Source organism: Coloeus monedula (assembly GCF_965178545.1).
Source record: "Coloeus monedula genome assembly, chromosome: 2".
In the NCBI taxonomy this organism is placed as follows: domain Eukaryota; kingdom Metazoa; phylum Chordata; class Aves; order Passeriformes; family Corvidae; genus Coloeus; species Coloeus monedula.
In genome coordinates, this window is record NC_138782.1 from 39,257,304 (window position 1) to 39,329,392 (window position 72,089).

General features: G+C 39.7%; 1 protein-coding gene across 1 annotated transcript; it reads right to left on the bottom strand.

Moving 5' to 3' along the window:
- Window positions 1-2,529: 2,529 nt before the first annotated feature.
- On the bottom strand, window positions 2,530-49,789 carry RMDN2 (regulator of microtubule dynamics 2). Its single transcript, XM_082302635.1, has 11 exons — window positions 49,705-49,789; window positions 48,763-49,217; window positions 40,832-41,027; window positions 39,768-39,870; window positions 35,804-35,864; window positions 25,192-25,267; window positions 23,459-23,536; window positions 14,925-15,023; window positions 13,121-13,174; window positions 12,952-13,032; window positions 2,530-3,169 (listed from the first exon to the last, which is right to left on the bottom strand). The coding sequence occupies exons 2-11, from the start codon at window positions 49,203-49,205 to the stop codon at window positions 3,116-3,118; spliced, it is 1,245 nt and encodes a 414-aa protein (XP_082158761.1). The 5' UTR covers window positions 49,206-49,217; window positions 49,705-49,789; the 3' UTR covers window positions 2,530-3,115.
- Window positions 49,790-72,089: the final 22,300 nt, after the last annotated feature.

Here is a 72,089-nt window from a genome sequence, read left to right on the forward strand (position 1 = left end):
GGAGCTATGCTTGCTTTTTCTCCAGCTGGTATGACACAGAGAACAGATAGCCTGGGCCTACAACTAAATGCAAAAGCTTTATTCCAAGGAGCAATTGAAGTAACAATTTAATGAATGTGCTTCAATTTTAAAAGTTCTCGGATTAGCAAAGCAGAAACAAAAAATTTGAGAATGCTCATGTATACTAACTAGGAAAAACTTCTAAAACCAGAAAATATCTCGGCCAGTTCTTACCTGTGTAATATTTCTGCAAACTACAAAAGACAATTTAGAATGAACAATTGAACCCAACCTTTTCTCTCCCAGCTGTTAATTTGTAATTCTACATGTACACTAGTAATGAGCAAAAATTAAAACAGAATAATGGGCTTAATTCAGAAGGCTGAAAAGAAAGATCAGTAATTACATTTATAAAATCAGAAATTTCATTAAAAATGTAACCATGTGAATTAAAACCATGGTTATAATAAGTAGTCAAGGGCAATCATGATGCACATCTTTAAATCCAAGTCTTGAAACATGCTGATAAATATTTCAGAGTACAAACTCATTTGGTAGTCTGGGCCTAAATGCTGGGCCAGTGTGTGCAGACACAGCCCACCAACTTCTCAACCCCTGCAGGAGTGCCTACGGCTCATAGGGAGCTGGAATTGTGCACTTCCCAGGGACAGCAATGCCAGGAGGGATCTTAAGAAGTTGTCTAGTCCAACCTCTACCAGAGGATGAACTGTGCCTTAAACACTGCCAATGTATGAAATCTTATTTAACTTTTATATTAAAACTTAAGTAAGTGATTTTATAATGTTCTCAGGAAACGTATTGCAGGGCTTTGCAAAGTTACCATCAGGATTACTTTCTCTTAATGCCTAATCTGAAGGTAGGCAATTACCTCTTGTCCTATGAATAGGGAATTTGGAGAACAAGGTTGGGGTTGTTTTTTTACTGTCTTCGCTGCAAAAGCTTTTTAAAATGTGAATACTCCTTTAGTCCTTGCTCCTGCAGACTAAACACACCAAATTCTTTCACACAAAATAATGTTGTCTAGCACTCTCATCTTTCTTGTCTCTCTCTCTGCTGGACTCCTTCCAATTAGCCCCCAACCTCCTTCAAGTGTGGTGCCTGAAACTAGATACAGTATACTAGCACAGACCTCATTAGAACTTAATAGTCCTAATTAGAGTAAAAGGTTATTTCATGTGAATTTAATGGGGAATGCTTATTTATTCAGTCTAGTATGAAATTCGCTTTTTCACAAAAACGTGACGTTATTGACCCATGATTAACTTGCCACTCACTGGAATCTGCATATCCTTTTCCACAGAATTACAACTAGCCTGATCTCCTCCAATCTCTTTCTGTTAATTACTTCAATTCAAGACTTTACATTTGCCCTTAATGAAGCGAATCCTAATTTCAGCAATTAATGTCAGTAACTTCTTGTTCTAATCTATTCCTCCAATACACTTTTAAGCTTTCATCATCAATAATTACTTGTAAATGAAGTATCTATTGCATAATCCAATTTATTTTATAAAGGGTATCAATTAGCATAAAATTGATTTCAGTAAAGGCCTCCTTATTACATCTTGCTAGGTGACAGTGAATTGTTAACAACAACCCTAAGCACAAATCACTCTTGTAGATTCTTTTAAACTGTGCTTCCTGCACTGGCTGTGAAAATGTCCAAAGCAGACTTTAGCAACAGCTCCTTACCAAAGTCATGACGTATCACCTTTCCAGCTTCCCTGTTCACAAGTCAATTATTCTGTGTGAATCACAACACTCTGTTATAGAATGAACTGTTTGATAGCATTTATCTTTCACAGTATTTCTCCTTTTCTCTGAAATTATGTATTTTAAAAAAAGGACTCTTGAATTGAGAAAGACATATATAAACTATTTTTCCACAGGATGAACATTAGAAAAAAGTAAAATGCATATTTCAGTTTGTGAAGATCTCCCTGTCTTTGCCATGAAGTGATCCACATCATCTTACACATTAAATAGATCAAGGGAACATATAGTTGTCCTTACTCAATTTTATGTCCTTTAACAGAAATGCCTACTTCTTCCAGATACACTCCCTGCATCTAGATTAAGATCCTGAATTAAAAGCCAATGACAACTAGCCTTTATTCTTCTAAAAAGTTCGGTGTATTCTGGATCATGCCAGTGGTGAATGGAAATTCCTTCCCTATCTGCTACATTTTATTGAAAATGTTGCTGTCCTACACAGACAGAAGTAGGTCTTTAGTAGTCTATTTTTATGTACAGTTTATGTTACATAGATGATCTAAAAGGGTAGTGATGGACACACGCTGGACAAGGTTCTTCAAAGACACTGATGACACCACGTTAGGCAACTCTTCAAAGAGAGAGCCAGACTTCACAAACTTGATGGAGGTTGTGATACAAAATCCATTAAACATCACAGCTGTAATAGATTAATCTAAACAATTTCATTTAATTGGTCTGATCTTTAATATTGTACTTGATGTTACAAATAAATTATAACTTTGACATTTAATTTATAAAATTTTCATATTTCTTTGTAAAACCAACAGTAGGTTTAAAGTAAAAAGAGCTTTGTTGCGGCAGCGGCTTTCTTTAACTTGAACAAGATTGTAAATTTTTAAGAGCAGAGAAATGTGTAAACGTAAATATTCATGATTTTCTTCTGTACACATCTGTGTAAATTAGTTGATATAAATATAATTTACTATAGAAACATTTTTTGTTTGTTTATGCTACACACAGTTCTATGCTGGCATCACATACTAGTTGATTGATCTTTCAAAGTGAGATTTATTCTTTTTGCATTCTTACCCCCAGTATGTCCATTGCCAGCAGTGGACTTGATGTTCAGAGAATCAGACTCACAGTGTCAGAAATCTAAAATTAAACTTCAGTACAAGATTATAAAGAATCAAAAATTAATGTATTATTTTAGTATCATAATTGCCGGACACTTAAAGGCCATGATCCAAGACAACCAAAATCAATGACTGTTTTGCCATTGACTCAGCTGAAATTCACCCGCAGTTTCCAGTCACTGTAGATTCTCATTTTAGTTTTGCGATTTTATTACAGCATGAAGAGTTAAAAGTATGTAGTATCAGAGCTTCAGTGTGAGAAGTAAAGCCTCTAAGTCTTTCTGGGCCTCTTTATCCTGAAAGAAACAGACAACCATGCATCAACTTAGAGAGGATAAATCCCTTCATTTGCCTAATATGTGCCTATCCACATTTCTTTACTAACAACAGACATAACACACAACTGCAACAGCCACAAAATGTAAAGACTGCCTAGTAAGTTAATTTATCAGTGAACACAAAAATAAAGTTTGAACTGAAAACAAGAGCCAGATGGCAGCCCTCCCTTTACAGCTCTGTTAAAGCACTTAAAATGTTAGCCCACAAATAGTCTTCTCAGCAGACCAGTAAGCCCTTCAGCCTGGGATACAACTTTTATTGGTGTGCTTTGCATAAAGTATTGCCTTGCCTTATACCTGATGTAATCTTGCATCCCAACCACGTGCAGTTTTTCTATGCACATTTCTATCACGTTCTGTGATGTTTGCTAATGATTTATTAGGCAACTAAGAAGAAAACATTGGGAAATGTAATTCATGACATAGGTTAGATTGTGGTTTCAGTACATACAGCCACACCTACCTGTAATAGCCACCATGGGCTGACTGCACCCTCAGTATCTTCCAGACTGGGCTCTGCCTATGCTACTGGGCTCACAGCAGAGTGGGGCCAGTGTGGGAGCAAGAGGCAAGTGACCTGCTGTGCTCAGAGCCAACACTACACTGTACTCCTAGGGCAGCAGGAAAAGGCTCCTCTTAGGCCAATGTGTTAAGTGCACAGTTTGCATGGGGATTTAAACCTATCCCAGGCCTAAAACTGTCTCACAGGTAAGCAGAGACATATGTTTTGGCTATTCCATGTATAACCTGCTTGGAAAGGGGCACATGAATATAAGCATGTAACCACGGAACAAAAACTCCATTATTCTACTTATTTTTAAAAGTCTCCTGGATATAATCAGCTTCCTTTAGCTGCTGCTGCAGAACTTCTAGCTTGCAAAATGCACCTTGGTTAAAAACCACATTTCTAAAATGTCAGCACCTCATACCTGCAGGCTTGCAAAGGTCCAAACACCCAACACATGCACCCATGGATACTGAACAGTGCAAGTGAAAAGTACCTGCACATCACAGATTTTGCTAAGAATTTCTAATGACAGGGACCAGTAATAACAATGCCACAGGATATTCTGAAAGAAAATACTGTAGACAGTCAGTGAAGTAATCACTAAATTTCAGGATCACTTCATTACCCAATCAACCAAAGAGCTGGAACAAAATACAGAACATTTTAGAATATATTTTATGGGTGAAAAAATTCCTGCTTCTCTTTATTTTGGTTAGCTGTCTATAATGTCATGGAGGAACAGAGAAGAATATTGAGATGATAGAAACCATATGCCAGACATGTCAAACTACATTATATTATTGGTCTGGATTAAGGCATTAATACATTAGCTGGACACTTCTCTTGGAGTTACTGCCTTACTCCCACTGGCAACAATACGCTAAACTATCTGCCTAATCATTTATCAGAGGCCTTAAAAGGCACACACTGCAAAGCCAGTAAGCTCTTGCCAAAATACTCTAACAGAAGGAAATGTCATACAGCACTGAGCACCCCTTAAACTCCACGTCACTACAGGCTGTCTGGAGAAACACGCTGTTGATTTCAACAAAAACTGAAAAACTCAAAATTTTCCCTTAATTCAGGGAAAATACACTCTTTTCTGTACTGACTGTGGTCAACTCGTGAAAATTATTCTAAACTCCATTAAATAAAAAAAGTAAAAAGCCAGATATTGTCCCATGCTAATAAGAAATGCAGAAGTTTCATTGTATGTGGTTGTACTCTTATGACACTTCTAAGATGAAAATTATAAAGATGCAGGTTTTCTCATATCTGAAGAGTGTTCAGCATTTCATGTGTTGATGGGATTCTCTACTCATTTTGCAGGATACAGCATTTTAAAAATTTATCTCCAAATTGTTTTGGATAATTGTCTCTCTCTTTAGAAGTAAAGGATTATATTGGGCAATGATCTTCACAAGTTGCAAAGGTCCAGAAAATATTGGGCAATCTTCCCTGAACCTTCCTCTGGGCTTAGGAAAAAGAATGGAACAAACCCATGATTGTTCTAAGAACTGTCTGGAGAAGAAACTGCAAACGTGCAAAGCATTCTACCTCTGGTTTGCCAGCTCTAAACAGGACTACAGCAGTAAAAGCAGGAATTATTGTTGCAAACTACTTAACGGGCTGCATTAATTGAGCCAGCAGCTTCCAGTCAATAAGAACAGATATGGCAAAAGCATTGAAAAAAATCAGTAATGGCATTAAAAACAAAGCTGAGAGTGATCAGTGAAGGGAACTATTAAGTCACCTTTGGATAGAGTCCTTCCAGACCAAGAGGTGTGTCATGATAAAAGGAGAGAGAAGCCACAACTCTGTTCAGTGTACCAGTTTCCAGTTTTAAGGGTGAAAACACATTAATGCCCAAAGCTTGACTGCTAATGGAAAGACAAAGCCATAAATCCTGTCTTGGGCCAACTCTCCTCCTTGTTGATTTCTGGGTCTGTGGCTTTCTGAAAATGAACAATAAGGTCGGCTGCTTTTTTTTTTTTTCAGACAGCAGGCTCTCCCTTTAGAGTGTGGCAAGCAGAAGCAGAGGTGCAAGTCATAGGAGGAACACAATATACTTGCGTCAGTCCCATTTGTTCACCCTGAGGCTTAGTTCAGCACTAACTGAATACATAGCCAGTTTCAATCCTGTCTTTCTACTGTCAAGGCTTACATTTATTAAACACTCCTTATATCATCTTCAGAGTTGACTATGAGTTCAAAATGTTCTGCAAACTGCTACACAAAAGGTATTCAAATTACAGGGCCAGGGACTGCATTTTGCCTTATTCCTATTTTGTTGCTTTACTTTTGTGTTTCATCATTCACAGGGGATATGCGCAGGAAAAAAAGACCTGGGAGGCCAGGGACTGAACAAGGGGAGAGAGGGAATTGAAAACAAGAGCAAGAAGGAAGAGAGAGCTGGTGGGAAAAAGGGAATGTTGGCTTAACTGGAAGTAGTCCACATTTTGACAGTTCATTTCTGCTTAAAAAAATTTACTGATACATTTACACAGAGAGTTACACATATAAATGTGCATGTAAAAATTAAATGGCAATTAAAGCCAAGACAGAAAGATAATGATTTTACCTTCCATCTCTGCTAATTATTTCCTTATGCACTAACACACTCAACCCAGGCACTGCACATGTGTGCACTTGTTGACAAAGTCCCAACTATCAACAGAGAATGATACACCCCCATGACCACAACCAAAATGGTTACACCAGCCAACGAAAACATAATTGTGTGCAACCACTGCCAAATCTCAAGCTGACATGCATCCTGTAGGGTTTCACTGAAGTCAGCAGAGCAGCATGGTATATTAAATGAGCTGGGCTGCAAGGGTGGTCCAAAGCTGTACTCTGATATGCAGTAACAGCAATGAGGTGCCGAGAGACACTCCTGCTTTTGGGTACAGCTGTATCATTCCCTCACAGCTCCAGGAGAAATCCTGGACTGTAACAGAAGAGACTCCCAAACATGCACAAGGATTGTTAGAGAGCAATAGCTCTTGTGAACAGTATAAATAATACAAAGCTAAATGCTATCATATCCCTTCTCGATTTTTGACAGACTCTCACAGATGGCGTGACTGTAGTGTGCACTAACAATTGTATAATACCATCAGTATTCTCCTTTGATACTGCAGTAGAGCAATGCAATCATCCACATGCCACCTTCTATATGACTGCTGTCTGTACAAGATAGGGCATTCTATGTTCTTTCAGACTATCACTACCTTCCTCTGGGGATTAACTGTAACTTCTCAAGGCTTTTAGGATGAAGGCAAGCGCAGCTTTAAAATATGCAGCTGACAATAATTACACATTTTCAGATATTACTTCAAGTAGAGGGAAAAATACCCTTTCACACCCAGAAGAATATGAATAAACAGTTCAACTCATTCAAAGACTACTGTTGAAAAATTACAAAACAGCAGAATACAATTTAGAATAGTGAATAGTCATGTAAAATTTTAATCCACTGGTTCTTTTCTAACTTGAAAGACTAAATTTCACCTATGATCTGGTTTTCTTTTACTATTGTACACTATGTGGAGCTTTTGGTGCTCAAGACATTCTCCTCTTTCTGTCTGGCTGCTGCCTCTCCCATGATGGGACCTAAAGCTTTTCTTTCTGCACAGTCATTGCTGAAACATTGCTGCAACACAACTGCACCCAGTTACAGCCTCCTCACAAAGGTGCCCATCAAGGCTTTCCTTCACCCTGTATATTGCCTCCAAGACAATATATTTCAAAATCCCAGAAGTCTGACTACTCTACGAAAATTCAAAATAGGTTTTCGCAAATCCATTTTTGTAATCCTGCAGTGTACCACCGCCTCTGTGAATACTGCTCCCACTCTGCCCCTGCATCATCAGAATGCCAGCAGAGGAGACACACTCCACACTTTGGGGAACTGGCTGCTGACCAGTCTTGCTGGACTAAGAACTATGCTAAAACTGTGTTACCTTTGATAGGATGTTGAAACGAATACTGTGTGATAGTCAGTTTAATCATAAATATAATAAGCTTGGTATTTATCAGGATAGACTTCATCCTTATGTATGAAACCGTGACACTACAAAAAATATCTTCATCACTTTTCAGAATCATTTTCAGAGGGAAAGAAGAAATAAGTACACAATACAAATAAACCTTTTTTCAAGAACTTCAAAAACATGCAGATAGAAAATTGGTCTGATCACTAAGATAAAAATAGACTATTCTTTGAAGTGCAAAATAATGTAAAATATGGGCAGTCTCAAATTATTTTAGCAGCTCTTTAACAAATGTATCGTTTTCCCCTCAAATTTTAGTCTGAAATCTGATCTCTTTATAATGTTTTTTAAAAAGTGTATTCTCTGAGCTTGAAGCGGTCAGATCCATTGTATACAAACCCACTAATTAAGGAGTAGTTTTTTAAAGCATACTCAAAAAACATTTTAGCTTTGAGTTTGTGGTAGCTATTAGGAAGCTCTTGTTCAACTCCACAAACAGTACTAGCAGGAAAACAATAGCCTAGAATTCAAAATGAACACAAATCTGAACACTTCCATTATTTTTCAATTGAAACACCATCAAATTTTGTTGGCCTTTTGGAGGACAGATGTGCAAAAAATCTAAAGCAACAAATATTCTCTGAAAAGAACGACATTTTTTATTGAGCTGAAGATGTTGTGAAAAGAAAATATTCTGGTCGGTGAGAAAACAAAAACACTTTTATAAGGTTAGCCCAAATTATTCACACTTTCAATTGGTAGTTTTTTTCAAAAACAGGTCGTAATTTGTAACCTTCACTTTAAAAGCAAGAGTAAATTACTTTTTTCTCCTCAAAATCCTACTTAGAAGGGCAGATTACCATAGCAGCTTCAAATGAGATCTGTTGGAAATATCACAACAAGGTCTGCTCATATGACCAATCTATGCTGGCTGGAGTAGGTATTTCTTGGAAAATCTTGAAAAATCCAGATACACAAATGGTCTGTTGTAATAGAACAGCTGATGGGTGCTGAAGTATATAGCTGACCTCTCTCCCATTCCTCTGCAACTCCCACTTTTTTCCTTACAGACGATAATAAAAATGAAATTAATAGCCAGGGAGATCAATTATGGAGATGTAAAAAAAGTGTAAGGAAATTGTATGAGCATGATTTCTCCTCAGCAGCTGCATTCTTGTGTAAACCTTCAGCCATTGTTGCTGCCTATTACTACATTTATCACCTCCTCCACAGATGTCACTGAGGCTGAAGCAGTGTCTTTAACAAGTCTCTGCTTCCTCCCATTCTACACCTGTAAGAAGTGAATGCCATAATCATCAATTTCTGTAATATCTAAATTTCTCTCACTTGTTAATTTCAACTCTGAACTGCCATAATTTCTAATTACTGGGAAGAAGTGCACAAAATCACCAACAATTTTGTAAAATACATTCTCAGCTTTAGGGAAGTTTTTATCTGCATTTTAAGTACAACTTTCAGCAACTCAGTGCAAATAGATTTCCTTTGCATTTTCCCCGCTTTGCTGTCTTAATCTCTTCCAAGACTACACTTTTTGTAACACAACTGCTGCTTTTCAGATTCATTATAAAACATGTAATAGAGACTAGAACCTTGAAATTTTAATCTCTTTCTCTGCTAGGCTGTTACTTTCTTTGTGGTGAGCCTACCGGTCCAACAAGCACAGAGTTCACTCTCATGCTCATGCTCATCTCCAGATACAAGAAAAAATAATTTCTTGACTATTATACTTTATAATCCTACATTGAGACTTGAAATTCTACAAGTTCTGGCCTTGAAATTTCCAACAATCTTTATTATAAACAAGAAATTAGTGTCTTATTCCCCTTACAAGCAAAGGACCACGTGTTTAACCAAACACACACACATTCGTTTTGTCTTTCTATACGCAAGACAGACACTTGTGCTTTCAAAATTAAATTACATTTTTGTCTTCAAATTTAAAAACATATTTTTGTTCTACCACAATAGTCCACCACATCTGGTTTCAACAACCCTTCATGTAGTCACACTCAGCAAAGCTTTGAGCATACTACAAAGTAATGAGTCTCAGTAAGGGTAATGCAACATTCACTAGATGAACAGAGCAGCTGTTAAGCACTTTACAATAACTCACAGCAGCCCTGAACATTAGGATCTCTTTTACTGAAGGGGCAAATGTTTCCCAGGACCCTGAGGTTATCCACCTGGGTAGCAACCAGAGAAAAACTGGACAATTTAATGTCCCATGCACCTCCAGCAGTGAAGTACCACTCCACCATATGACAGTATTTATGGCCAAGGAAGGATTGCATGATTCATTGGAAGTTTTTGTTTAGAGAGGATAGAGAAAGGTCTCTTAAGCTGCACTGTAATATCAGATTTGTTTTTCCAGATGTAATTTGAACCAAATCTAACATATTTCCTTTAAAAAAAAAAAAAAAAGCATAGACTGATAAGTTAGAAATGTGCCAAACTATTTCAAAAAACCGTCATGTTTTTAAAAATCCTCCCGTAACTAAATTTACAGGACTCGCTCAATAAGAACTTTTTTCTTTTTTTATAATTTCTGTGTATCCTTTTTAAGATTCACAATAGGTTTGAAACAGGCTGTCTGATTTTTTTTTCTTTAACAAGAATTAGCTATGCTTCGAAGCCCCTTTACCCCTTGAATTAAAACATATTCTGTAAGTGGTAGAACAGAAGTGGATGCACAGAAGGGGTATTTTGATCTGATATAACATTCAAGACAAAAATAATATCACTTAAATCAAAATGCTACATGAAATGAATCCTAGAAAAAGGGTCAAAAAAGTGTCCTGAGTTACAGCAGCTGAGAATTTGACCTGAGGATTAAAATGAGCTATGGGCTACCTCACTGATGCCAAGCACCTCTGGTTCCCAGAAGTCATTGGAAACTGTGGATGCTCAGAAGCAATAAAAAGTAAACCACTGTCTATGATTATTTTTCTGCAAGATGATTTGTATCATGAAATACTATACACTTCCTCTTTGTGGCACCTTTCCAGCAACTTTGTCTCTCAGTCTGCTCCTGATTTTATGCCTTTATACAAATACATGTTTCTCAGTAGAAGCCAACATCTAAAAACAATAAAGGAATTCCCCTGCTTGAAGAAAGAGAAAACTCATGTGAGAAACTGTGATTACACTTGGGAATGATGGGTTTCACATGACTGTGACAAAATACCACACTGCTGACAACCTTGAGATCCTGTGCTGTGGCAAACTGAAAGAAATCCTCAGACTGCTGCTGACCTGTGCTTTTTTTTCAGACCACGAACCCCGTCTTCTACAGGGCTGCAGTCAATCCAGGCACTTTATTAGCATCTGCTTATTACTGTCTCCCCAATGCCTCTTCAGTCTTATTACAGTCTCTTCCCTCTCTTAAACTAATCTCACTAGATGTTATTCCTACATACAGCTCCAAGTGAAGGAAACCACTTCACTTCCAACATGTTTTCCCAAAAATCAGCAACAGTCTTTCTGTAACACAATAACCAAAACAACATGTAATATTCAAATTCAGATGGGATTTGAGGTAACAGTCAGCAACAGCAGAGTTCATGTTGCAGATCTCCATTTCACAGTAATTTCTTTCAGCGTGCACTTGGGTTTTTTACCCTGTGCTGAGTGCTTGGTTGGTTTTTTTTTAAACTGAATTACATACTACTGCCCTGATACCATATTTTTCTGGATTCTTTTTTTCTAAACTTAAAACACACCACAAGTAAACAAGACAAAGGAGACAAATCTGTGATATCTATAGAATTAGTCAAAACTGGAGAGGTCAAATCAACTTCTCCTCTTCAGACGGACAAAAGATTTTTGGGGCCCATTTGATGCTCACTCTTCTGTTCACAGACCAGTAATTCTTATTCTCATCATCACCTTGCTTTCCAGAATACATACACCTATCCCTCAGACTGCTTCTGAATTCCTGCTCTCACCTCAGGGTTCCCTCTCCTTCTCAGGTCTGCTGATACCTCAGAAACGTGATGGGATATTAAACAGATAATTTGTAGCAGTCTTGTTCTGCCTATGTTCTGTAGTAGGCAAGCTGAAGGTATATTTTAACAGTAAGTAAAGAATAAAGCAGAATTAAATCATTGTTAATGTCATATCTGTATCAATACATATTTAAAGAAACACTGAACATAAGCAATGATTACTTAATTAATGATTAATTAATGATTGGTACATACTATAACTTGGGCCAAAAATTAGGCCACCCAGGAGCAGCGGCTGGTGAGGCACGCAGTGGTCTTTCTTCCCAGCAGGAACACTTGACATAAACATGTTAGTGCTCCGCACACAGCATTTATTGTCAGTCAAGTTACAGAGTTATTTAATGGTCTTTTTCCTTAACTTCAAAGAATTAAGTAGGAGGGGGCCAATTCCTCTCAGGAATCACCTCTCTCACTCCATACCACATCTGCTGTGCTGAAAGGGGGTCCCTTAGGCTGACAAAGCTCAGGTTTGAACTTGTCATGCTCTAGGATGGTAAGATGTTTCCAGTCATAGGTCAGTCATGGGACTTGCTTCTACATGAGATCACACAGTGAACCTTCTTGCCATCACTTGGTTTATATTTGAGATATTAAACAACTTACAGTCTCTCAAATATTTGCAGAATTTTTTTGTCCACATACCAAAAATGGGCTTCAAGAAGAATCTAGTAATCTCTTACAATGAACTATATTCCAGCAGATGTGACTTGAAGAACTGTGCCTCCTTAACTGCCCTGTGGTTGAAGACAAAGGCAATCTTGAATAACTCATCTACCTCTGCTGTGGTTAACATACTGTCCTTGAGAAGAATCACAAACCAGAGGCTTTCAGAAACAGAGATAGAGACTGTAGGACAAAAAGTCCAGAGTGCTTTCAACCGAGGAAAATGTAGGTCTGGGGAAAATTTCAGCACAGCTAGAGTGACACACTCAATTGCTTATACTGAAGATGATCTAATGAAGTGGGTTAAATTACAAAGAGTACAATTCAATTTCTGATACAGACAAGGCTCTGACAGTTCCCTAAACAAAGATTTTTTTTTAAAGCTGTTGATACAGACAACTGTAATGAGCCAACCTAGAGTGGAGGAAAAAGGAATGATCTGTGTTCAGAGGAAAAACTGAAACATTATGTTGTTACCAGCAGTGCAATAATGGATGCCAAAGACAAGAGAACAGTCACAAGGGACAAGTTATCACTCTCAATACCCACCTCATTAGTAACTGAGAGAATTGACAGTGCAGAATCACAGTACTTCAGTGCATTGTTTTTCTGGCCAAGATCTTTATAGCACTGAGAAGAAAAAACATTTTGTTTCCAATCAGACCACTGTAAGAAGACCAGAGTCTACAAATCATTATTTTTAAAAGAACTTGGTTACCTTTGCCAAATACACATAATTGCATTTGGAATATCCTGGATGCATTTCTTCTGCCTAAATAATAAAAAACAGGAGAGAAAATAGACATAAAACTTGTGTGATGAGATTTATGTGGTCTGCATAACATTTTTAGTAATGCAGTACATTTCCTCAAACATCAGATGGAATCATCCCTACTCTATGTAATGCAATTTGTTCAGTAGCACTTCAAAAAAAATCAAGAAAACAAGAAAATACAAAACTCAAACCCTAAACCAGGCACATGAGATGCTGATAGTGAACACATTAAAATGTTCTGTACTGCTTGCTCTCCTCTCTCCCTAAGTGCTCTGTAAAGATCTTGGGTCATTCTGTACAAGATCTATTGGATTAATTCACTTACATGGTAGGTTTGAAGATACCACCGTCTCTAGATCATGAATATTTATTTCCTCATCAAAGAAATAAGAAAGCAACCAACCATTCACACTTCATGTAATGAGTAAAGGACTGTGTTTATCAATTTTACAACTATTTCTCTTCCACAGACTCTTATCTTCTAACTCTGGGTTCACCTCTCTTTCCAAAGTATCATCTTCTGAAAAGTTCAGGTCATTAAAAAAATTCAAGAACGTCTTTTTTTTAAAACACATCAAAGACAAAAAAGCTTGCAAGATGAGTAAAACCCTTACTAATTATCTACTAATGAAGAAGCAGCTTTTAATCAAAAAACAGCTTTTTGGAGGGAAAAACTACATCAGTGAGATTTATAGTAGCTGTAATCCTTGGACCAAAACAACGCTGCTTTCACCACAACTGTGTAGAATCAAACAACTGAAAAAGAAACCCAAACAGTTGTCTTTTAGACAGTAATTTGATTTTTGTTGCTGAAGATGACTTAAAACCACAGTCACTCTGCAGCCTACCACAAAATGCCCTGAAGCTAAAGCGAATGTTTGAAATTATTTCTAGCACTTCTGGAATGTGACCTTCAAGATAAAATCTCTTAAACTGGGAAGATGGTAATGTATTGTACTGTCCAAAATTCAGGAGATCATTTAATCTTTAAATAGACTAAGAACACAGAAAACCAACACTCTTGATAGTTAAGAAAATCTGCCTGTCCTATTTCTTTGAAAAACTTTCTGAAAGTAATTGTAGTGATAGTAGGTTATGCTTTGAATCCAGTCAAGTGAAAAACTTGTATGCTTGTATGCTGTTGAGCTCCAGAAGTGGAAATGGTTCATGTGGAAGGCACTGAAAGATAGATTTATTTTATTCATGTGGTGTTTTGTCGTAACCGTGTTCAAGTAGAACGCCCAGAAACATGGACTTATATGACAGAGCTTTCTTCTCTACTTCACTACAAAGGCAATTTCATCTCCACAAATATGAAGGGCTTCTACTGAAATGCAACGGAAAAGAAGTTTCAGATCAGAAAAAGAGAAGCATCACAATGTCAAAGTTTTCCTTGCCTATGTTAACGCTCTTGCAGAAACAGGCAAATCAGCAACTATCACTATGGTTCATTTGTCTCAAAAGCATATGTAGCTGATCTATAACCATATCACACTCAATTCAATACCTATTAACCAGGGCAATTCATTGGAGAATTTCCTGAAACTAAATAAAGAAAGGTGCTAACCACTCATATCCAAACTAATTTTAAAACTGAAAAGAAAAACATATTTTAATAGAGAGCTCAGTGGTGTTTAGAAAAGCCCCGAATTTATAGCTACTGAACATAGTCTGTTGAACAGACATCTTGACAATACTCACATATAATAGCTGGTAAGCAGCAATACAGGAAAACCCTTGGACTCACCTTGAGGAAATTCTGCAATGCTTCTTCTACTGTTGAAGTTGGTGGAGTCCCAAAGAGAGCAGCAGCTACTTTCTTTTCAATCCAAGACAACTGAGCTACCTAGAATTAAAAAAAAATAAATTTTAAAGTCCGATTTCTTTAGAGTTCCTTCTCAGTTTTGCAGTAAATACTGTCTTTCACATTGTACTGCTTACACAATATATTTTGGAATAGAACCTGTAAAGGAATGCTTTATAGTCCCAGTTTGGCCAGCCCAAAGCAGTCCTTTGGATTTTAGAGTCATATGACCAAACACCAACATCCTGAATATAAGATTATTCCCATGTTCAAAGTACATTTTAGGTTTCATAGCACCTTGCCTTTTTAAAAAGCCTAAGTCTAGAAATAGTGCTTGAAACCTACTAAGGTTTTCATGAGATAGACAGCTTTGCATGACAATCTATGCACTTGACTACTTTCCTACATTATGAAAAGCTGTTGCTGCAGTAAAAATGTGAGTGTCTTTGAAGCTTGTATAACAAGTTCATTTATTACACAGAAGCTGGTGACAACCGCTGTTAAGAAATAGGCTTCATTTTTAGCTTTTCCAATCTGACAAATAACACTTGCCAATGACCTCTTCTCATTACAGGAAGATGAGCTGTTATAAAAGGACTTCAGGGAACTGTCATATTGCCACACAATGCATATGACTTCTTCCCTTACATACACTGACACCTGACAGAAACTGCTTTGGTTGCTGCCATAAGGTATTTGGCTCTATCACCCAACCCTCAACTCTAGCAAAGGATGCAGTTGCTAAGAAATGCCACATGAAAGAAGAGCATGTTTAAACAGAGAAGCGAAGCCACTTTCCTTCGGACACTTCTACCACATCTCTAAAGAAAAGTCAGGACTTTTTTTCTTCACATCAGTATTTGAGCCACAGCACTGATGGCTCCTGTCATAGAACAGATAAGTCAAAAAATGGTAAAAACCAAGATTCTGTATTGTCTGGCCTGATCTATGCTGAAGCATCACAGAGAAGAGATACACAGAGGCAAAGAAAGAGAGCCTCTCATCAGAATCACATAAGGACATCTATTTTTCAAAAGGAGCTGCAATTCTAATAACAGACTTCAGCCTTGAAGTCAAGTCTGTCCTACTGCTATAAAATTTTAAATGGTTTTGGATGGTTTTAGATTATTCCTGCTTTATTCCCTTGCTTCTCAATATCTGCAGGGCTGTTGCTGCTCCCCCTACCAGCTCCACCTATATCCAGCAATTATCCAGTTAATAATTGTAAAATACGAGAATCCACTTTCTCATAACTATCCACAGCTACCAACCAGAATGCTTCCCCTTTGAACAGAAATCAGATTCTATCTACTTCTTGCTGCAAACTGCCCTAAAAATACCATTGCAAAGACTAGAAACACAGGTCAGCACACAACAGGAAAATGCATAGGATCATGTTTTCTCATCTGGTCCCAATGTCTCTAGCTACACAAGAGCAACATTGCGTGGAGACAGAAGGCATCCTGGTCAAGTCTTGCCAGCTGCTCAGCAGGGTCCCAACGCCTTTGTTACATTGGTTACATGTTGTCAGTAAGCGTCTCACACAAAAGCACTAAAAATTATAACCCAGAGAGAAACAATATTACAAAAATAAAGCTTTTGTTTTCATTCTCTCTCAGGTATCTCACTCTTGAAGTTTCTTCTAAGAACATAAAGTGTGTTTTACAAAAGCTCTCCAGCAATCATGGAGTTCTCACTCATTGAAGCAACAAGGTTTTGTTGCCCCTGCAGTGCTTTCCTGCTGTGTTACAAACTGCAGCATGCTGCTTAAAACTTCTAAGTGTAGGTATGTATATAATATCCTTCCCCATTTCATTTCCCTCACTGTTGTATAGTTTCTGAGATATATTCTGCAAGAGTTATTAAAAGAATTTTTGCAAAAGTGCTGTTTTCTTCACGCCAATCTGCTGTTGCCATGTTCTCTCTTCTTTTGGAAGAGGAACGGGATTTCTACAGTTCTTGGTCCATCACATGAAGGGGGAGGAAGAGATGGGGTAAAAATAAAGGGAATGTATTACACTGTTCTCTGCAAGAGCACACAACACCCTGGAGATACACACCGCGCAGATACAATTACCACACTCATGTCTGCTGTTATGCAATAGTGAGGAAACAAAATTGCAGTTTCCATGAGGAGTTATAATTAACTATTGGAAACACAAGTTCTTCCTGGCAGTTACTTTATTTTCTTATGAGATTTAATCAGAACTGATTTACTGAGGTTTCAGTCTTTATTTTGTCTGGCGTGGGCGCTGCTTTGCACTACTCAAGCTTTTAAAAAGCCCAAACATACATGCAGTTGGCCATTTTTATTTCACAAATCCCACCAAGCTAAAACGATGTTTAAAAGTGAAATGCATGTAAGCACATTTCACACAAAACCACCTGCACTGAAAGGAGGTTGTAGCGAGGTGGGGGTCGGTCTCTTCTCCCAGGTAGCAAATGACAGGACCATAGGAAATGGCACCGTGGGGAGGTTTGGATTGCATCTTAGGAAAATTTCCTTTACTCAGAGGGTGGTCGGGCAGTGGAATAGGCTGCCCAGGGAAGTGATATAATCACCCCCCTGGAAGTGTTCAAAGGCATGTGGGTGTGGCACTTGGGGACATGGGTTAGCAGTGAACAGGGCAGTGCTGGGTTAACAGCTGGACTTGATTTTAAAGAGGTCTTTTCCAACCTTAATGATTCTAATGATGCTATGGCAGCAGTGAGGGTTTTTCTTATGTGCACTCTATCCAGCATTATACTTTGTGACTATTCCAGAGACAGTCTGAGAGTTCTGTGATGTTTTCAGCAGTCAGACTTATACGCCACTCGCTTGATGAATTTGTTGCAGGAACTCTCGCCCTCCATATATGACATGCCTAGTTTACATAAGTTGTCCAGGTTCCTTGCGTGGTCAATACAGAGAGAGAGGTACTCCCATCAGGCAATTCCCTCTTCACCTACATTATCCTGGGATGAACACTCCTGTTTTTCTTTTCTTCCTTTCCTTCAACTACAAAAGGAGCACAGACCCTGGGGATAGCTAGAGACAGGTGAGGTGAATTCACAGCAGCTTAACTGAGCCTTAACAACAGCCCCACCTGAGTCTGTCTGCACCCCCCTATGACTGAGGTAGGACAAATGGAGAAGAGTTATTATATACAATACACAAAATTGTGTCCCAGAGCAACAATGATGAACAGGAAATTATATCCCTTCCCTAAATGCACTTAAACACAGTTTTTAATTTGAAATAACCTTATTTGAGTAAATCTTATGCCATGTTCAATGAAATGGAAACATCATTCCTACTATACCAAGTTATTAATCATTCTCTGTCTGTGAGCAAGCATGGAGAATGGAACCCCCGGTGTAACATGCTCTAGTGTAGTGCAGAATTGACTGCTACACTCAAGGTTACTCCAATAGTGCAAAGTGTATCTGGAGGTCCATACAAAATCGAGTAAAAATGGAGTGTCAACTTCAGCAGAACCATGCTTTCACTTAGTGCATGTTCCAAGAGGGGTAGAGTACAGCAGGTAATAAAGAAAACAGCTACTGTAGCAAGTAATAGCTACAATAACAACAAAATTAAGGAATGAAGATTGGTTTTGCCCTACATGATTTCCAAATGTTAAGCGAGTTTTGGTTTTTTCAGTCTCCTAAACCCTGATGTCAGTCCTGCCAGAAGCCTAAAAATTCACAGAAGCACTGCAAGGAACACCGTGTTTCCACAGAATATCAGGTTTTAATGTACTGGGTCACTCAAGAAACATGGCTCCCCAGCTGCCATGCATAAGGAGAGCGAGTCCCACCCACCCAAGAGCAACAAAGGCCTGAGGAACCATCAGCCAACTTCTGATCTTCCTTAGAACTGGAGGGGAGTGGGTCATCACGACAGCCTGGCCTTTGCCAAGGAGAGGAGGCCACTCTACAGTATCCCAAAGCAAATAAAGATGCTTGTCTCAACCAACCTCTCCTGCAGATCTGTCAAAGAACAAGCTGTCATCCATTTATTCTACCCAAATCTCTGTTATATCCAGAGATGGAAGGAAGGCACTCCCAGAGTTAAACTACAGCTGAACATAAAGTTCACACTCAGCACTCTCCCATCAGGCCTCTTGTATCTCTGACAGCCAAGGCAAAAAATGTGGTTCTCCCCTAAATCCTGGGAAAATGGATTTCATAATATCCCCTTCTCTTCCTTAGCCTAGGATCAGCAAAAATCTTATATATATACTGAAACACTGGCTGGATTTTTGTCTTCTGTTTGTTTTTTATGAGAAGCAAACCCTGCCCACTGACAGCTCCTTTCAAATTCCAGGATGTTGGTATGAAGGAAACTAACCCGCTTGGATTGAAAAATCATCCAGGGTTGACTTTCAGCCCTAAAGGACATCCTCTTGCACTGTTTCCTTGCTAATAGCTCACTGAAGACGTATCAGACAATTGTCTTCCATAAAGGCTGGATCAAATGGATCCAGCTTCACTAAAATATTAATGGCACCTAATTATATATCCCCAGAGAGTTTCTTTTTCTTTTTCATTAAAATATACTAATGTAAAATTGTATTAAATCATTTTGCAATGTTTTGACTTCTGGAAGGGATTGAGTAACTGGACACCAATTTTGAAATACTGTCTTCCAACAAAAATATTCTCTTTCTTGCCAGCTGAGGAACCAGGACAATCTGCACAGGCATTTAGGTATTTATCCAACTTGAACTGGGCTTATCAGTACAGGAAGCCCACTTAGAGAGCACACAAAGGACCTGGATCAATTTGTTCCCTGATGTAACCCAAACAGATACTGGGATACACCAGAGACAAATCCAAAACATGGCATGTAACCTGCAAAAAGAAAATCCCAAGAGATCTAATTTTTAACACCCTACTAGCATTTAGCAGGGACTCTGATCCAGTTTCACAAGTACATGCTAGCTGTTCTGTGCCTGTCCTGTAATGGCAAGTAGACATAAGTCTTAACTAGATGGTTTTATAAGCTATTTGAAACATTAAAACACTTTAAAAAACACCCATAAACATACAATTGTAAAGAATTATCAGATAATTGTGCCCAAAACAGTAAGGAAATAAAACTTATTCCTATACACCATGCACCACAGATCCATTCACTTCTTGTATACACAACAGATCTCACAGGCAAAATTTTGCCCGTCATGACATCTATGAAATGACTGGTGAAAATCTTGCCTACCTGATTGTGATACCAGAAGAATTTTTCTAACAGAGCTGAGATGATTCTGTGATCCTCCTCTTTTGTACAGCTCTACTGACTTTATAATGGTAAGAGACATAAGAAACAGCAAAAACTGATTTTTAGGCAAGGTGGTGCACAACTGTCACTAGCTCTGCATCACAGACAAACCCCAGCTGCCGTGAGGCAGCGAAAACCCAGCTCATCCTTTCCACTGGAAGGTTCTGTGACACCTTGCATCAGCATCATTTCTGGCCCAGCAAGAAAAACTGATGAGCAAGAAACTTGGCAGCGCTGTACCCCTGCTCCTTGCAAAGGACTGTGCTACACTGAGGAAGGTGAAAAATGGCAGTCAGGTCAAATTCTAGCAAAACTCCACAAATTAAACAGCTTTTACTAGTGCAGCATGCAGTCTCTGCAAATACATCTCAGTCTTCAATAAATCTGCATTTGCCTCCACCGGTTTAGGGGTGACAGGCTTGACAGTTGGACTTGATGATCTTGAAGGTCTCTTCCAACCTTGATGATTCTATGATTCGATACTTTTTACTTCAAAGTCTTTTCAATGGACTTTTATTTGTGAAAATGAACTGTAACCTTGAGTTACACTTGAAGCATCCCCATTTACAGTATCTTATGCAATTCCTTTTTTTCAGTTTGTCATCCAAAAAACCTATGCTAGACAATAGTAATAAGACCCCCTAACATTAAATCAGGAGTGAATGGGAAATATCTGACTATACTAGGAAGACTTAAGTACACAAAATTTCACAAAACTGTTATCAAAGCCTATAAAATATCAGAAACTTGTTATCTTTTTTAACTAGACTGCTTCAGTAAATGAGTATGCAACCAAAATTAGACAAAAATACCCTTGGGACCAATACCTATGAAAGAACAAATATTGCAGCCAATCCTAACTTGATCCCAAAGTCAGCTAGGCTAAATGTAAAAACTAACCTTCTTGCCTGAATCATCCCTTTTTCCTCTTTAATTTTCTCACACTGGAAAACACAGCCTTCCCAACCTCAACAACAGTGAGACTGAATATTAAAAGCAGAGCATCTAAGAGGAGCACTATCACTCCATCTACCGCTACAGGTATAGACAAGTGACAAAGGAATTTTTCAACACTCCATCATAATCTCTATGACAAAGTATTTGGAAGCAATGCCACAGTCAACAGTCTTCTTTTGGGATAACTCCCACAGCATGAAACTTCACAGTCTCCAGAATGGGAGCAAGGAATTTGGCACATCTTCCACAAGCTCCTATGACTACCTATATCAGGTGCATGGCCAAAACCTGTGTTAGTGGATCAGCACAGAAACCAACTCACTCTGACAAAACTAGTGAGGATATTACCAATCTCACCAGCTAGGGTTAAAAACTAGTATTGCCTCAAAACTAATGTTTCCAAATGACCTCATCCTGCTACTGAAAGTGCGCAAAACCAGTAAGATTTAAGAGCTGACAGCCACAGAAGTTGAAACAAGATGTTATTCAGTCCTATACTTGCATTTATTTAGAGTATGAAAATCTGTTCTATGTGTTTCAGGTTACTATTTTGTCATGGCTGTCACAGAAGGCAAGAATTAAAAAAAAAAGAAGAAAAATAGAAATCTGAAATCAATCCTTACATATTTCAGTGGCTACATCTGTTTAGGTAGATTGTTTTACTTAAATAAATGCAGGTCAGGTCATAACCTAAAGCAAATGCTAATCTGTGGTTTCAATGTTTAGTAAGGAAGCCCTGCATAGATGTTGCAAGCATGGAATATGAATTTGTAACAATACAGTACAACAAACCACACGTATTACTCAGTCAGGAAGTGGTGATTATCATGAAATCAAAACAAGAGTAAAATAAAAAGTGCAATAAGAACAAAGTGAGGTAGACTGAGACTGTGTGTTTCCAAAAAGCAGCAGCTCACATAAGAAATAAGCCGTGAAAAACATCTGGGAGTATTTGGTATAAATGGAAGCTGCAGTTAGCTGTTGGACACAGCACAGTATAAAAGTGTTTAAGGAATCATTGGTGAGAGAGATGCTTCTCAGAGGCAGGACAGCAAGCATACTGCAGGACCATCTCCAGCAACTTATTTTTGCATAGCTAATACTCATATTCAAGAATACACTGTGACAAAAAGCAAAATGCCAAGTTCCTTGAAAAAGCTGGTGTCATTCCTTATTCAAATCAACAAAGAAAAATCATGGTTGCTGAAAGCTCTTTGAAAGTTAAATATATGAACTGAAAAAACTGCTGAAAGATTGCTTTGCATTAAGTCTTGTTGCAGATAAAGACAAAGTCTGCAATGTGTCACAGCAACTCCTTCTTTCCAGTTTGCAGGCACTTTGTAGTGACTCGCACTGGAAGTATCTGAAAGAAAAAAGCTTGGCTAGAATTCACTGTGCATTAGCAGTTATTATTCTGAGAAGATTCACAGTGATCTTTTACAGCATAGACTGTGCAAGAATGTTTTCTTCCAACAAAAGATTCCTCACAGCACTAGAGATGAACCAGTAAGGATAGCCAGCTGAGCCCTCAAAGATGTGGATTACCAACAAGACAATTCTCTCATGAAAGCACAATTTTTCTAAAAAATTGATTACCAGCTAATCTGTAAACCAATTATTTTATATTTTCAGATGTGAGTACTTATCACTATGTAATCTACTACAATCTAATAAAATCCTTATAATATATAAACAAAAATATATAACTAAAACAATCTTTAAAAGCACCTGTTGTATTGGCATGACACAAATTGCACCTCTTGCAAAACTCATTGGTGAATTACAGATTTTTATGCATGAGTATGTTTTGGACATTCCCTTGGAATTTACCAAGCCAGTATGGTAGCCTTGCTGCCACAGACATAATCCTACAGCATGTAAGTGCCTTTAAGTTATGGATGGGGAATAAAGCTACCAAAAGCTTCACCCAGAAAGTCTGTGGCAGAACAAAGGAGTGAAATCAAAAGGTCATCCTTCCTCCCTTCCAAATATCAGCTACTTTTCATTCATTCATTTAGATAAAAAACCTGAACACAACAATGAGGGTCATACAAGCACAGCTTACCTACCTACACTGCAGGAATGGTCAGCTGTGAGCATCATGCATGCAGCAGTTAATTCGGCATATGTAAATGTCTGCTTCCTTTAGCTCAAAACATCTACTTAAATAAACACCTACTTTGTCTTAGTCACACTATTTAATAATCATTTTTTAGTATACTCAATTCACATGTTAGATAAATAAAACACAACTTACTGAATAGCACCATCTTCCATTTAGATAATATAAAAAGGGATCTTGAGGCTTAAGTTCAATTGCCTTGTCTAGGTGCTCCTATTGGAAAGAAAATCAGTATCACTTTAGATGTTTGTTCGGCAAGTGTGTTTACATTCTAAGTAGTTTGCTGCAAGTCAGAAACAAATTCAGAAATTCTCTTCTGCTGCAATTGCCTTCTAACAACCTAAAAATATTTTAACTAGCAAATCCCTTCCTCATGGAGGGAAAGCAGAAAATTATTTAGCAATGTTGCACACAATGCAAGAAGGCATACTGTATTTAGAACATGACTAAACAGGTCTAAAGTTCAGTCAAATAATTCAAGAACTTTTGTCTTAAAAAGGCAACAACTTCAATTAATTTCATTTACAGTTAATATTAGGAAACTGTCACAGATCAAATCAGTGAGGAAGCAATTACTCTTGAATATATCTTACATGCCAGCACCCATCACTGAAGCATAGTTCCTTCCACCTTGGAATGTGACTGCCCCAATGAAATGGTACTTGACACAATCAACTGTTACTATAATGTGAAATTCAGAAAGTAAAATGGTTCTGTTTATAGTGAAACTTCAAAACCTAGAAAGTATCTAATGAGGTCCTTTTTCCGAAACCACTTTCATTTCATGTCATGAGTACCTTTATTTCTCTCTTTAATTTACCAAAGCAAGCTCTTAATGTTCAAGATGAGTTTGAAGAAAAAATAAATCTGTTATTTCACCACTACCATTTGCCTCTCAAAATAAATTTAATTTGAACATTTCTTTTTTCCTTCCACGTATCTGTCTTTATAATTAAGCCAGTCACAAAAATATCTGAGTTACACAGATATAAGAGACTATTATACTATATCCACAAACTATTCAGATAGGAGCTATGTTTTCATACTACCGTTTTCCCAAATCATTTCAGGATTTACTTTTGAGGAGTAAAACTTCCCTGAAATGGCCACTGGTCACACCATGGACTCTTTTAAAACTCCATCCTTAAACATCTGCAGCACTTGTGTTATTTGTCATTTTCCCTTCGTTCCCAGCTTGTCCCAGTGCTTGGGGCTTAGTTCGCTTGGCACGGCTCACATGTAATTAATGCTCTCTCACAGGAAAGCTCTGCCACACTCCAAGTCCTAACACGGACATGATGTGAGAGGAACCCATCCCAGGCATTCCCCAGGAACTGGAACATGTCTGTTGCCTCTCACTGTCACCCAGAAAGGGGGGACGCCAGCTTGAGGGCAAGGGATGGATGGAAAGTGTCTAAGCAATGCTGAGGACAAGGAGGGGGAGAGCAGCACATGTAACACAAACAGCTAACTCTAAAAAACACAGTTACCTTTGAAGGGACAGGGTTAAAACGAACATTACTTAAGGGTGACATGAAGGATGATTGCAGAACTGTGTTAGTTCATCACTTACTATTTCATATGTTTTGATTTTCTAAACAGAATTGATATTCCCTTTCTTCCCCACTTTGACTACAAAGGAAACCAGAAATCTTAATGCTGTTCCCAGAATCCTACCTCAATTCTTGTATTTTGCAAGCGTATAATCTATTTGCATACATAATAATGTTTTCGATTTAATTCAGCACCAAAATAGACCCGTGAGGCTGAATTACTGTGTTGGAAAAACCTGTCTTTGACACTATATAAGGAAATAACTTAAAGGAATAGCTTAAAGAAACCCAACCCCAAATCCTACAAAAACATACCTTAAAGAGATAACCATTCCTGATTTTGTTTTGTACACTTTCAAACTGAGACATATAGCCACACATAATTGCAAACCTGAGAGGGGAAAAGAAAAACACACACACATACTTTTTATGATTTAAATAAACCTTTGAATCAAGTAACAATATTTCAATACCTAATGCGCACATTTACACCTGGTTTTTTTCCATCTGGATGGCTGTATGGAAGTTTGGCATGAGTTATACATATTCAGGAACAACAAAAACACAAAACAAAACAAAACAATGGAAACAAGAAGTTTAAATGATACTATTTGGGTTGTCAGTTAAGTGAAAAAAACAGATATCTCCTCCAAAATTCCAGCCATTTAGTTCAGAGTGTGACTCTTCCAGACTGGCTCTACCATTGACAGCAGTTTATCTTGACACATTGTGCTCTGCAGTGCACCGGTAACCTGAGCACCATCAGCTGCAGAACCTCATCCAAGAAGGCAAATGCTTGGGGTGTGCTCAGTGGGAAGCTGTACACACCTCAGAAATATTCACAGTTGTCTTCTACCCTTCTCAAGCACCTCAGTGCATTCCTGCACTTCTGACATTATTCTAGTGTCTTTAAAATTATTTAAAAACATACACACACATTCCGGTCTAACAGGATCACTACTGCTATTACTAGATGCCTATTGCTAAGATCATTATTATTTCTATTATTATGACTATGATTACCAAAAACTGGGAACACTGAGTGATAAAAGAAATGTGAGCTAATTTCTATAAAATATTTGTATTGTTAAGCAGATTAAGTGAAAATATTTTCACAGGTAAACCTATAAAGATTCAGATCTCCTAACCAAACCTAGTATCTTATTGACACTCAACCTAAATTGCTATTGCTTTCTTCTTATTTCTTCAACAGCTACAGAACCTCTATGCATAAGGAATCTCTTGCACAGATATCACCTGTAGTGTCCTTGGGCCTATTTTCATTGGTATTAGGACAACTTTGCACTTCTGTATAAAACTAACAGAACCACCAAAGAAACAGCTAAGCAGCAAAACCTCATATAGATTATTTTTCTATTATTTTTCAGAATTTTGCTTTTTTATCAAGTATTTTACACTGCAACACCAAATGAAAATAAAAAATAATCTTAAAAGAGGGAAATCAAGTTGAAGTCCAGAGGAAATATGAATTATGCAAGAGGCTTATTGAGTTAATTATGGTAACAGAACCACAATCTGTATGGCACATAGCTTTTAAGCACTACTAAACATCAGCTTTCTTGAATTTCTTTATATAATGTAATTATTCAAGCTCCAGTGAATCCTCATTAAGATGTCATTGCTAACACAACTCAAGAAATTATTTTATTGCTTACAGTTATACCTAATGGTTTTAAGTTAGAAATGCTCATGGTATCAGTCGTTGCATTTTTTGGTCAGTAAGTGTTCCCAGGTAAGGTAGGGAGCCAGCAGAAGAACAGCAGTTGAGTTTGTAAGAGCTCCAGACAGACTGTCAAACACTGTTGAGCAGGATGTACGCTGTGACCGATGTGCACTGGACAAAATCCAGCTAATGGCAGCACTACGGCTGACAGAGCTGCAGTGGGAGTGCATTTCGTATGGGAATGAGCTACAGCTGAGGGAAAAGGCAAGGGGTGGGGGTCAGGAAAGTTCAGGTATTTAGAAAGAGGGGGAAGGTAGTGAAAACTTTATTAGGGTCAAGTAACTCAGGCAACATTGCCCCTATTCCCTTCACTCATTAAGTGCTAATCAGATAAACTCAGCATACCATAGCTAAACGGATTGCTGCTACAAAAGAAAACAATGAAAAGCGAACAAGCTAATCCAGCATCTTGCAGTATTTCCCTGTCTGTGCGTGACAAGAAAGAGGGCCTTAGTTTAAACTAGTTCAAAGAAAAGCTTCTACTTACAGCTAAAATCTCTTGGGAGGGAAATCCCAATAAAAGTTTCAACAAATTAGAGGGAAGCTAGCCCACTAACTTTAAATACCCATTATTTTTCCAAGGAAAAAATAAAAATCTCTTTCATGCATTTATTGGGGATTTTAGGGGGTTTTGGATTTTTTTGTTTTGGTTTGGTTTTTTTTCGATTTTATACTTTTGAAATGGGCTAGACAGCCAATTGATATAAATTAATCATTTCATTTTTGAAGTTCTATGTCATTTTGGATATTCATTTCATTTCTAAAAAATCCCCGAAACCAAACAAATCAAAAAAAGTGTCCTTTTTTTCCTGAAAAGAATTTTTAGACATTTTAAATAATTTTCAAAGAGTTTAAAACACAAAGCAAACTTTTATTTTCAGTGGTGCAAAGGGTAATGTTAATCATTGAATGGTTTAGGTTGGAAGAGGCCTTAATTATCATAGAGTTACAACCACCCTGCTGTGGGCAGGGACACCTTCCACTAGACCAGATTGCTCAGAGCCCCATCCAGCCTGGCCTTGAATACTTCCAGGGATGCCCATTCTCTGGGCAACCTGTTCCAGTGCCTCACCACTCTCATGGTGAAGAAAATGACCACAGAAAACGATGCAGGGAGCAACTAGAAGTGCTTCCATCTGGTTCATGTTATTCCTTCTGCGGGCTGGTCGCAGCCCCGGCGCTCCCTGGTCACCTACCCCATCTCGTGGTGACAGGAGGAATACTAAAAAGATTATCACACAACAAAGCACAAATATCTAATGAAACAGGTAAAAAGCACACGTCTCTCAGCAGAGCAAGTGATACTGGTTCTCTGCACAACCATTGCCTCCCTCACACTCTTTGAATATCAGAGTACTGCTTACAGAGCCTTCACAGAGAAAAATAAAGACGAAATCGTATCAGTGAAGAGCTGCCCGGAATGACCTATTTGCTGAGCTAATGTGATTCCTGGGTGATGTAAAAAAAACAGCCCCAGACACATTAGTCTAAATAAATACAACAATTACCTCAGTAAGACAGATACAGTACTTCAGTTGGCGTAAAAAAAATGTTATTCCCAGATGGAAGAAAAGTTATTGAACACAGTGTAGAGGCGTATGATTAATCACCACAATTAACAAACCTTTAATAAGCATGAACACAATCAAACAAACTCAATATAATAGGTCAGTGCCATGTTCCTTTGTTGCAAATAATGTCCTGAAACTCAGACTTGCAAGAAACTAGTCGACAGAGATGGATGCCAAGTACCAACGTAGCCCTCAAGCAGAAGGCCCTGATCAAAGTGAATTAACATTTTCCCTTCTGGTGCTACAGAATTTCTATGTGTATTCATGCCAGGCAAAACTGCAAGTGCATACCTTACCTATTGCAAAAAGAAGGGCAGCAGGCTGATCCAATAATTTTATCAAGCCAATTTGAATTTTAACATCAAAAATTATACCAACACCTAAGACTCTATCAACCACAGCTTATTCTACATGAGACAGATTTAAAGAAAAGATTTTGAATTCTCAAATGAAGATTAAGCCACACTAGAGCATTTAAATACAGCATTATTTGCCTTTTCCTTGATAAATTTCACATGGCTAAAATCAGAAATTACATGCACCTTCCCAGACTTGTTCCTTCCTCTTCTATATACCTCTTAATATATCCCAAATATAGAAAAAACTTTTTATGCCATTTAGACTTTGGAAATGTGTAGGTACAGGGCTTACATTTAGAAATCTAGATCTCCATTTTAGCACCCCAGTATCAAAAGGAAAGTTTTTCCTAATTGTGACTGGAAAGACTTTGAAAATGGGAGAAGATTTTATGATATTTACCACAACCAAAGAATTTAATTCATCTGTTTCATAACTGTTTTTCACTCCCGCCTCTTCATCTGAGAAATATTTACCATGTAAGGTAGTGTGAGCAAAGGCTAATGTGTGGGCAGCACACAAGAGGCCCAGTGAAAAGAAAGTTCATTTCCACTTCAGTTCTAAATGTGTTCTCACATCTCCCCATCCCTGCATGGTTCAGTTCTGTGCATGGCCCAACTCCCTCACTCACCAGTTTCACCCACTTATATATTCTGACAGTCTCTGCAATGCAGTGAGACCTGCAGGATTTCTTTTTAACATGACTTCAATGAGATACCAATTTCTATGTAGGGAGATTTTGCAACTTAAATTACTGATTATGATCCCTGTTGCACTGCCCTTCCTGAGATCCCAGTTTTGCACACTTCATATAGTATCACTTCACTACCAAAATATTTAATCTACAAAAATGCATTTGACACAAAGTTTCCATGCAAAGGTATTGGTTTGCTATGACCATCCTCATGGGGGTATGGAAGCAGTGGCTGAGAAATGTGCAAGATTGCCAACACATGAAGTCAGATGTGCCAAGGTGCAAAGTGAAGTGATTAGGTGATTTTTTTGTTGGAGGAGATTTTTTTGTTAATAGGGATTTCATTTCCCTTTCCTTCTTCTTGGAATACAACTGAGTCTACACTGTAGAAATTTGCACTAATACACTTTTCATATTAAAATTCACCAGAGCATTGAAGCTGAGCTCCAGGGAAACATCAGATGTAGCACACACTTGTGCAGGTAACACTTGCAAAAATGTGGGAAACAAACCCCTATTTGGGTTTAAAAAAATCTCAGCGGTAAGGACACTCAGAATTCTGGCTTAATTTATTGCAACACATGCAGTATACCAAATAAAGGAAAAATGCTGCTGTTACTGTGTATTCACAGAAGTTCACTAGTAGAACACGTGGACGCCACGTTCTGCATTCCTTTGGCTGTGAAACCCACAACTGTATTAAAATCCTGTTTCCAGAAATTTAACTTTTATTTTTATAACAGACAGTTACGACAGATGGAAATAAAATCTTGAAGAAATTAGCAGGATAGTCTTCATAAATACAGAAATAGAGTGAAACAAGAGCTTTCAGAGACAGTAACACAACAATTCTCCTTGACAGAAATGTAATAGCGATTATTAGGTTATCAGAATTATTTCCTCTGTGACCATTCTGGCAAAAAGCTTGTAGTAAACAGATCTTTTCCCATGTCAAACCTTCCTTCTTTGCACTTGTATGAGTATGCTGCAGTGTTTCACTGATTCACTTACTACAGGAAAACTTACAGCTTTTGAGAAATGGCTTCTGAATTTGAAATTTTAAATTATTTTTACAAAAACAATTAAGTAATTCAAAGATTACTGACTAAGATTATGCATAATTACAAAGATTGCTGTAAAATTTCCTTGCTTTTCCCATGAATCAAGTGCAGGGCAAATAACTACTAGCTGGAAACCTGTATTTCTGCCCAAACTATCAATTCCTGAAAAATCAGACTGCATGATAGAAACAGATGCTTGTCGCTTGCAAGTTATCTGCCTTGTCTAAGTCTAAATAAGGGATAATTAAGAGAAGCAGGTGACAAGCATTTAGTTAGAAACAGATGAGGATTCAATTTTAAAAGTTCTTGGTAGTATGTCCATATCCTACAACATATTACAAAATTTTGAAGAGTTTTGTTTCACTGGAGAATTATTTTTAGGTCATTGCACCTTATAAACCTGACAAATCATCTGTTAGAATTCTATTACTGAGACAGCATGTTCACTTTTTTGTGGGAAGTTTGTGTAAAATCACCAAAATACCCAAATGGTGATTATTCATGTCCTCAGTGGAACCCATCTGTGCTACTCTTCTGTAGTGTTGCCTGCCAGTGAGAGACTGTCCCTAAGCTCTGGAATTCACTTCCATGGAAAACCCAGGGCTTGTGAAAATATCTGCGCTTCTGATTAACACTCATGCACATGACAGAGAAAGCTCTTGGAGGCAGGTGTGTTCAGGAGGAGTCTTCACTTAAAGCTGCTGGGTTTTCCCTTGCTAGCTTCACTTCCATCTAAATGAGACATGTGCCCTACGACTCCCATCAGCAGGTGAGTTCTAGAGAGTAACACAAACTCAACAGCAGCATCAAGTTTGTTTGTGGCAAACAAACCCAAGCTCAGTGCAAAGAATGATCTTTTTAAGTAAACGTCCTGAAAACTGGCTGTAACAGTAACCTTTTTGTTTTTTGCAAAGCCTGTAACAAGTTCTCATCAGTAAAAAAGGAAGTGTGGGGATCTGGGCAACAGCAGAGAAACCTTTCAGAGCTCTTCCAAACTCTTAGAGAAAAACCAGCAACAAACCTCCCAAAAATATAAAAAAATCACTGGTTTTGCAAAAAAAATTTAAAAGAATTTCATTTTAAATAAAAGCACGGTTAATATGTATCTACATTTTGTTTCCTGTAACTGTAAAGTTGTAAAGCAGCACAACTATAGAGCAACTAGAGCTCCAAATTGTTGACATAGCATTTCTAATTAAAATCTGGGTGATAAAGATGCTTCATGATCCAAGATGAGCTGTGAGGATTCACAGCTGTCCTTTGGGAATCATTGACCCACAAAATGAATTTGTTTGAAGCTTAGAAAAAAAACAAAAGGACCTGCAATAGCTGATGACAACTTTTGCGTGCAAGTTCCTCCACAACTTGAAAAATTGACACTGGCTGAACAAAGCCACAAATCACTTAGAATATTTACTCTGCCTTTCTTTAGGGTGTTCATACAAATAACAAAAAGCTACAGCTACGTTTTTCCTTTCCAGTGTTGCCATTTACTTCAGTTGTTTAGAGGTCAACATTCAAAAAGTCCGAAGGTTTTTCATCTCATTGGCAACTGTGTGATTAAATATGATCACATGTTTTCAAAAATCTGGATTCAGATAAGAAAATTATTTGCAGCTGAAATTCATTACCAAAACCAACTGACTACTTCAAGATATTTTGCTCTCTTTGTTCCACATATGTTTTACCAAATTGAATCTGAGGCTGAATACTGGTTACTTGTTAGTATTCTGATCAGTAAGTTGAACAGTTGAAGTGCTGATATATTTTATGATACAGTTTTACAGAAAAATATAGGTGATATACTAAGAAGATACATGGCATCTTTCTGTTCTTAACTGAAGTAAATATGAAAAGCAAGGCAAGACAGCTGAACTCTAGGCCGATATTAGCAAGAGTTTGCTCATTCTACTGAATTCCGTTGGTGGACACAAAAAACGTGTTCTGTCTTGCAGACACCTTACAGCAGTTCCACAAAACAGAAAAATACCTGCTCTGGAAAAGGGATGTTTTTGCTTTTATAACTCTGTATATACTAGGACAATTATGTGGGTCAAGGTGTCACAAGAACTTGTTTATTCGGTAAATAGAGCTTTCAAGCACTAGGGATAAGTTTCCAAAAGAAACTTCCAAATAAGTCCATAGACCTAATGATTGCTTAACAGGCACAGTGTACCGTTTTTAATGAAAACAATGAAATCTTCAAGAAATGCCATGTTAGAAAAAATTCTGTAGAAGATTTAGTAAGAAACAATATTCAATAGCACAACCCCAAATGACCCTTTAGTCATAGCAGAGAAGAGTTTTAAAGTTTAATTCAGCTCCAGTGGGCAATTCTCAATTAACTTGAAACCCAAAAGAAATTTACTCTAAAAATGAAAACAAGAACACACATCTGAGCTAGGGATATTGGTAAGACAATAAGAAGAGGTTCTATAAATATACCAGAAGTAAAAAAACCCCATAAATGAAAGTGCAGAACAATTAGCAATGAGGAAATAATGGCAAAAGATGAAACCAATGAGGCTGAATTCAATTTCTTCCTCACTTATATTCCCCCTGCTCCACAAGGGTTAAGTGTAAGTAGAGACCAAGGTACAGGACCAGGAAAAGAGCAGGCTATCATTTAATCCTCACTCATTTAGTAAGCCATAATATATTAAACAGTTTAAGAGAACATTAGAAATAATGTATGAGTGGACAACATAGATAGCAGCTATACCAAACACGAGTGAACACCTCAGTTGTGCTGATTGGAAATATCAAAACCCCTCAGAAATTAGAAAGTACAGACTAGTAAGAAATCAACAAAAGCTTTCTTCAGTCAAGGTCAGAAAAACAGCTTGCTCATCAATAGCTAATACAGACTGACATGTAACGAGCAGATGGGCTCATCTTACATAGGCTAAGATTATTTACCTCATGCAGCTTTTGAAAATTTAGAAAATTTAACATGTGAAATAACGTTCAGATAAACTGGAAACATTTGTATTAGGCCAGACTCAAGCAATATAGATCTGACACACAGCTGACTACCAAAGTCTTGTGGGTAACACAGAAAGCCTCAACAGCAAGCAAAATGACAAACATAGCTGCTATCAGGGAGGAGGAGGAGGAGGGGAAGGGGAAGGCAAGGGGAAGGGGAAGGGGAAATTTTACAGGCAAACCAGCCAAAGCTGAAAACATTCCAGGATAAATTATTCTAGAAGTGCATAAGCATATAAAACAGTAAACACAAGATTTTTGTGAACAAACAGTATAAAAAAAGAATTCTGACAAGATAAAAAAGTCTGGACTGTAAGAGGAATGCAACAAATGAGATATACCTTGTTTATGTGGCCTTTGACTTTGTCCTACCTGATGTTCCTCAAAAATCTAACCATGGAAATATTGTTTAGATTGAATCACCTGCAGAGATGGTTGCAGAACCAGGTTCATGTGAACCTGAGCATCACTACAGGTGTCACCCAAAGTTTAGTGCTGGGTCCATTATCTTACAGCAATTTAATTAATGAAGTCAATGCTTTTAAAAAAATCCACACAACAAAACACTTTTGAAATAAAATGTTAATTTGTGGGGGAATGCATTTACAAACCTAAACGGTTTCAAACCTGAAAGATGGTCAGAAATAAACATGAAGTGAATTAAATGTGTGTAAAATACTTTATAAAGAATAAAACAGAATAAATAAAGTTTAAAAAAAAAGTTACAAACCAAATCCAACTGGTTAAGTAGCAGCACAGCAGAAAAATATCTACTGGGATCACAGATTGAACAATTGTTGTGCTGAACAAGAATAAATCAATGTCCCTCTGGAGCATGGAAGTCCATTCTGCCCAGTATTTAGAGCCTCAGTTAGACTGGCATAATCATTACACTTATATCATACTTTAAAAATCACACTTCAAGTAGAAAGATTTCAGAAAATAAAGATGAGCAGATAACATATTAAGAAAAAAATTATAGCAAACTATTTTAATCGCTAGTGTTCATTTACCCCTCTAGAAAGACATCAGTTGAACAATAACTGATAAAAACCTCATGTTCACTTGCAACCCAGATACATGAAGGATGAAAACTGCAAACCATACAGAAATCCACTGCCTGTTACAAGAAGCAGTAGCTTTAACAATTTAAGATTTTCCTCTTAAACATCTCAATTCAGCTTTCTGAGCTAACCTCTGGAACACACCTCCTTACACTTGTAATTCTTCCCCTGCTAGACATGCCTGCCAGGACAGGATCTCACATGTGAAGTCCAGCAGACCACCTACACCTCCCTGAACAATATGTAAGGTTTTATCAGCATAGTTTCTGCCAGTGAAGCTGTGTTTATACGAGGATATTTTGTCAATCTTGTGGGCTGAGGAGGAAGTGAGGGGCAGGATTCATACTTGAATGGGATTTTGTGATTGTTTATACACATAGTTCTAGCAAAGAAGGGTACAGCAGTGTTACCCTGAAGAAGCGGCCATGACTGTGGTCAAGCAAAGAGCAGAGATGGCTGTAAATTGCTTTCAGAAACAGAGAAAGCAAGAAAGATAATTACCTAATTAAATGACAATATCTGTGTCTAATCAAGTACCTAAACCTGAGCTAGGTGACATGTGCTCCGTTTGTTGGCAATGGAGATGTTGCCGCCAACTGAGCCCCAGGAGGAATTCATCTCACCCTCATGCAAGACTAAATGGTCAAAATTGACTCCAGTGAACTGCACTCCAGAAGTGGCTGCTTCTTTTTAGATTGTGAAAGAAGACTGGGATAAAAGTATTTGGTTTAGATACACAGAAGTTTAGTGAAATCCCATCCCACAACTGCAATGACAAAATTAATGAAGAATGTAGAAACCAAAATGGAAAAGAAGAGCTAATAATATTAGAAAAGAAATCAGGAGCTCAGTACAACTTATTAATAAAATACTAAGGTGAGGAACATCAGCTAGAACTCAGCAGAATTATCTTTTACCTGATAATGTTGATTTGAAAAAAAAATATTTACATTTGAAGACTTTGTTAGTTCTGGCAAGGTCTACAAAACTAAACTAAGTGTCAAGCTTGGAGGAAAACTATACGATATAATAAAAATTGAGACGTTAATTCAAATTTCCATAGTCCGCTATGTCTATTTTTAATTATTACAATTTAGACTATTACAAGGAAAGGAAAGGACAAAATTCAAGGTCAAATGACATTATTTTGTGAATTGTTGAAAGGGAAGGTAAATGGAAAACTATGGTTTCTCTGAGCAATAAAATAGTGGCTGAAGCAAATACTTCTCATGGTACATATTGAAGTATGGTTATTGAGTTGCTTCACATGCTATAGTAAATGCTTCACAGAATATTTCAGTGCAATTTTTAGTTGCAACTGGTGATAATTGAGTTCCATAAAACTATGAAAAAATATTAATTACTAATTTATGAAACTGATGTTAGGCTGGAGGGTTTTTTGTTGGATTTGATAAATATAAACAAGTTTGTAAAAACATTCTCAAACTTACCACTGGTGACTCTCAGCACTCCCAGCATCCAGCTGCACAGCCTTTTCAGCTTTAATCTTTCCTGTAAATGGAGTACAATATATGAAAGGATTTATTGTACTCTTCTACATTTTAGGTGACTCCCAAGAACAAAGCCATCTGATTTACTGTAGCAGCAAAGAAATTGCTTCCTATTCTTAGAAACACTTAGATGAACAATGTAACATCCTGGCTTTACTTCATTTACATAGTCATGCACTTACATATAAATATATATAAAATATATATGCAATTTTAGTATTTTCCTTTAAAATCCAATTCAGATGCAGTTAAATCAGGCAGGGATTGGACCAGACTGGCAAAGGAGGCCATGTCGTCTGTAAGACTGAAGAGCATTTAAAGCAGGTCAGACAAGCACCTGTCAGAAGAACCAGCAAAGCTGTTTCCTGCCTTGGGTACAGGAATAAACTAGTTGAAGTTTCTTTCTAGCACAAAGACTTCCCTTAAGTTCCACTTTTAACTGAATAAAGATGACAGTAGGTGATTTGATCAAACCCACGCTCCCAGTAAGAAGTTCAGATGAGATGCTTGCTGCTTGCAGAGTCTCAGCTGCAACCAATTAAGCTGCACTGACATTTCTGTATTGTAAGTTAACTTCATAAAAACAAAGAATAGCATACACAGTCGTCCAACCCAGTGGAATGAAAAATAACCACAAAACTACCGCCAGCTCTCCTGCAGTCTCAATCCCTCTGCAGCACTTCCAAAAACTGAGATGAAAAAGGCTGCCGCCACCCCCACTTCATGAGAATGAGCCAAACTAGGCTGGTTACTCAACACCTAAGACCCACTTTCATTCCACCATTCTTTATCTCTCTCTGTCCTTTACTATGCCATTATCGTTCATCAGCTGAGGTTACATGCAGTCACAGAATCACAGAACACGCTGAGTTGGAAAGGACCTACATGGATCATTGAATCCAGCTCCTGGCGCTGCACAGGACCACCCCAAAGAGTCACACCATGTGCCTGAGAGCACTATCCAAAAGCTTCTTGAGCTCTGTCAGGATGGTGCTGTGACCACTGCCCTGGGGAGCCTGTTCCAGCACCCAACCACCCTCTGGGTGAAGAATCTTTTCCTGATATCTGACCTAAACTTATCCTGACACAAATTCAGGTAATTTCCTCAGGTCCTGTCACTGGTCACCACAGAGGAAAGATCAATGTCTGCCTCTCCTCTTCCCCTCATTGTAACTGCAATGAGGTCTACCCTCACTCTCCTCTTCTCCAGACTGAACAGACCAAGTGCCCTCAGCCATTCCTCATACAGCTTCCCCTCAAGGCCCTTCACCATCCTCATTGCCCTCCTTTGGACACTCTAATAGCTACATATCCTCATACTGTGTCACCCAACACTGCCCCAGCACTCGAGGTGAGGCTGCCCCAGTGCAGAGCAGAGTGGGACAATCCCTCCCTTGCCTGGCTGGCAATGCTGTGCCTGATGCCCCCCAGGACAGGGTTGGCCCTCCTGGCTGCCAGGGCACTGCTGGCTCATATTCAACTTGTCAGTGACCAGGATCCACAGCAGTGCTTCCCAGCATCTCATTCCCCAGTCTGTCCATACATCCAGGGTTGTCCCATCCCAAGTGCAGAATCCAGCACTTTCCCTTGTTGAACTTCCTATGGTTGGTGATTGCCCAGCCCTCTGATTTGTTGAGGTCTCTCTGTAGGCCCTCCCTGCATTTAAGGGAGTCAACAGCTCCTCCCAGTTTTGTATCACCTGTGAACTTGCTCTGTATCCCTTCCAGTCCTGTGTCCAAGTAATTTATGAAGATGCTGAAGAGCACAGGGCCTAAGATGGAGCCCTCTGGAACCCCACTAGGGACAGGTCCCCAGTCTGATGTCACCCCATTCACTGTAACCCTTTGTGCCTCACCTGTGAGCCAGTTGCTCACCCATCCCATGATGTTTTTATCCAGCTGTGTGCTGGACATTTTGTCCAGAAGGATCCTGTGAGAGACAGTATCAAAAGCTTTCTTGAAATCCAAAAAGATTACATCAACTGGCTTCCCTTGATCAGCTAGGTGGGCTACTGTGTCACAAAAGGAAATCAGGTTTGCTAAGCAGGACTTTCCTCTCACGAAGCCACACCGGTTGTGACCAATGACTGCGTTGTCCTCCAGGTGTTTTTCAATACCTCCCAGAATAATCTTCTCTATAACTTTACCAGGCACTGAAGTGAGACTGGCAGACCCTGTAGGTGCCAGGGTCCTCCTTCTTGCCCTTTCTGAAAATCAGGACAATGTTTGCCAGCTTCCAGTCAGCTGGACCTCTCCAGATTCCCAAGACTGCTCAGAAATCATCAGGAGAGGTTTTGAGATGACACAAACTAGTTCTTTGAGGATTGTTGGATGAATCCCATCAGGCCCCATAGATTTGTAGGGATCCAGCTGGAGCAGCAGATCCTGCACAATTTCCAGGTCAACTGGGAATTGATCATTCTTGCAGTCATCATCCTCCAGCTCAGGGCACTGAGAACCCCTTGGTCCATCATCCATGCTGAAGACAGAGGCAAAGAATGCATTAAACATCTCTGCCTTGTCCATGTCCCTGTCTGTGAGGTGACCACCCTCATTCTGTAATGGGCTGATGTTATTTTTACACTGCCTATTTTCATTAATACATTTGAATAAACTCTTTTTATTGTTCCCCACAGTCCTGGCCGGCTTCAAGTCCAGTCATTGGTAAAAGCAAAGGATCCAACAACAGAATTTACTGTTTTTCTTTATTTTGTGTCATAATCCTTACTGCACTGTAGGATTTCTATACAAAGAAACTGAGTTGCTACTAAAGCAAAGACAGTATCAATTAAGTAGCTAAGACAGTGCAAGTCTTCAGGAGTATTTAGATGACAAAAGAATAGGAACAAGGAAGGACCTTGAACAAGCTGAGCTTGTCTGTGGAATATGTTACAACAGCATGAAGGCATGACACTGCCTTTAAGGATGACAAAGGAGACAGCCAAAACTGCTCTGTCAGTGACATTGTCACTGCCAACAGAACAAAAAGTCAATGAGAGGTGTCACAAAAGACAAAAGAACCCAAACTTGGATTACACTTACAAAACCTGATTTGCTGCAGCAAAAAACGGAGAGGCAATGGAGAGACAAAAGAAAGAGAGAAGTACTCCCAGATAAAGGCAAAAAGGATTATTTTAAGAACAATGCCTTGACTGAAGGAGAGTAACACAGGGTAGAGAAGATGTAGGTTTTAATGTAATAAAACAAAGGCCCAAAATAAAAAGAGAAACAAACTGTATTTCTAGCCAATATCCATCCAGACAGTGAAAGAAAGGGCAATACTTTTAAAAGCAACAACAAAAAAAGTGCTATGAAGAAGAAAATCAAAATCTTGCGGAGATTAAGTTGTCAAACAGGACACATGGGGAGAGATGTCTGGAAGCAACATCAGTTGTCACAGATGACTTCTGTTTCTGGTTAACAGCTCCTCCAGATTCACAAGTTTCATCCCCACCATCGCCACAAAAGAGGCTGCTGATATGCAGGAGTGCTCCTTACCACAGGAAAGCAGAAAACTAAACCTTGACCCAGCCTCAACATTTATTTATTCCTTTTGCTCTCCCAAAGATGCAATTAAGAAACTGTGCTGACAGCATCTGGGTTTTTTCACATTCTGTATCCGTTTCTCAACAAAATTGAGGATTTTAAGGCAATCTGCAGAGACAACAGCCTCCAATTATGACCTATAATACTTCTCTGCCACTGATTTTGGATCTCTCAGTGAGGAAAGAATGAACTGCAGTTGTAAACTGTGGTGGCTTACTGCACAAAACGTTATCATTACAGTACAAATGCTCCCATTTATTGGATTGCAAATTCCTTATATTGGAAAAGTTAACCAAAGTTCAAAGCATGTTTCACTACATTCAGACAGCATTCTACATAAACATTTTTCCTCTGCTTACCATCAGTTACATATTTCCTCTTCTCCTCAGCATCAGTAGTCATCTCAAACAGATCTCCATAAGCACGTGCAAGTCTCCAAAGAAAGTCCACACAGTTTTCATACTGAAAGTAGAGGACAGCTACATAATTAAACTGATCAGAATGTGATTTGAACAGTTTACTTTCATAATGCTTAAAATTAATAACTTGATTAAAGCAAGTAATCAGAACATGGTGTAATTTTTTGTTAATCTTCCATCCTTCTACATACTACCTTTAGTTTATGTGAGAACCAATTGACCAATTTTCCATGAACAAAAGCGAATACAGCTTTCAGAAACACCCTAGACTGTCTAAAGAGGTTTTATTTTATAAATCAGTTTAAACTTCTTTAATATAAACATTTACAGGGTAATCCAGTAAAGCACAACAAATCCCTGAACAAAGTGATGTGTATTTCCTTTAGGGAGGTCATAAGCACCACACTCACCCACAATTAATATCTCATCTACCTTTCTTGGTATTCCAATATTCAGATGAAAATACAGTCAGAACTAATGATTGCCAAAGCAGAATAAAATGTTACACTGAACTGAACGCTGCACATCAAACCACCTTTAAATTCTACCTGGAATTACATTTAGGCCGGTAAAGGAAAAATTCACAAGAAGGACATTAGAAAGGTATGAGCAGACTACATGCTCATAGTTTGAGAACAGTAGGTCTGGTTACTACTTAATTCTACAGGATTTTCTCACACAGACTATTCCAAAACCAGCAAAAGTAAGTATCATTTACAAAGAAAAAAGCCCACGATTTTTCTTTGTTGTATGCAAGAACTCCTATGTCAAACAAAGCCTCAAAGTTATTGAATTAGAATGGGATATAAAACAGTAGACCTCCTATGTCCACACATCATGAATATTAACACCACTTTGAAATACTGCTTTTTCACTGTATTATAAATATATGCTTGAAATTTCATCCTCCATTTCTATGTGCATTTTAAAGCTTGCATTAAGTTCTCAAAAGCAGTGCAAAGCGTAAATTAATAGCAACATAATATTAAGTTTATCCATAATACCTTGTCATCTTTCTCAAGCAGCAGTCTGAAGCCCTCCTTTTTATCATCCTCTGAACCCTTGTGCAAATTGTCCACCTGCTGTAAAAAATTAAATAAGTCTTCATCTTCTTCTGATTTCACCACGGCATCAGGTGATTTCATACATCTCTTTTCTTCCTCGGAGTCTCCTTCAGAATCAGTATGAGCAGTAAGGTAACTAAAATCACAGAAAATAATAACCAATTTTTTCTTTAAAAAAAAGGGCATTGTTAAATTCAAAAGCAAAAAATTCAGAGCACAATTTATCCCAGTTGTCCAACTTTAAAGGATTTTTTATTAATGATATCAAGCTTATTGTTATTATTACAAAACCTTTATCTTCAAAGGGACAGCACAGTCATATTCCAAACATAACAGGCAAGTAATTATACTGTCCTGATGCCTAATACTCCATTAAAAAATGCAGATACATATTAGAAACACATGTAGCCTTGTGTTTCAAATGCAGAACACTTGAAATCATTCATGTGTTTTAAGACATGTTCTGTAACCTTGAATAGGCCTCTTCAACTCTTTACCTCAATTTCCCTATTTTTTGAAATAGGAATGAGCTTACTAACCAAAATATAAGTGCTATGACAATCATTTATACAATATTTTGTTAAACACTTTAAAGATCTAAATATAAGACAATAAAAATAACACCATTGTTATAAATTCCTTATTTTTTTCAAGCATTCTGAAGTTCAGAATATCCGAAACTGGAAAATAGCTTATATTAATTCATGATGCTTAGTGTAAAAATACTCAGCACAAGGCAGTCAAGGGCAAAGAAATATTTGCAAAAGCATAAATATCAAGCAGAGATAAGCAGGTGGCCTTACTGTCCAAAGTGCTGAGAATACATTAGGGTACTCCAATTTCAAAGAGGAGAAGCTGATAGCATTTTTTTTTAAAAGTAGCCTTTTGCTTATGTACTAAAAATGGACAGAGAAGCCTCATCTTCTGCATTTCCACTTTTGAAAATACTGGTGTTGTGGGGAGAAATAATAATGTAAAGCTATCAGCTGCCAGGTTCTGAGATTTTCTAAATGGTTACCATGAGTACAAAAAGCATGAAATGTACTATACACATTAAGTAACTGAATAACCGAAGTAGGCCATGGCAGTCAGAACATATAAAATCTCTTGCTTTTTTCAGAAATATAACCACAACAGAATGCTAGCAGTCAAAATGAAGGTTATTAATCATGGCTTTTAAATATTCTGTTTTGAATGTGTTGCTTTCAGAACAGATCAGTGTATCAGAGCAGATACACTTACAGCCTATAAATGAACAAATACAACTGCTTGTGAAGCTACAGAAGTGCTAAATGTGGCAAGACAGTTTTGCTGCAAAAACCAGTGATATAGGAAAAAGAAGTCAAAAAATACATTTGGATAAAACAATACACAGACCAAGTGTACATGTTCAAACTGAAAAATATCATGGAGCAGAACAGAGATGGGAAACTTCATTTGTTTCTACAGATTTGTTTTACATAATCTTGATGACGCTGAAGTTGACACACCCTAAGCTGTATTCTGCAGAGACTATATTCAACCACTGAACACTTATTTTAATTTTTTGAAGCCTGTTTAAAGACACAGTACATTGTTCTTCCATAGTTATTTTGAAGTGGGCACAGGGGAATTATATCATGGCTGCATTTGTAAAAGCCCCGACTTAATCAAATGTACAGGGGAGTTCCTGGGGAGTGGGACAGTCTTTTAAGCTTCAACACAGAACTATGATATGAAGTTGGTTTGGAAAGTATCTTTCCTCATGTGGTTTAGATGCTCCATTCCCCCTAATTAAAAGATAAATGCATTGAGGATCTGCATAATTTCCAGCCTAAAATAAGGGCACTACATAATATAAAACAGCAACAACTAAGCAGTAAAGACAACTTCCTTAGTTACAGGAATTTGGGCACTATATCAAATGCTACCTAATCAGGTAGATATGAAAGAAAGGAATCAGTGTTTGGAAGTCAATGTTGATGCTGTATTCTTTACTTTTGCTGTATAAACATCTGCTAAAATTTCTATGATCCTTACTGTTACAGTGTTAGATAACGGAGAGAAGTGATTACTAGAAAATGCTATTCTCCCTGCAAAAATATAATGGCTGGTTGACAAATACAAGGTTGGGTTGACAGCCAAGTCCATTGGGCTGGTAGTCCAAATAAGCCCAGTAGGGATTTCCAGCAGCATTATAGCAAATGTCATGACCAGATATCAAACTGAGGCCAAACATCAAATTCACATGTGTCATGGTTTGACACTGGCTAAAACACCAGGTACCCACGAAAATTGTTCACTCACTCTCCTCTGCTATAGCTAACCAGAGGAGGGAGAAAAAAATGAAGGGCTCGTGAGTTAAGGATTGGGAGAAAACATTCTAAGGGCAAAATAGGCTCAAATTTAAAGGTATAAAGTAAATTTATTATTAACAGAGTCAGAGGAGGATAATGAGAAGTAAAATAAGCCTTTAAAACACCTTTTTCCCCCCCAGCCCCTCCTTCCCACTGACAGCACAGGGAGACACAGGGTGTGGGGGGTTTCGGTCAGTTTGTCAAGCAAGATCTCTTGCAGTTTGTTCAGGCAGAGGAGCCTTTCTCCTGCTATGCTGTGAGTCTCTCCCACGGGCAAAACAGTTTGCCCAGAACTGCTGTGACGTGGGTCTCTTGTCCATGAAGTACAGTCTTTTAAGGATAGGCTGGTCTAGTTTGAAAGCAAGGGCTTTCTCTCTCTATCTTTAGAAGCAGGGGCCCTCTCTCCTTGGGTCTCTCACTGGATTACAGCTTTTTCTGGCCTCCACTCGCTCCGGCATGGGCACCTTTCCTATGGGCTGCAAGTGGATTTTTGTACTCCCTGTGGATTTCATTTACAGGGGGACAGTTCGTTTCTCCATAGTCCTCATCACGGCTTCCAGAGGAATCTTGACTCTGACATTTGGAGCATCTCCTCCCCCTCTTTCTTGTCACTGACCTTGGTGCCACCATGCTGTCTTTCTCCACATGTTCTGACTTCTTCCTCTTTCTCTGACTAGAAAAAAAATGGCTGCTCAGAGGTATCATTATCAACAAATTTCACTAATTCAAAGATTCTTGCAGCATCTCGCAGCACCGAGAGGTTGAGCTCGTCTAGGTTCCACTCTGGGGAATCGTTCGCCATGTTTCTGCTGCTGGCCACATGGCCCCCACTGCCACTGCGCGGGCGGTGCCAGCTGTGGCAGCCCTGGCGCTATTTAATGCCTCTCTTCAAATGGGGTGCCAAAAAGGAGAAGCCGCTGCCACCGCCCCTGCCCTTCTGCCCGCGGTGCAGCTGGCTAAGGGCAGCCAAGCAGGCAAAGTTCACTGCAGGCACGCCAAAATGGCAGTGGCAGTGCATCACCACACGCAGTGCCAGGATGCCCCAGTGGCAGCAGCTCTCTACCCCTGGAAAAAACTGCCCGCGCACTGCTTTGATTTCCTTCTTAAATAATGTCATCACAAAGGTGTTACCAACCTCTCTAACTGGGCTAACAGCATGTCCTTCTTCAGAGCCATCAGAGATTGGCTCTGCCAGACATGGAGGAAGCTTCCAGCAGCTTCTCACAGAAGCCACCTCTGTGGCCTTCCCCTGCTACCAAAAACTAGGCTGTGCACAAATCAGCACAACATGACATCAGGTAAGTCATATATTTATTGGGAGACTCATAGAAGAAGTGTGAAGTAGGTCACTATTTAACAGATCATGTGAACACATAAGGAGCTAATTACGAAAAAGCAGAGAGGGCAGGTCATTTCTTACCCATTCCCTCTCATCTCCACTGTCCTGGCAAATTCTCTCCTACCTCCTTTATTTATCTGCTTTGTGAATCTTCAAAGAATTTAAATGTGGAACAGACCCTCTTACAGATTGATTAGAATGTCACAAATTGCAATTTACTTGTTGAGTGATATCAGCCTTAACAAAGCAGCTAATAGTCTTAGATATCCATGCATTCTAAAGCACTAAAAATCACTACTGACACAAACAGAAGTGGAGATTCTTCTTAACACTTTAAAAACTCCAAAACTTTAAGGACTGATGACACTACTCCAAAATGGAAATAAACAGTAAACAAGAAAGAGTCATTATGGTTTGTTTTACAAATATTCCATACAACAGAAATCTGCAATTTTACCCAGTATTTTCCTGCAAGAGGTTTTATCAGATGATAAACAGAAAAGTGAGTATTTATGTGTGATAAACACATTGTTCAATATTTGAGAAAATGGAAGAACTTTTAAAAAATGTCTAGAGTCAGTGCCAACTTGTTTTCACCTTTATTACCACTACATTTTAAATAAAAGAGAAAAACAGTGATAAGAACACGAGTAGCAACGATCAACCAACAGGAGTCAGTTGTATCAAAATGGACTGTTCAAAGTTCAAAGAACAAATGGAAACTGTGCTGGAGACTCACCCCACTGTGGCTAAGCAGTTCAGTAAATCCCAGCACCTAGTACTGGATTAAAACAAACCCTGAGCTACATGGTATAAAACACCTCTGTGGTATAAACACACTCGGGTGGTTCAAAAACTTGTGTTGTGGTGTCTGTAAATTCGCAGACACTGGGCCTAACCAGGTATCATCTGTTCACAACACTTCAGCTTTTAGACAGATCAAATATCATCTGTCATCTTCCTGCCGACTTAGAAAAAACCACAGGCTGACACAAACACCCTCTCATCTGCTCTGGCTAATTCCACACAAAGGTGATTATATGTCACAGATGGACCTGAATCAAATTTGCACTGTATGATCCACCAAAGTGCATATCCATCAGCAATGATAAGCGGTCTTCAAGGAAAAGTTTGGAACAAAGGAGTCTTAGGCCAACTGAAGGTTGCATTTAAAAGAAATGAACAGAAAAATAAATTTAAAAATGCTACGTGAAATGATACTCAGAAGCAGGCAAGGGAAATGGTTTTTTCCTGTTGACTATTTAAACTATTTCAAGGAAAAATTATAAATAGAACATCTGTCGGAAAAGAATTCACTGTGGTGAATCTTTCTGGTGCCTGATACCAAATGCAATTTGAAGAGCTTAGATGATGGGCCTGCTGAAGACAGGTGCCAAACATGGCACTAATGTCCAGGGTTCATCACTGCCATATCATGGAGGAAACAGCTTGAAAATCACAAAGAGAAGAATTCGGTGATATGCTCCATTCCAGGTGATCATCTAGACACAATTTATTCGTAATGTATTTGTAAATGAATGAGTGCTTGTTATACATTCTCAAATGTTAAACATTGAAATTTTCACTAGTACATTATAGGAACTGAAACAAACTAAAAAAAAAAAAAATAGAATACAGAAAAGCACAGACTAGAAACCACAGACTCTTTAGCATGTAATGTCTCATCCATTCAGTGCACCTTCTGCTCAGACTATCTGTCATTATGTAAAAATATAGTTCATTTACTAAAACACATGTGATATTTCTCCACTTCCAGAAATACATGATTTTTGGAAGGCAAAATAGAAAGCTTCTCTTCCCAAGGTACTGAATACCAACAGTAACATTGAGAATATGACCAGAGCAGATTAAAGCAGTGAGAGCTATATCAGAGACTGTCAGCTTCCAATATTTAATGGAAAAAAATTGGTAATATTAAAAGCTTTTCTGGAAGAAGTTTACAAACCTGAAATCAATGTAGTCATCCAGCACAAACCCATAAAACTCTTCAGATTAGTTAATCTGTCAATTCCCAGCACCTACCCATTCGTCAATTAAAACCAGAAGTGCTTAACTCAAGCAAAATCCTATCTTCTGGATCATGAAATTACTGCTGAGGCAGTGAAACACATTGCATGTACTTTAGATGGGAGTACAGAAAGGTGAAAAAATGTTTTATCTGTAACAAAGAGCAATTTTTTTTTTCTCTAGTGCACAAAAAAGCACCTGAATGCACCATTGTGTTTGGAATTCACCCCAGAAGAGTATAAAACAATGCACATGGTGTAATGCCTACAGTATATGAAGTGGTGATGTACAGAAACCAGAAAAACCCAAGTGTTGCTACTGACTCTCCTGGCCATGCACCACAGTCATTAAAGTTACAGAAGACCTTGGAAAAAGCTACATACATTGCAACTGTACACACATTAGGATTAACAACCTATTTGTAAGAGGAAGAAAAAAATACAATTTACTTAAATGAAATTAAATTATGTCAAATTTAGAGAAGATGCAAAACAAGCACGTCAAGCACAAGGTGTTAATAGGAAAAAAGCCCACCTCTTTTCAAAAGGGATTGAAAAATAGCATTGGGAAAGAACATAGCCAAATGACTAATGCTAACTATAACCTTGAATTATCTTCCTTGCTTCTGACTGCACACAAATTCTTGTCAGAGAAGGCCTCTCTTAAGGACACATTCAATGCTCTTGCACACTATAATCACTTGTATAGATCATCGCATCAGCTTCTTCGTCATACAGAAGAACCTGAACACACAAGTGTCCTTGGCTTGTTCTCAAAGAGCAACACATCACTCCTGATCAGAAAACAGGATTTTCTCAAAAGCTATGTGTGTAATAACCCCTGTGTTGCATTTGTGGACCTGGTAATTCATAAACTGGCCCCTTTGCCTTATCTGCATCTCTGAATATTTTATTTGTAACATGAAGGCCTCTGCAAACCAACCAATGGATAAAATAATCTGAGAAAGTAAGAGAACCAAGATGTTTCCACACCAGATGAAGGAGGAATGTCTTTGAATACTTATGCCAATCCTGAATACTTAAAATAAAGAACTGGTTCATAATAGAACTGGCAGGTCTTAAAATATGGTATCAAAATATAAGACTTGTGAAGCATGTGGGCTGGGATGTAACACAAAAAGAAATTCTGTTCACAGGAACTGAAAATGAATGTGGAGAAACTCTTAAAAATAGAATTCTATTAATATGCAGCCCGTTAACTGTCCTCAGAATATTACAGTTAATTAAAGTATTTTTAAAGAGAAAAGGTGACATAAGATAGGCAATTTACAGACATAATGCTGCCTACGCAGATGTGTAAGACACGCTGAGAAGTGGCTCAAAAAACTCAGTTGCTATAAACACAGTCTTAGTAAATTGCATTTAAGTATCTAATCTGATTACACCAAAACAAAGTTGTAATTACAGGAGAGTAATGTCAAGACAAAAATATAGTGCCTCACCTGGACTCCTGGTACACATCATCCCCGAGCGTGTTCCTCAACTCGTGAGTATAAAAGATCCCATTAACTACAATGGGACTACAAGATGTGGTCAAAACTAGGAACTTTCTACCTTATTGAGTCAGTACCCTAAATTCCTCATGATTACTTTTTGAGCGACCAGAAAGTGTATACAACAGCACATACACATAAACATTGCCACTTGTACAGGGGTTCCACTCAGATGTAGCTTCCATAGTATGCAATGCCTCCAGGCAGAACACTGTAGTAACTCACCTGTGAGGCTCATAGAAAACAATTATCATGAAAAGTACATGAGCATTTGTACAGTTTGAACAAACTCTGTCAAAGACACAAGGCTACCTTCTTACTAGAAGCACTTTTAAAATTATACCTTTATTCTGAACTTTGCCTCTCATTGCAAAGCTATGTAGCAATACTGCATCAGTGTTACCAAACACATTTTTAAAAAAATCTGTATTATGCTTGGCATTAAGCCAACTTCAGCCATAGTGCAGATTCAGAGATGGTCACTAAGAGTCTTCTCTGATCTAAAAACTGCTAATCTGAACGTTTGCATTTTTTTTCCAGAAGTATAACATCTATATAAAACTTTTAAAGGGCTCCTGTTTACAGTTTCTTATAGGTAATGATGCAACTTGCACTGTGTGTGTACAGTAGAATATACAAATTATTATTAACTCACCCTCCTTCACTTTCTGCCTCTTCAGAGCTGGTAGTTTCTCTTGCACCAGAAGCTGTTTCTGCTTTTCTCCGCCTTGTTGCTCTGTGTGATGGGCTAACTCTCTGAACATCACCTTTCCCTTGAAGCTCATTTCGAACAAGCCCTTCAAGCTTTGGAATAGCTTCTTTCAGAAATTCCACCTCTCTCTTCAGTTCGTCCACGCTTAGTAGCAGGCCATTCAATTTTTCTAGTATCTGCAGTTGCCTTCCATGTAAAACCATTACTGCTCCTTGCTCATTATGAGCCTCATTTTGCAAGCCCACAGAATTAATATCCTGGAACGCATGCATACGCAGAGCTGCACCAGGCTTTCGGATCTTGCGGTACCAAATCAGCACCAGGCTTAATCCAGCAGTCCCTGCCATTACGCCCAGTATTAGTCCTTTATTTTCAAAGGGAGACATTTCTGCACGGTCCTGGAATTGCGAGACAACAATAAGAGTTTAAGATATTTCGCCCTGCTCTACCCAAGCGACTTGCTCTGCTCTGAAATCACAAAAGCGTAAGGCTGGAAGATCTGCTGACACAAAGTTACACTACAACTCTCGCAGGTTCTGCAATACAAGGCAGCAAAAACAAGACAAAAGTGGGTTTGGGGGTGTGAGGGGCGCCGGCACGTGGGCAGGACTGAAGCCTTCGCTCTCAACCATCCCGGCATCCTGCGATTTGCTTGTTTTAATGTGAGAAACTCATATAATCGGATTTTGCGCCACTGCAGAAAGGCGGAAACCCAGCTGTCAGGCCGGAGCGCCGCCCGGAGGGGCGTCTCGCCGGTCCCCCAGCCCCACCGCGCCAAGGGGCTGCCGGAGCCCCGCGCTCACCTCCCGCCCGCCCCGCGGCCGCCCCAGCCCCGACCGTCCCGGCAGCGCCAGCCCCGAGCCCGGCGCCGCCCCCGGTACGTACGTACGGCCGGGCCGGGCCGGGCCGGGCCGAGCCAGGAACAGCGGCGCGTCCGGCCCAGGAGCCCGCAGCTCTCCCGCCGCGGCTCAGGGGGCGGCGGCGGGGCCGCCCCGGGGCGGCGATACCCGGATCGAGGGGGCCGGGCCTCGGCCGCACCGCCGGCCCGGCCGCCCGGGTGACGCGCGCTGCCCGGTGGAGGAGGCATTCCCGCAGCGCTGGGAGTCCCGGCGGGCCGTGCTGCTGCGGGACGCCGGCTGCACTTGCCACAGACATGGCTCGAAATACGCCGTTCTAGAGGAAGTGTACCTGTTCATGTGTCTGTCCTCAGTCTGGTGGCCTCTCGATTTCACCTTTTGCTACTTCTAGGCCACAGAGAAACGGTGTTTCCACTGCACTAGGGGAGACCTGAAGCTGCAAAATCACGGAGAAACCCCGCCCAGTTGCCAGGAAGACGGGCAGTCCCGGCACAAAAGCTTCATTCCAATTTTAGCCACCTAAGGGCCCAAAGCTGATTTCGCCGAAGTCCATTATAAATTGCGCAGTCATGGAGGAGCTTACCACAGAATCATGGAATGGTTTGGGTTGGAAGGGGACTCTAAGGATCATCTAGTTCCAGCCCCCCTGCCGTGGGCAGGGACAGCTTCCACTAGACCAGGTTGCTCAAAGCACCATCCAACCTGGCCTTGAACACTTCCAGGGAAGGGGCATCCACATTCCCTGGGTGCCCTGTTCCAGTGCCTCACCACTCTCACAGTAAAGAATGTTTTACTATTATCTAATCTAAACCTATTCTCTTTCAGTTTGAACCCATTTCCCCTTGTCCTGTCACTCCATGCTCTTGTAAATGGTATTGCCCCACCTTTCTGTAAGTTCCCTTCAGGTACTGGAAGGCCACCATTAGGTGACAACAAAGCCTTCTCTTTTCCAGGCTGAACAATCATGTTCTGACAGCATTTTTCATAAGAGAGGTTCTCCATCCCTCTGATCAACTTGGTGTTCCTTGTCTGGACTTGTTCAAACAAATCAATGTCCTGTGTTGGGGACCCCAGATCTGGATGCAGCTCTGCCGGTGGAGTCTCACCAGAGCAGAGCAGAGCAGCAGAACTGAGATTTAACAGGGTGTGGGAGGTATTGCTCCTGTGCCCCATCTGAGATCACTTTTACTAGTAACTCTCACAAGACCCTTCTTTGCCCTTTATGACAAACAGATCTGGCTCCTGTTTCTGGCTTGAATGGAAGAATCACCACAGACAACCTGCTCTGACCATTTGTCTTCCTGAAGCTTTGTGGAGGGCCTGTGCACAACATCCTGCCAGAATTTACAAGCATAAAACTCATGTTTTTCTGTGTGAGGGCTTAAGGAAACCATCATGGAAACCACTGTGTCTGTGCAATGAAAGAAACACTTCAACAGCTGGAATTGTCCTCAGCCATATCAATCAGAAACAAAGGAACATAATTCTTAAAAAACATACTAACTGCCTTTAAAAAGTAAACAAAGTACTGTTCAAAACAAAAAACTACCTAAAACAGGTACCAAGAACTCAAGAATTTTCAGTCTTAGTGCAAATTAACAATCATAAATCAGTCTAATGTCTATTTATTTTCAAACAAAGATTTAGTTTAAAACAACTACAGCTCTAAACTAATTCTTAATTAAGAACCTGAGGATGAAACTAGCCTTATGAGACCAAACTACAACCCGAGACAAAGGTAGAAATTAGAATGAAAAAATGAATACTGTTTCAATACTTTACAGGTTTCCCAGTTACAACACAACAACAACAACAAAACATATAATCTGTTCTTATGTTTGTAATTTGAGATTTTTAAACCAAGAATGAAAATCTCTTCAATTTTATGGAAACTTCACTAAACTCAAATTATTTTAACAAATTTCACTGTAAGTAATGGTTTTAAGTCACACAATCCCACAGTGTTTTAAAATGGAACAAGAAAACATAAATCTTCATATGCTGATAGCGTTTCAAATGTTCAGGAATGGTAATATAAATGTGTTGGAAAACCTTTAATTTTTGTTTTCCTTTTTTTCAGTATAATCTGCCAAAATCTTTCCATAAACAAATTAAAACAGGAAAGGATTTTAAAAAGAGAATTAATTGGAGGGTAAACATAGCACAGAGCTGAAAAAAAATACTATGGATGCAAAAAGGTAAGTGAGTATTTTCAAAGATTTTCCTAAGTGACTGTCTCAGGCTGCAGGCCTTAGAGAAGGGGACCTGTTTTCAAAAATAATGCCCCAGAAAAACTACCATCTACAGCTGCCTGGATATGTAGCAACTATGAAAATCAGGTCACCTGTCTGGTCCCAAACTCCTTGTTTGCTTTTTACCTGTGGCCATTTTACCCAGGTGGACCAGCATGGAAGCATAGAAGCTATTGCATGTATGTAGAAACCTGCTGGAACACAGCAGCTTTCCAAGCTGGGGAACTAAACATCAATTTACCTAGATCTAATGTAATCCAGCTGGCCTAAATATGACATATGTTCTAAAAAACTGAAATAAATGTTCTTAGAAAAGTACTGTTCTTCTGCATGTGAATTTCTCCTAGTTCAAAAGAAACTTTGTACCTGAAGTCCTAAAAAACAAGTCCAGACAACCATCTGTTATAAAATGGTTTTCCCCAAATATTTTTAGTGTATTTTCAGCCTTATTTCCTAAGAACACAAAGCTTATGCCCCCAGGTTGCCTGTGTGTTGTCCCTCTGACAAGCCATACCATGACACTTTCTCCACCCAGTAGGTCCTGAACATGGAGCTTAATTTCAGCCAATTGTGGTGGAAGAAATATGTCAAGATCATAGAACTGTAGTATGACAGCTGGTTAGGGGTCAGTAGCTCTGACTGAGGAAGCTGCAACCGGTCAGGAGAGATGGTCCTGAAAGGAATCGCCTTCCCGAGGCCCAGTGTCTTCCCTCAGCTGCTGGCTAGGAGGGCCCATGCAGGAGCTGTCAGCTCTTTAGTGATTGTCAGCTCATGATTTCAGCTCAGCTCTGCAGGGCAATCTCCAGGCCAGACCAGGGAGAGAGACGAGAGGCCTGTGTAGCTGTTCTGCACGAAGGTAGGTTTATTGATCCGTACTCCAGCAAAGGGGAGGCCAGCGACGGGCTCTCTCTGCCCTCGCAGGGGCAGGGGGCTAGCTTTATAGGGATACAGGGGATGGGTGAAGGCCAATGGGTTACAAAGGATCTGCATAGGGTCTCCCAGAGGATTCTGGGTCTGTCTTCTTCTCACCGTAACTGCAAAGTGGTTGCCTTTCCAGGGGGAGTTCTGCTGGGAGATTTAGGCAATCTCCTTATCTCAGCAGACGTCCCTCCAGGACAGTGGCTGGGCATACCCCACACTGTAGAACCCTAGAGTGGTTTGGATTGAAAGGCATCTTCATGATTATCAAATTCCAAGTGTCCTGTGAGGGGCAAGGACACCTTTCACTAAACGGGTTGTTCAGGCTGCATCCAACATGGCCTTGAACACTTCCAGGGAAGGGGCATCCACAGCTTCTCTGGGCACCCTGTTCCAGTGCCTTACCACCCTTTGAGTAAAGAATTTCTTCTTGATATCTAATCCAAATATCTCCTCTTTTAATCTAAAACCACTTGTCCTATCATTATTTGCCCAAGGAAAAAGTCACTTTCCTTCTTTTTTATAGACTCTTTGAAGTATTGAAAGGCCACTCCAACTAATTTCAAGAAGGCCAGCAGCTTTGGGGTGGCAAGACCTTGTGAACATCCTGCCTCTCTCCACCCCTGGCCCCAGGCAGATGTACAGGAATGAGCTTAGCACACCAGTGCTGCAACACTGACACACCTGCACAGGGTGCCAGCCTTCTTACACCACTATTTTTGTAAAACCAGTACAGGCAGTTTACTGGTCTTTTGGGAAATTTGGAACTTGAATGGTATTTTTGTATCATATTAGAAAAGTTAGCTTATTATTGAGTGATTGTCTTCAATGGATCAGAGAGCCATTACATAGTAAGTAATTGATGCATGCTCTTTCCAGACAAGGTGTAACATAACCTACTGGTGGTTTCATTTCTGTATGGAAGGTGTTTGTATCTTACAATTTTCATAATTTTCTTTAGCTGTAATTCTTCTGTCCATTTTGTGATATGCTGTTCTTTCTGAAATGCCCCTCCCTCCCCCCAACCCCCAACTAGAGATTAATCTACTTCTTATAACAAATACAGAAACCTTTAATGAGTTAGTAGCAGTTCGTACTTATTACTTGTCTTGTAGGTGTAAAGTCAAATATTGTTAATATGTCACCAAACATTGTGAAAGCTTAAATACCTTTGACCAGACTAGCAACCAACCTGCCAGAAATCCTGTCTGGATGTCAGAACAGTCAGGAATCACTGTTCTGTCAAGTTTGGTTGAATTCTCCTGAATTTTTTGCTATAAAAATAAACAAAATTATATCTTACCTCAAAGAGAAGCATTCACTGTGAGATTTGTCAGTATTCTCTGCTGCTTTTGCCTTGAACAATTGTCCAGTGCCCCTAATTAAAAATTAATCAATTGAAGTTAAAAGGAGATGGGTAATAGCACACTGATCTTTTCTGTTTTCTTGAAATGAAGGCATGCTGCTTAGCACAGTTCCCTGGGGAGATAAGGCTGCCTCTGCTTTTATGTCTCAGTGTGTGCAAATGTAACTGTACCTCTGCCTCCTCCCCAGTATTTTTGAATCTTTGGCCAATCTCAATCAAATTCAACAGAGAAATGCTAACAAATTTCCTTGAGTTAGCTGATCTTTTAAAGAAGAAATCCCTGAATTAGAGTCACTGCTATTGCTTATCCCTTGGTGTACAACTGAGAATCCACACAGGAGAAAAGCATTTCGCAAGGACAGGAAAAGCTAAAGCAGAGATCACATTTTATCAGATGTGAACGAACAGAACTACAAGTTATAACCTGATAGGAAACCTGGCTTTGCTAGTTCAATTGCACTCACAACCATCCGTTTATTTATTTGTGTTGATAGGATCCAGTGCTAAAGTACAAATGGTCACTGATGGCATGGCATTTCAAATAGAAAAAGAAAAAAAAATGTACATACTGTTCCTGCTTTTTTGTGTCTTCAGAAGTCTCAAGGACATTATCAAAATATATTTGTACAAGCTCTGTTAATTTTTTTAGGCCAAGGTACGTGATTCAGTTTTCTTGATATAAGAGATGAGAGTTGGCAGCCCAAAAGAGTTTGCGTATGTTGTGCTGACAACAACAAGAAAAAATAAGCAAGGCTACATCCGATGTAATTCCACAGCACTGCCTGATTTCTTCACAGAGAGAAATTGTCCTTGGAGTGTCTGGGTAAAAAGAGGAAAAATATATGAACAGTCATAAAAAGAAAAAGAATATGTGTGTATAAATGTAGATTTTACATGTATATGTATATGGTCCTTGGGAGTCAAAACTCAAAAAGAGTCAGATTCTTTATAAATATGTGTATTCCACTTCACCCACTGTATCTTCTTTTACTGAATGAAAAGTGTCTTTTTTTTCAGCTTCCCTATAAATATGCTATTTCAGAGCTGAAGTATTGTATATATTTATATATATTTAAAATACTGAAGTATTTTAAAGAGCTTTACTCTTTCCACCTGCAAATGGCAGCGTGCCCCTTCCTGCACTCCAGTATATATCGCCTAATGGCCCTAGGGTGTCTGCAATCACACATTAAAAAAATCATCATCCAGGTGATGTGGTCTGTTCTTCCATTATCTGCCCCTCTTCTCTGCTACCACTTGTGAGCTTATAAAAAATTTTCCTTTCTGATTTTACCTTTCCATCTAGGCCGCTAAGGCTGTGTGTACACTAGCAAGCAGTAGGGACTGGCAGGAGTGGGCCTCTGGGCCAAACAGCTGGTGCTAATGCCATGACATCCATGCTGTGCCCCGGGTTAACTTTTGCCAACTCCAGCCTGATCACAGGGGTTGCATGCCCATTTGTGGCTGCAGTGTCTTGGGTGTGCTTCTGCAATGCATATTCCCAAAGCGCAACTTGGGCGTTCCATGCCCTGGTTAGTGGTGAAGCAAAGCTTGCCAAGCTGGGACAAGTGCACACCTGACCCAACCCAAATCATTACTCTACACATACATATTTACACTAGGAGGATTTGATGTGAGTTACACAATCATTGAGGACAGAGTGAATACAGGGAGGGAGTTCACATCTTCCTGGCAATTGCTGAGTGCTGGTAAAGGGGTTCCTCCTTCATCATGGCATTACTTTTGTACAATGACAATTGATAAGTGCAGCTAAAAGCATGAGGAAAAGTGGTGAAACCGGGTGAGTTAAGGGGAAGCGTAAACAAACACCTAACCCCTTAAAAGAGTTTTGTTATATACAAAAACAAGACAAGATTATTACTGTATGCAGTGCACCCACACATATACACTCACACAAATATATTTATGTACACAGCATTTTAGTTTTGCGGATCATTTCAAGACACCTCATGTGCTTTTTCATAAGGAGATAGGTCTGTTAAAGTAAAATGTAAATGTCGATTTTATTCTTTTAATTGGTGTTTGCATCCCATCCTGGTGTTTAAGAAGCTTCCTGTGATTCTGAGCTGCAGGTTCCTAAAGGGTAAATATATCAAGTGGCCTTTCTGAATTTTGGTGTGATGGGCTCGCAAGTCCTTTGCTCATTCATAGTTACTGTGCTGCTATCTTGTGGGAAAAAAGGTAGCAGCAACTGCAACACTTGCAAATTGATACTTAGAGTCATTGGCAAGAATTGTAATGATGGCCTTTTAAATGTTTGCATGTTTCTTCCTAACTTAGAAAAACTGTGTTAGTGTGATTAATCAGTAGGTTATATGGGGAACCATTATTCAGTGTGGTCCAGATTGCGATTTGGGCTCTTTTCAATGTGGTTCAGAATTTTGTACTGCATTTTAGCAAAAGTAACAAAAGCCCTCCCAGGACACTCTGGAGTATAAGCAGTACTGCTGTCCCTGAAAGCAGTGAAACTGTTTCTTCTCTTGCCACTTCTTAGAGACGCTATTTAAAGCTACTGCACAGCTGTGCAATATGTAATTTCAAAAATCCATGTCTAATGAAAAGATAAAAAAGCATCTTGGGCAACATTACACTATTTCTATGAAACAGGCAGATTTTTGGCCAGAGTAGTTGTTTTAGAGGCATTTTCATTGGCACATGCTTTGAGAGTCAAACCGAAATACCAGGATTTTTTTTCTGAGATAAAACAGAGTAAGATTCCAGTGCTAGGAAGAAATTGTACCAACAACTGAAACATGTTTTTATTTGGTTTGTTTGTGTGTTTCCAGTGTTCAAAAGCACATGGAAATACAGATTTGTACGTCAACAGGCACATCGAATATTTGGCAGACTTCTATTGCATACTGTTATAATCCACTTTACAAGTTACTAAGCAGCTTTTCAAGATCACCTGTTTTCATAAAAGAAATATTTTATATTTTACTCAGTAGTCTTGGATTGTGAAAGCAGGACTTAAGCAACCAAAACATCTAGAAGAGTCAAATACCCTTCCAAAGGGTGAGAAAATAATTTCCAAAAGTATTATGGTATATATGATATATACCAAAATATGCTATATCTTCCGGTTGCAAAACAATCCTTTTTACACATTCCTATTTTTTAAAAAGTATTTTTAAAATTTAAAACACATTTAAAGGAGTCTGTAGATCTGCATTCCTCACACAACTACAAGTCCTACTGAGCAAGAAGTTTGAAATATGCATAAAATCTAGCACTACACCCTGAACAAGTCTGATACTCATCAAGAGCTACTCTGAAGAGCCAGCATCATGTGAGGCATCAAATGATGTAGATAATGTATCCATTTCACTATTTTGCATCAGATCCTGACTCCAAAATACAGAAAGAATGATAAAATATATATTTATTTTTTAACTTACTGCAGCATTATCCCAAATGAGGGTGCAAACGGAATTTGTAAATGTGCAGAATAGGAAATCTGTTTTATCTCAGGGTTCTGTCTACTCATTTGTGTTGGGCTGCAAACTAATGTTGAGCAATAACATTTAAAAATCCCTTGATATTTTTACGGAAAACAGTATCATGCCACTGTCGTGATGCAATTATGCCTCTGTTGTTTGGGCCGCGATGTTTGGAACTGCTTTTGCGGGCTTGCAAGTGGGAGTTTGGAGAGCAAGGTGGGGCTGTGCACATCGCGCAGCACCAGGCTGGGAAGGTCAGGGCACAAGCCAGGTACTGATGGCCTCCAAGGCAACGCATGGATCAAGTGCCTCCCCATAACCAGCCTCGGTTCCCTCCCAACAGCTGAGCTTTTGCAGGGCTGGTTTGAGGCGCAGGTGGCCCACAGGATTTCCCCGAGGCCACACACCGTCCTGGGGACAACACCTGCCTCACGGCCACACCGCACCGCCATCTGCCACCGTCTCTTCACCCCGAACGCTGCCAACACCAAAGCGGCAACAGCCACCTCCTGCCAAGGGATGCCGCCACCGGAGCTCGGGGCAGGGCTGCCGGGATCACACGCGGCGGGGGGAAGCAGGGAGAAGGGAGAGACGGGGAAAAGGGGAAAGCAGGGAAAAGGGGTACCCGTGCAGAAGCACACACCTGGCAAAAAAGCAAATCGGTCCGTGCTAGCCATGGGCAGGCACAGCCTGGAGACCCGAGCTGTCAGAGGAGCCGGGTTGCACAACAGCCTGGCAACGGAGCGTGAGACGCAGCATCGCTGCCTGGTTTCAGAGGGGCTGTGAGGGGACGGGCCCCCCGGGACAGAAGGGCACAGGAGCCACACCTATACTGCGCCATACATGGCGTGCGTGCTGCTGGGGCAGGAGGGGCGCGGAGCCCACCAAGTTTCCCGAGCCTCTCCCCACACACCACAGGCTCTGGGAGCCGCCCAGCAGCCACAGGGGACGCTGTCCCTGAGGGATTGCCATCCCGTCCTCCCTCTCTCCTGGGCGCCCTCAGACGCGGCCGTGCCGCAGCGGCACCACTGGGTGTCGCCCAAGCTCCGCGGCCGCCAGGGGCGGGTCGCTCTCCCTCCTTCCCTCCCTGTCCCTCTCCCAGAGCCCGGCGGCGCCCCTGGAAACGAGCGCGGAGGAAATGTCCTAAAGCACACACACGCCCGCTGTTCCTCACTCGTCCGGGTGCTTCGCGGGTGCATTTGGAGAGGCCACATGGCAGCGGCCACGGGTTCCTGCTGCCATCCAAAGCAGTACTTCTGCATTCTTCCCTGCGCTGAACCCAGTGTTCATTAGATCGCTCAGCTCATTGCCTTGGCTGAGAAAACCGCGTTTTTGTTGTTGTTCTGCCAGGTTGCTGGGTTGAATCAGCTCAAGGCAAAGCCCTGTGTGAGAAAAAAGGCAGGAACACGTGACCAGGAGCTGAAGGAGAAAAGTGACTGATTTGGCTCATCGTATGGAAGTGCATCGCTAATTGCAATTGTTGTAGGAGAAAGAGTACAAGAGATACCAATTGAGAAAGGAAAGACAATACCTGTATCCTGTACCTGTACCAGAGACTAACAGATATCTCAGGACTAGTTAAGAGAGCAGCATGTATTTGTGGTATATGCTCTTGTTTCTAGTGTAGATCTGAACGACAGTGCATTATCATGGTGGGGCTCTGTGTAAACTGTCCCTCAACAAGAAAAGCTCAGAGTCTTGTGTCCTTCGAGTCTTAAATTAAAAAAAAAAAAAAAAATCAAAGAGAAATTGAAGCAGTAGAACAGATGCTCAGAAGTAGAATAACCACAAATGAAAAGTAGAGGTAGAAGCAAAGAAGGTGGAGAAAACCTCTGTAAAATTTTAAATGCCAGGAGAGGTTGTCTCTGCAACAAAGGTGGTCATGACCTGGATTCCTACCTCCTGAATTTACATGTGTCACGGGGTACATAGCTATAGGTTTTCTGTAACTTCTCTTGGGAGAAAAGCTCCTTGAAAAGGGAACAAATCTTCAAGTTCAGTGTCAGTAGTTGTCCAACTGCTTCAGGCTGTAGACTTCAGTCTTGCTCTTTATGTGCTTAGGGTATACTGACCTCTGCCACTTGCAAGATATCCTTGTCATGGAAATTATTTGAGGCACGTATTGGATTGCATTATATGGGAGGCCAGCCCATGTGATCCTCATTATCTCTTTGGTCGTAAAAAGGGTGAATTTATTTTCAATCTTTGGCAAAATGTCCTGCAATCTATTTTGAACTGAAACAGGAGGATGAGCAGAATATCACGAAGCTGTGGTGACTTCCCTGCTTATCTTGGCTGCCTTCTCCTCAAGAGTTGTACTGAACAGCAGACTGGTGCAGCAAACAAGCTTGGCCAGTATTTATAAACAAACATGGGTTTCTCAATGCATTTTTTCATATCTGCATCTTTCTTTCTTTTTTTTTAATACTTTAATTGCTCTGAGGCAATGGCCATCTTTATCTGTGATGGTTCTAAGACCATAATCACTGTTCAACAGTAATGCATAATAAAAATTAGTTCAAACTGAGCTAAAAAACAACATCATTATAGGCACTTAAGTTTAAACAGTCAAGTTACTACTTAGCTCCTACTTCACTTACTTTGTGATATCTACTTCTAAATACCATGAGAAGGTGAAAAACTTAGTGCACTAAGCAGATCTTTTAATCATGTTTCATCATAATTTTCATCATGTTTCACTTTCTAATATATTGAAAAGGGAGTACATGGAGAGTTATTATTTAAGAAAATAACATGATAATTGATTTGTTGTGTAAGCTGAACCAGCCAGTCATTGTGATACTTTTACAATATTACTCATAGGAACACTGTCCCAATTCACTTGAAGAGCCCAGCTTCAGTGGTAATAGTTTTGGAACCAGTAATTTTGGTAGTTCTGTGTACTTCAGATAGATGCCATTGTCCAGCTTGGCTATTTCAGACAGGTAAGGTAACAAATGCATGTTATTAAACAGTTTAATTTTTTTTTAAAAAAAAGTATATCCTTCTTTGTGCCAAAAAAAAAAACCAACCTAAAAAAACCCCAGAAGAATTCACTTTCCTCTTAAATTCAAAGAATATTGACCAGAACTAGGACTCTAATAAGAAGCAGAACTTTTTATCAGAGTACTACAGTGTTATACAAAAGCCTTTGAAGTCCCTGGCAAGGCACATGTGCTGTTTTGGCAGTCACACTAGAGTGAACATGCATACGTAATTCTGGAGGGAACATCTGACATTTCGGAAGTGCATTCGTGGTTGAGTTGTGGCAGCCAGGACTGCAGACCTGCTGTAATGCCAAGTCTCCCAAGGCCCTGCACCTTCCCTGTGGGAGGCTCTCTGGGCCATTTTGGCTTTCCCATTTGGAGCAGCAGTAGCAGCACAGAGCAGAGCTGGCTGGAAATTTCTGACAGCAAATTTCTCCACTGGGAAAAAAAATAATCCAAACTGTAATTGACAGGTTTCTGAGCAGCACATTGGCCGTGAGAGAAGCCAGGCAGGATCCCAAGCTGCCTGCTTCGCCTGCAGGCTCACTTGGCTTTCTCTATCGGCAGTTCACATGCTTTCTGGGCTTCTTGACAGCTCAATAGGGAAAGTGAGGGAACCTGGGAACCTGAGATGTAGGGGTATGTTCAAGGTCGCATTTCCACTTTGGATGGGTAGTCTTTTCTAGAAATGTGGGAGACAAGTTCTGGTTCTCCAGGGCTCTTTACTCCAATGAAGCAAAGAGCAGTCGGTCTCCTATTCCAGAGCACCTCAAGCAATGCCAACAGCAGAAAGAGCATCCATCCTTCTTCAGCCCAGAAGCAGCAGCAGGGATAAGGTGCTCTAAGGAAAAAGAGGTATCCTGTCTTCCTTTTCTGAGATGCACTGGCAGAAGGGACCCATTGACTTTTAATCATTCCATCAGCTGCATGGGACTACTGCCGCTGTGCTTTTCCACTCCTGGCACATAACATTTTCCATGGGGATACAGTTAACGGGCATTTAACCTCCACCAGGGAGTGAGGGGAAGAAACACAGAGGGTGATTCATAGTTCTCAATTACTGTTCTCAGGCTGAGAAAGGCATTAGTGCGATCTGGCTGCTAGCTCAGCAATGCTTATGTCCTGTTTGAAACTCTTTTTTATAACTGCTAGGCATCTACAGGTTATTTCAGCAAGCAGTGAAATCCTCATCAACCATTTGGGATGAATATTTTTAGGTTTTCTACCTGTTAGTGGCCATTCTTCAATATAGCCCTGAGCATGTGTATTTCCTCTACCATAAATGCAACACAACAGATTAGCCAGGCAACACAGGGTGATGCTACTTCTTCTCCTGCTCGACAGGGAATTAAGCACAGGAACACCCAGTCTCACGTAGCCTCCAGAACAGCTCAAAACTCAAAGTCTTTTTTCAGGCCCTGATTAAACAAACTGCACAAGCATAAATGAAACTAACATCATGGCTTTGCTGAATTTATGTCTCAAGTCTTGCTCAAGTAAACTATTCAGGGAAGTTAAAACTGGGCTGGAGCTTTTGATTTGCTGGTTCAAATTAGACTCCTTACATGTGAATAAAACCTATGACCATTTTTTCTTCTCAGAACTTTAAGTTTTCCTCAGTTTTTTACAGTCATCTGTAATTTATTTTCCCAGTTAGAGGTATTTGTAGGAGAAAATAGAGCAGAACAGCCTTGTAAGACATCCGATCAAGAAGCAGAATTAAACTTGTCACAACTAAGGGATTTGACATAAAATACTGAACAACACATTAATCTTTCACTGGTTCCATTTTATTTTGTGAGAAGAGAGGTGAATATTTTTTAAAATATGTCTTCTGTACACAACACCAAAAGGTTATACTTGTATTTTCTTCTTTATAAGCAAGTCCAAACTTCTGGCTAAAGTCCAGCAGACATTTTTCTTTGTCCATTAAGGCAATCTCCTACACAGTTTTCCAGGGGAGGATGAAATTCCTCAAGCTGCATTATAAACATTCATCACTAAAATCATGCTCCTAGTAACAAGAACAGCAGACAAAATTTAAGACACTGGATGTGCTTTACAAATGGAGACTATAGAATCAGGAGTGAACCAGCAAAGCTAAAGACCAAGTAAACCACTATGAAAAGATTAAACAAGACAATTTTCCATCACAGAGAGTTTTGAGGTTCAGTGAAAGTAGGAAAACCTGGATCTGTCACTCCAAACATAGGACAAATTAATATTTAGATGCCAAAGGAAAGAGTCTGAGAAAGGATTTTTTTTGCTCTTTTGAAAAGTCTTGGTTCTTCCCTGTAGCAGTACTTTACAGAGACAACCTACAAGTAATCCAAAGCCACACAGCCTGTATTTTCTTCTGGATAAACTTTTTGAGAATTCTATGGAATGTCCCCATTGTTCCTCTGTCTTTATATTGCTCAGGTTCATTCCTGTTGAATAAAGTCTTTAGAGATGACAGCTGAAATGAGGGTCCTGTTGAGACCATGGCACACAGTGGGCAGCATTGATTTTAACTTGGTAGTTCAGCATGGGATGGAAACCAGGCAGTGTTGACAGCAGTGCCTGCAGGCTTCTAGTCAGGGAGACTTTTTATCAGTTCACCTTCCTGTCTTCCTTTTCAGCTGCAATTTACCCCCTCCTCTGCCAGTCTCCCTAATTAGTGCAGAGGATTTGTTTGTGTATCGCCCTAATAAATCGTAATCACCTTCAATATAGCGCTTCCCCAGGCTCTGACCTTTCACTCTCCAACCATGTCCTGTGCCAAGTACTGGGTGGGAGGATTGGGCAAGGATTTCCTATGTACTGCCATCACCAGCAACAGGGAACCCAGACTTCCCCTCCTCATTGAGGCCTGTGCTAAGGGCTACAACCATTAATGAATTATTTCCTTTATGAAAGCATTTCACAAAATTATATAAGGATAAAGCCAGAAAGTCACCTGAACAAGTTACTGCAGAACTTCTAAATCATTTTAAAAGAAAACGAAAACTTCTCAGCATGTTGCATTTTGTGACAAAACCTATCCAACAAAGGCATATTGTTCCAGAAAAATAATAATTTACAGGAGACTCTGGAAAAGTTTCTTAAAATGTTGATGGCAAGAGGCTGATGAGGTGGGATTTTCTGGACATACTGTGCGAATATCAATACCAGCTTCTCTACTGCTGTAGGCTGTATCTGGTTTTCAAAGAGTTACATTTTTTGCAGCATTGCTCGCAGGTTTCTGGTGTGTGAGTCTAGTGAATCTGGGAGCCCCATCGGGCTGTAACTTACGCAGAAGGCTGCACTGAGTCCTGGCAAGCTCAGGCCTCTGGAATTTAGCAGTGCAAGAGAAGGAAACATGCCAAACCGTCTACCTGAACTGCTATTCCCTCAACACATTCCTCTGCGGTGTTTCTTGGCTGGCTGCTTGATCCCTCAGCTCTAGAACCGAAAAAACCCTGGTGCTTGAAGTTTTATTTCTCACAGTCCTTTACATAGCATATGTGGCAAAAATACCCTAGAATACTATGAAAGTTCCATTTTCCAAAACCAAAAAATCTCTGAGAAATAATTGTCTTTTCCTAATGTCATTATTTATTTTTAGTTAATAGTCAAGAGTAGTAGATGGGTGCTCATGAATTTAGATACAAATATGTGAAAATCAGAAACACATCTTTAGATATTTAGGTTTCCAATTTTGTTTTGAGTAAGATATTGCAAAATTAAGACTTAGAATAGGTTGACTTTTAAAACATTCTTAATTAGAGAAAGATTTTCAGACTAATACTAGAAATCTAAACCCAAAAATGTATCCTGTTCTGTCATAACCACGCACAATTCTTTCTTCACTGTGGATGATTTGGTCAAAATCCCATCAACTGCAACACTCCCCTCTTCTCCTCCCCAGAGGATCTCTATTTATGTGGCTGTTTAAAGCAGCTGCACAAGTGGTGTGAAATTGTGGTCCTACAGAAACAGAGAAGCTTAGCACAGGAAAAGAGACAACATACAACTAGCAAAGTATTATAGAGCTTACTCATTTGTGTTTCCCTAATTTACATATGTAGATGACTACAATATCTGCTACGGAAAGTAGAGAGGTTTCTGTGTTTCTGTCTTTTTCACAAGAAAACACTGTGGCTTAGATGGAAATGAAATTCACTCATGTCAGCCAATGGGAAAAACCAGGGCAGATTTCCTGGAAATGATGGAACTAATAGTTTTGTAAATTGTGGAGTATTTCAGATTCAAAGTGTATGGAATTGTTGCGCATTTGTAATTCTTTTGGTGACTGTCACAAACATGGAAGGTTGTTTCCAACAGGAGTAATGTTTAGCATGAATGTTTCTTAGCTGTATGGTAGCTGTATAGTGAACAGCACGTTTCAGTAGGGTAGCAGTCTCAGCACAGTGGGTGCTGTGCACAGCATGCTGCTGTACCTATTGCACACACCATTGCACAAGCATCTGCTCAGCAAGGAGAGACAGGAATTTGGAAGCAGTTTTGCCCTATATATTTGTGGGCTTTTTGTGTTTGTGTTGATGAGACAAACTAAAGCAAGGATTCCTATTACCGTTCAAGTGACGGTTGCCACTGGTAACTTCTGCTACACCACAGATTTATGTCAAGATAGCCTCACTCATATAAAATTGAAGTTCTTTGTTGTTCTTTTCCATAAAGTAGATAGTCCTTCCAAATGTCCTGTGTGCAAATGACCATAATATGCCATAACATTTGAGTCACAGTACCCTGTATTTCATGGTGCTATTGGATGTAGCGGAGTCCTTAGATTCATGTCCAACTGAAAAGGGTCCTTTCAGTGCCTTCAGCAAGCCTTGGATCAGACCTCGGCTTGCTTAGCACATTGTTCTGGAAGGTCATTTACTCTCCTAGACTTCACCCTCTCTTCATTTTGGAATGCTTATTAATTTATAGGTCTTTAGAATCTCAACTATTGTCTTAGTTAGATTTTGGAGTTGTTTGTTTGTTTTAGATCTTGGCATTGGAATATGAGTTGTTCATAGACTAAAATGACCCTCATGTTTATAGGCCTCTGGAGAAAAAGGAATTACAAGTCTTCAATAAAATCTAATCAGTATTTTAAATAACTTGCAGATATGTGAGTTTAACTAAACACAGAAAATACCCTGGTGTTCCACCCCACAGGGTCTTATCATGGTCGACTTGGCTTCTGTACTACAAAAACATCCTCGGTTCTTCAAATATGCCAATAAACTTCCCCTGAGAGACAGACTTCAGCAAATAAAGCCCTCCCTTCATGCTACATAACCAACATTTGCTTGATAGACTTCAGATGAAAGGGTCAAAAATTTCTCCACTGAACTAATAAGCTGCCAGAGGAGCTTAAACTGCTGTAAGCATGGGAAAGCAGAGCAGTTTAAACCAGAAAGATAGGATTTGGGACAAGGTGATGTCACAGCCCAGCAGCCAACAGGAAAACATTCAAACTCTGGAATCCTTCTAGCAGCCAAGCAGTTCTGTGCTAACATGGATGTCATGGGGGAGTTTTTTAACAGACTTGCTATACTGAGCCAAACAGAGGTCTTTAGAGAGTTGCAAGAGAAGTGGAATAAGCACGTCTGGGAACTCAACCAAACCAATTCTGATACTTTAATTGCACAAGGCTTTCACTTGCTATCACCTATAAAGGAGCTTGCACAGTGTTTTAATTATTTTTAAAAGTTCACATTGATTCTCCAGACAATTGTATTATACATGGATGTATACAGAATAAAAGGCTTCATTGATGGATATCAGATGATAACATCAATACCCAGAATAAAAGAAAAATTGGTCCCTATAGTAACATATTGTTTTTCTTTGAATAAAAGTAAGCTAGAGAAAGTAGTATGTTACTAGCAACTCTTTCTGAGGTGGTATAAAGGTGATTGAATACATCCAGAGTGTAATGATGTTCAGATGGGATGCTGAGAAACAGAACTGGTCAGGAATGAGCAATTAGTTTGAAGGAAGGAAACATAAAAATGAGGTTAGGAACATAGACAACATTTTTAAAACTGCATTTGTTTTCTCTTGAAAAAGAATCCTGAGAAAAATATATTTTCTTTTTTAAGGCAATTTATTTGGAACTGCCTAATAAAGCCATAGTTCAGTCTAAGAACAGCAGAGATTAAATTTCCAACAAAGGTGTAATAGAAAATGCATAAATGCTATTAGATACTAAAAAATACAAATACTTTACTATAACAACAAACAAATTAATGCTTTAAGGTAAGGAGAGCTCTGGGCACCCTCTCAAAACTCAGAGAACTTCTGAGGCAGACCTGTGCTGTGCCCAGCAATATTTTCTTCCCCTCACATACTGGCCATGACACAAGTGACATTCTGCTAACATTTCTTGTCCATAAATCATCAAAAAATTATTTGAAAATGGCATAAATTTCTCCTTTGGTTTAAAACTGCAGAAATGTTTAGAACTGCACATATGTTTGCTACTTATCTGTGGAGAGATGATTTGAGGGATCAGTGAGCATATGGCCTATGGCATTTAGCTTTCAAATGTAAATCATTTTATTCAGTCTTTGAAGGTCCTAACTAACCTAAGTCTTTATCTAATTCTGTGAAAATTTCTGATTCTAAAAAATCCAAGGAATATCTGTACAACTTATCAATAGTCATTACATTTACAAAGCTGTTGAATTATGGAAGACCTCAGGATTTGTGCTATTCTGCATTTGTTAGTAGGTCCTGTATTCTGTGTTCCTGGACTTGCTGAATCTGTGTGTACCCAAACCAAAGCACTGCACCATTGTGTGGTCTCCTGACTACTTCAGCCTAGGGCTGACTTAGTACTTAGGTCTGGACCACTGCCCAGGCAGGCAGCACTCGCCTGCAAACCCGGACTGTCTGGGTCAGTTCCAGCCATCAGGCAAATCTGAGTCCCTCATACATCGTGAAAAAATGCTCAGTTAGCAGAATTTAGTGGTAGCTTATTTAGGTGGCACTTAGCAGAAGTCCTTCTAACTTCCCACTTTGCAGAGGGGCTGGTGTTGACAGATGGAAAATCATCCAACAAATTCAGAACAAAAAAGTATAATGCATGGTTTCTTCTAGTTCTGGCTTTTACAAACCAGACCCAAAGACTGCCACAGTGATGAGAAATATGGGTTAGGAAAATACCTCTAGAGTTGGGTGTTTGAGGGCTAGCTGGAGTCTGAATAAGCTCCATGCTACTGCATAAGCACTGGGGAGCTCAGGCTCAATGAAGGGCAGTGGCAGAGCTCCATAAATCTGTCTCTAAAGGTTGTGCTGGGATACAGCTGCCTGGGCTTGTGGCAATGTCTTCCTTGCAGAAATCACAAAGACTTGTGGCACTGTGGGTTTTTTTACTAACAGCACAATTTCTCTTTCACTCATGCAGAACAATTTCAGTTTCCTACTCTGTATTTAGCAAACCATGGGAGGATCAGGCCCCAGAGGGGCTGAGGCACCCACCTGCCACTTCAGCTACCTGAATTCAGCCCTCAAATCTCCAAGCACCTTTTGCAACACACCTGCCTGGGGAGGCACTGGAGCTGTCTGCCTGCCTAAATTACTGCCTCTCAGCATGTCATAACTACTGAAGTGTGGATATGTCCATGCTGTTACATGTTTAAGCCCTTCTTAAACAAGCTATTAGCAGATCTACATTGCCTGCAGGTCTGCTTCTCTAGGCGTTTTCTGTTCATGCTGTCACAGGGTCTGACACACTATTCCTGGCAAAGGTGTTTCCTCATGATTCATCTAACAAGTGAAACCTGTGGAAGACACGAGACTATGCCCCGCACCTTCCCCAAAAGGGACATTCAATATATGTAGAATAAATAATAACACTAGTCTCTTCTCATGAAAAGGGGCTGACTTGGTTTTAGGACCTCTGCTGAGGAAAAGGCACATGCTGATGAATATTGAGAGGTAAATGCATCCAGCCAGCAGAGTTAGGTCCCACCTGCCCCAGACCCTTACTCTGTCCCCCAGCACCTTCCACTAGCTTCACAACCAGCATTTCAGTTTCCAGAAAGCCCACAGGACTCCATACACAGTGTCTGACAAGATATCCGGGTACTAATTGGGAGTAGTGGATCCCCTCTGCTGTTAGTGCAGGACATGAGAGAAAATGTGGTCAGGGAGAGCTGGGGGAGCACAGAGCACCCCTGACACCCTGAGTTAGAAATCTGAAATGCATGCTTTGCAGGAGACAGGTTTCCTTCCTGAAACATTGGAATAAAGACCTCCTTAGCAAAGGATTGCATTTAATACAGGTACTTTGATAAGGCTGTGGTGCATACACCATAATAAGGTAATGCAGCCTTTTGTGTGTACATGTGTGTGACAGTTCCCTCAGTGCACAGTGGCCAAGCCTTAAAAAAGGCCCATTACAATTCCTTTAACCCAGGTGAAGTTGTAACAGTGTTAATAGAAAATTTCCTTGCAGTTTTTTTCCCAGGAAGCAGCAGACAGAGGTAGCATATCACAAATTTTTTATCTTGAAAGAAAATATTCCATCTTTTCCAAATCAAAATCCGAACTTTATTTCCCCCTCCTTTATCTTCTTTAGGAACAGGCGCGTGCAAAGAAGTTTTTGAGATATTTGGATTTTGGAGGCTGATTCAGGCCCATTATGGGGCCTCCTGAGAGGAGTTTCTCTTCAGCATCTCATAAAAATCTTGCCAAGCTTTTGGTATGTAGTGAGTTTCAACTGAGTTCCCCTCTTCTCCATTCTGGATTTATAGCATATTACCTAAAAGATGCTGTTTGCTTTACTTTTTAAATGTTCTGCATCACTTGTGACGTGAGTGTGCACAGTACTCAAGACTAAACTGCAAATCAGGTGACCTCAGGTACTTGTTTGTGCAAATACTGAGGGCATTCACACCTGGAGAATATTTTTCATGCTGAAGACAGACGCATGTTCCTGGAAAGATTGGCCATTCATCTTTTCTGAACTGCTGATAACACCCATCAAAAGATTTTAATCTATGTTTACTGAGCCACTGTCCCACAAATTACTTGTAGGCTAGTATATATACAGTCCCTACAGGACAGTAGGGCTTTCTGTAAGGAAGGAACCCTGCCCTTGCCCATAGGTGTTATATGACTTGATGTCTTTGTAACGTTGGGCTAACCTTCAAAGAAACTGGACTAAAATCCTCGAACTGTTTCCCTTACAGACTTCACCTGGACTGACATCACAGCCACACGCAATAAACAAGAGCCCCGTCCACTAAACCCTTTCAGGCTTTATGTTTTAATGAAGTTTTGAGTTTATGCACTAGTTTTTGATGAAAATCTACTTTGAAAAAATTACACCATAAGTGCCTTTATGTTTGTGGGCTTCCCCTTCCCTTGATCATATTTTATTTTGTGCTGTTTTCTTTACTAATTTTGCCAAAACTAACTTACGCAGACTTTGGTTTGCTTTACTCCCAGGTTTCTACTTCTAACGTGATTTTTAAAGGTTTTAAAATTTGGACTCAAAAATAAATGCCTCAAGTTTTCAGAGCCAGAGAAATTTGCTTTAGTAAGATGGCGTATTGCACCTGTATCAGCTTAGTGGAACAAAACATCTGTCAGGAATTTTTCATTAGAGTTTTTTCATTTTATTTTCATTCAGACATCAGACTGAGAGCCTAGCCAAGAACTTAAAAGACCAATTAAGCTTTAAATAGTTTTACTAATAATACTGAGAAGAAATGGACTGCATAAAGGATTTGCTTGCTGTGCACTTGGCCAGTGTGAATGCTCAACTATTATTACCAAAATCCTTCATACTTGTGATCAACAAAAAAATTGAGTGTCAGAAGTTTTATCTGAATCAGGCATGGGTTCAAACTATGACCTGAAGGAAAATGTGCCACTTTATTAAAGCTGTAGAGCTGGGTCATATATCTGAGGATCATATTTTACCAGCATTTTAAATCATAGACATATTTGGTGATACATGCTGATATCCTTACGTGCTCTAAAGATGAACCATGTACAGTATTTTCTGTACTCAGAGTCAGAGGTGTCCTGCTCACCACATTTGTTATTTCTGTTCATGACCTAAGCATGATTTCATGTAGGCAAAACTTGTGGTTTCTCCTGTTGCTGCCATTTTAGCAGGGATGAGTCCCTTTAATACACAAATTAAGTGAAATCAGCTTATTTACATTCTATTTGCCCAGTCTGACCAAGCCTAATGAAATGATTTGACATGTAGGCAGGGCTGTCCCTTCTGAACCTCTTATTTCATCCCACATGCTCCTCTGCCAAAGCTTTTACTTGTATTGGGAAGGCAAAACCAGACAACAGAGACTGCAATGGTGAGAGAAACACAGAAACAGAGTCTGCATTTGACAGCTTAAATGAGCTGAAGGCAGGGAACACCTGAAGTTACCTTCTCATGCCAGTTAAAGGCTTGTCTGTTGATTGAATCTGGGGCATTTGTGGGGAAGATGTGGATGATGCAGATCTATAAAATGTGCTCACAGCCTGTCAGAGTCAGGCTCCTGGTACAGCAGAGAAGCCATTCCTTCATCCTGACCATGAGCAAAGCAAGCACACGTGTCTCCCTGATGGAGTAATACAGCTATAGGCACAGCCCGCTGCTAAGTTGGAAGCTGTGAATACCTTGGTCTCTGATGGAGTGGAATCTCACTCCTTTCTTTAAGCTACCACATGGGAAGGTCATGCAGGTTGTGTGTGTCAGCCCTGGTTAGCCTCTTTTCTCCAGATCTCCAACAGTACTATTTTCTGGCACAAGGACCCAAAAGAGGCACGGAAATGGATATGCTTCAGACCATCCTTCTGCCATTCCTATGCTGAGTAGTACTTTCCAAAGACCTGCTTGGGGAGTATCTAAGTAATTTTGCCATGATTGGTAGGAATTGGATGGTCAGGTAAAGCCAGTCGGGAGGAAAAGCGAGAGAAGCTGGTGATGACCAGAGCTGAATGAGAAATCACTCATGCCAGACCCATGACTGTTCCCAAGCAGCTCAGTATCCATTTTGGCTGGACACAACCCTCTATTCATTCAGAAGAGGTAAGAGGACTGAGGCACACAGTAGGAGCCAGCCGTATCTCTACAGCTACTGTGCCAACATGCAAACCCTCTCCAAACAGCCCGCTGAGACTCCAACTGCACTTCCTTTCTCTCATTCCAGAACCCATGATTTGCCTCACCCACTGCCTCCTGGTTCAGCCATCTGTAGTGTCTGGTGGAAAAAGCCTCAGACTACTCCTTCAACTGCTTAGTCCCTTCTTATGTCAGCTGTCCAGTCACCTGTACCTTCAGAGCACTGTTCAGCAGCATCTCCTTGCTTTTTGGGTACCTTCAGAAGTGAAGCAATCAGAAGTGATCTGCAAAATATTCCCCTTCTCTTTCACTGTGAATTGTCAATCATTTATCTTCTGCCTGTTGTTATTGTGGTGGTTTTTTATTTCAT

Bases quoted from the DNA above. Each gene is read 5' to 3' on its own strand.
- RMDN2 (XM_082302635.1), bottom strand. From the start codon at position 49,205: ATGTCTCCCTTTGAAAATAAAGGACTAATACTGGGCGTAATGGCAGGG. The intron at 39,871-40,831 runs GTATTATGGATA...CTCTACTTTCAG, and splicing joins TGCTTGAGAAAGATGACAAG to TATGAAAACTGTGTGGACTT. The intron at 13,033-13,120 runs GTAACCAAGTTC...TTTTCTTCTCAG, and splicing joins ATTATGTGTATTTGGCAAAG to TGCTATAAAGATCTTGGCCA.